Here is a 72,089-nt window from a genome sequence, read left to right as displayed (position 1 = left end):
TGTCTCTCACATTAATTTTAAAATACTAAAGTAAATATGCTTTCTTGTTGTTAAAGATTGTAAAAACTGAGAATGGTAGATTAGCACAACAGTTTTAAATAGAAGATAATATAGTTTTTACAGTTACATTACTAATCTTCCTTGTTATCATTTCTCCTTAATTTATGATTTATTATATAATTTATTGCATGCAAATCAGAGTTAATTTCCTTATGTTTAGGTGTGAAATTCATTATTTATTTTTTCATTTCAAAAGGTTAGTGACTGCAGTTGAAAGCATTAGGATGTGCTCAGTCATTGTTAGAAAGAATTGTGGCTTTTGAACAGGATGGTGTTATGAGAGAATGAGGGCGAGAGGAATCAGAGTAACAATGTAATTCCATTTGAATCAGATTAAGCAGCAAGGGGAAATATTAAATAAAGAATGGTTATAGTTCAACAGTCGTGTGAATGGCGATCATGCTTTATTTCAACAACCTTCTGACATTTAGAGAGACGGTTCATAGGGAGCGACGGCATGCTGAGCTCAGTGTGAATCTACACTCACTATCTTTCCTCCTCCGTCTCTCTCCTGCATCAGTCTTCCTCACATATTTATATCAGCTATAATATCAGATTCTATCAACAAAGAGACTGATCTGACTGAACTAACTTTATTAGTCCTTACTAATAAGAACTAATATTAGTATATTTAATAAGAACATTGCTAGTATTACTATACAATATGGTTCAATCATTAGTTAATGCATTCGGTTACATGAACTAACAAAGAATTACAGTTTTTAGACCAATTATGAATCTCATTTATAAATATACTACTTTTATTTGTAAATTCAACAGTAATGTTACTTTATACAAATTTAAATGTTAAAAAAAATAAATATAATAATAATTAAATGTATGTATAAAATGAGACTAAGATGCTGTAAGAATATGTTCATTGTTAGTTCATGATATCTAATGTATTAATTAACGTTATTACACGTCTCTGTGGAATACTTAAAACGCTCTCTCGTTTTATACAAACGCAACTGATGCCATTTTGCTACTATTGTTGTGTGCGCTGTAATGGATTATAAGATACAGTAACTAATAAACTGGTAACATTTGAAAGAGATGACATTTTGCCAAGTATGGTAACCCATACTCGGAATTGGTAATCTGCATTTAACCCATCCAAGTGCTAACACACAGCAGTGAGAAGTGAACACATTGTGAACACACACCCAGAGCAGTGGGCAAGTATATATTCAGCGCCTGGGGAGCAACTGGCCTTGCTCAATGGCACTTCAGCCATGGGTACTGAGGGAGGAAGAGATCGCTGGTTATTAAAAAAAAGATGAAAGATGAAGCTCATTATTACTGAAAGGGGCATTACATTTCCGATGAGTGCTTGCTGTGTTCAGCCAATCACAATGCCATGGGTCAGTTGGCCAATCAGAGCAGACTTTGCTTGTCAGAAGGAGGGACTTTGTAGAAAACGACACATTTGAGAGAGGCGGGGCATATAGGACCTACAATAATGTACAGTATTTATAAAGTAATGTGTTTTTTAAACATTAAAGCATGTCAACATATTCTGTTACTCCAAATACACAAAATAATGAGCTATAAAAAAGCATCATATGACCCCTTTAATTATTTAGGTGGTATAATGTTATAATGTAATAAGTGGTTTCCCATAAAATTCTATCTAGTTTGAACTTACCGCTTGCTATATTCACGGAAGCTTTGCATTCAAATATTTCAACTCAAATCAATCAATATTTTGTGTCGAATTATTTACTTATGTGGCAAGTAGCAGCTTCGCGTCGGGGTCCTGATCACCCTGTCAGGGTTTATTCTGAGAGAAAAACCCTCTGGATGTACATTATCCCTTTCTTAACAAATTACCCCTTTTCTCATGGGTTCTTTTGATTGATGAAATGTTTGGGAAAGCATGACAAATTGGCCAAATTAAATCTACATGATTATTAATTAATGATGTTATCACACCCATGTAATTATACTGTTTTATCTGTGAAAAAAAATAAAATTAAAATAAAATAAATGAAAACACCAAAAATGTTAACTAACAAGCTTTCCATAAAATGTAATTGTCTTGAAATTAAGTTTAATTAGATAACTAAAAATTATTTAAAAAGTTACAAAGTTTTTGTTGTTGTTGTTGTTGTTGTTGTTGTTTTGTTAAGTCTACAGTTCCAGTGGTAAAACGCAGAAAGATGCATATTTTCCAAAAGAGCTTCTAAGCCATGAATATGCAAACTTCAAATTGCAGATTAGTTTTACTGCATGCATGTCATGTAATTAGCTCAATCTGCCTAGGTCTCCAGCCACTACAAACCAGCTGTAATCATTAAATCAATTTCAAACAGCTCTTGGGGAATAGGTCCTTACAGCAGCTTATATCTTTGATATGTCTTTTACAGAGATTTTCCACTTGGTGGTAGATTCAAAATGGTAAACATTTGATGGAGATGATAATAAATCAGCTTAACAAATAATTTTAAGAGAAGCTGGTATATATATAAAAATCCTTGATCAATCAGTGGAATATTTGTTTAATCTTTACACACAGTGAGTAAACACGGATACTGCTGAACACTTTAAAGAATACATGAAATCCAAATTTAAACCTCATGTGGGAAGTTATGGGCTGTGAATTCTCATTAGGGGAGAAACGGGCTGCAAACATCAATTCGATTGACAAATTGACAACTACAGGCACTAAAAACCTGAAAGCACCCATTAGAGAATACTAATATTGATTTGCAGAGGACCACATTGCATGCATTTCTTTCTCATTATTTAACTTTTTTTTTTTTTACTTCCTGTCTGTACATTCTGACTCACATTCTCCCTCACATCCTCCCTCAATGAACCTCATCTAAATTGAATATTCATGCCAAAATTAAGCTTTGTTGCAGAGTAAGAGGGAAAAATGCATGATTTCTCCCTTCAAAAGTCTACAAATTATACATTTACAAATAAAGAAAGTGCACAGTCAATACTGGTCTGTTGTAAATCATTTAAATGAACAAAACAATATGCCAATGTAACAGCAAATAACCCAGCAAGGATAAAAGGTATTTCATAAATTACTATTAATAAAAATAATTGAAATGTACACAAAAATGAAATGAATTACAACCCACTTTATATAGTCAAGTCACCTTTATTTGTATGGTGCTTTATACAATACAGGTTGTGTCAAAGCGTCTACACAGAGTCAAACAGGAAAAATAGTCTGTCAATGATGCAAGAAGACAACAGCAACAGAGTATTTTTTCAGCTAAAGTAACAACTTACACAATATATGGTGTAAAATGTGTTAAACTTACCGTTGAGCACTTCAATGTTATTAGTGGCTGAAATCACAAACAAGGACCGGATGCATAAACCTAGTCATGATTTTAAGACTGTGGCTGTTTCTCAATTCCAAGAACAGAAAGTATGGACTTGTGGAGACCGTTCTTGTGAGGCTACTGTTGGGAACTCAGAAACGAAGACCAGGAGACTCTTGGGTAATCTTCAGCAGGATTCTTTTATTGAGAACGCTCTGCGTGGCGCTGTAGTCATCAATAGTCTAATTTGTCTTTAAGACATTGTAGTTTTTATACATTCAAGTGGGAGGGATCCATACAGTAGAGGTGGAGACCATTTTAACAAAGCATGCAAATGCAATCAGGAAGATACCAGACACTGGCATCTTCCCAGCCTTGATCTTATCAGCATAACAGTGTCATTTAAATACAGAGGTGCCTGACAGTATCACTGATACATTCACATTATCATAGAGACAAAAGGCCCAGCTGTGCCTTGAGCTTCAAAAGCCAAATGGCAAGGAAGAGCACAAAGACAAAAGGTTAATGTCTCAGACACTTGATTTTCCTGATTTGAGCTTCTTGGATGTCAACTTTATTACCCCAAAAACTCTACTATTATATTGGAACCTAGATTTAACATTTTCTAAATTTGTAATCCCACAGTCCTCCCGTTGAGAGTTCTAATAACTCTCACAATAATAAAAATGTAAACATTTAAAAGTCCATTCTATGGCCTATGTTTGTTAACATAAGCCCCATCTTCAGTCATGTAACTTGAAAAGGTTACAGGCACGTTTAACTTATTCTGTGTCTTATACTAGATTTACTTAGGTGTATTTTTAGAACCATAACTGTTGACACATATGGCATGGATGGTAACACGTTGTAAAAACTACATGATGACACAGAAAAAATCTTGTAGCATAAGAGTGGAAGTCTTGAAGTCCATGGCGTAAGAATAGCTGTGAAGTCTGTTTTCTGTAGTCCATTTCGCATGTTGATTCACTCAGATGACTCTTTGTCCTCATGAAGCTTGTTCATGGATGTCTGAAGTGATGCTTTACACCAGGGTGTCACATATGGAAATGACTTCTCATGCACGCATACCTGCAACACAAGAAAAACAAAGAAAACAGCAGACAAGCAGTATTCATGCATAGACATTTTTAGACTTCTGTTGATCGTATAGTGGTTTTAAGTCTGGTGATCGTATAGTGTTTTTCTCAAACTAGTTTTAAGTAATTTGACACCTATGGACCAGTGAGGTGGGGATAAAACTACGGATAGGGGAAACCTATGAGGAAGTCTTCACCACAGGGTTGGCCCCCGAGGCCTGTTGCACTTCGGTTCTTCCCTGGGCTCCTCACTGGTCTGTGTGTGTCCTAGTCTGTCCCTGTAGCTGTTGTGCGAACTTAACTGGGTGACATCTCCATCCTCTAATGAAACATCAGTCTTAACAAGACATCATAACCCAAAAAGAATAGGAGTGACTGGAGTGTGCTTTAGTATAGCTTTGAAGGCTGTGAGTGTACTTAACGTTCTCTCAATGAAAGGAAGTGACAGTCAATGTATTTACAAAGGATGTTTCATCTTTGTTGTACATTACTGGGGAAGTTAAGCACTCACAGCCCTTACAGTTAACACCTGAGCAAGCTGCTCCAACAGTTAGGTGACGTGGGGAGGGGCAGATTCAGCGTAGTAAGTAGACTGAGTAGGAGCTGAGTAAAGCTGTTGATTTCTCTTAATGTCTTCTTGCTTTTCCTACACTCTTTCATCCAGTGTCCAGTTTTACCACAAAAATGACAACTACCCTCCTTCTTAGGACTTCTATGTTTCGGTCGGTTCTCTGTTTTGACCTGAAAAGATGCTGCTGCAATCTTTACTCTGGCTTTGACATCAGAGTTTCTTTCCCAAGTAGCTAAACTGTCTAGATTACTTCGGAGAGTTTTGTTAGACCAAGTTAGATCTAAGAATGGCAAAGCTTTTCTGTACTCAGCTACAAGGCCATCTGACCAGATGCAAACTAATGGTCCCTTGTCCTCTAACACACTTTCAGAATCATCAATTATTCCACTGTAAGTTACTGCTGACTGACAAAATCTTTCAGTGTATTCACTCACAGTTTCAGTCTCCTTCTGTACACAACTAGTGACCTTTGACCAATCCACTTTTGGTCCAACAATATTCTTTAACTCTCTCAGAACTCCCTCTCTCAATTCATCTTTACGTGCATGTTGTAGTTCAAAAGTAACAGCAGACTCAAAACTGTTGAATTCAGATTCAGTAAGTATTTGTGACATTAGCTGTGTGACTTCTGCTAACGACATGTCATAGAGACGCATTTTGCTGATCAATGCTCTTCTGAATTCAGTAAAATTTGTGCGTACAGAGGGTAAGCTCTGGGATAGTCTCTCTATATCTTTAGGTCTTAGCCCTGTGGCAACAGTTTGTACTTGGACAACAGAAGAGTTGGCAGGAACACTTTCAGTTCCTTCAATCCTCTGAGATCTTTTCCTCGCTCCACATACCTTTACTGAATCTACAGTTACATCAGTTACTGACTGGATGGCTACATCTGTTTCAAAGAAAGCTTGTAAATCAGGATGATTGTTATCAGTCTGACTAACTTCTTCCACATCAGTTTTTGCTGCAGCTTTGTTGCGATTCAGTTTCCTAGTCAAAGAGGATACTCTGGCTCTGAGCTCTTTGATCTGTTCCTCTAGTTCTGAGGTACGCTGAGAATGTTGCGTAGCTAGTGCTAAACCAAATTCTCTGTGGCAGCAGATAATGCCTTTCGCATTGTTTTTGCGAATGCATGATCCTAGTACCTTTTTACATTCTTCAATTGACCATACTTTTCCTGGATCAATACCAAATTTCTTTATCAACTCCAATCTGACTGACTCTGTCACTATTGAGTCCATGTGCTGTCCTAACAATGATTTGAACTCACTGTCTGTCCATGAAGGAGTAGCTAGTCCACCTTTCTTAGTTGTTGGAATCAGCTTAGGATTCATTCTCAACATTTTGTAATGTCTTTCTGACACAAAAGGACACTTCTAACACAAACTATTAGCACTTAATGCTAAACTTCCCTGTCAGACACAGAGGGTAGAACAATATTAGCATGTGATGCTAATCTTCCCTGCCTAACAGAGGATTATTTTCATCTCTAAAATATCCTTTTTAGAGGGTAACTTAACACAAACTTCTAGCACTTTACGCTAAACTTCCCTGTCGAGACACAGAGGGTAGCAAAATATTAGCATGTGATGCTAATCTTCCCTGGCTAAACAGAGGATTATTTTCATCTCTAAAATATCCTTTTTAGAGGGTCACTTAGTTAACCAAACCCTACAGCTGTCTGTTAACTCTTCTCTGACGGCGCAGAGGCTAACAAATTTGTTCTGGTCTTAAAGGTTCTTTTGGATAGAGGTACACTCACCAACCATTGGTTGTAAAGAAAGATTCAGTCTGGAATGAAGTCTGATCTTTGTTGAGGTTGCAGTTTCAATCTGGATTCAGGTGAGAAGCTCTATCCGGGTCACGGCACCAAAAACTGTTGGGAACTCAGAAACGAAGACCAGGAGACTCTTGGGTAATCTTCAGCAGGATTCTTTTATTGAGAACGCTCTGCGTGGCGCTGTAGTCATCAATAGTCTAATTTGTCTTTAAGACATTGTAGTTTTTATACATTCAAGTGGGAGGGATCCATACAGTAGAGGTGGAGACCATTTTAACAAAGCATGCAAATGCAATCAGGAAGATACCAGACACTGGCATCTTCCCAGCCTTCATCTTATCAGCATAACAGTGTCATTTAAATACAGAGGTGCCTGACAGTATCACTGATACATTCACATTATCATAGAGACAAAAGGCCCAGCTGTGCCTTGAGCTTCAAAAGCCAAATGGCAAGGAAGAGCACAAAGACAAAAGGTTAATGTCTCAGACACTTGATTTTCCTGATTTGAGCTTCTTGGATGTCAACTTTATTACCCCAAAAACTCTACTATTATATTGGAACCTAGATTTAACATTTTCTAAATTTGTAATCCCACACTACCTTGAAAGAATGAACCTGGAAGAACACGAGAACACAGAATGCATCTTTATGAGAACTGAAACACTGTGATCTTGCTGCTCAACTGACTGTCCCAGCATGTTATAGGGAGCGATACACAATTAATAATACATAACATCACAAACTAATTTCATAATAAAACATTTATTTCAGATTATTATAGTCAATATTTTCATAGTATTTATATTGTTTTTATTTTACCATATGTAGTTTTAACAATTATTAGGCTTAAGCATGTATTTTTAATGTTAGCTGTATTTTGTCAATGTTAAAATTATCAATGTTATAAAATATAGCAATAAAAAGTATGACAGGCTTTTTTTCCAGGTCATCATCACTTTATTAAAATTCAGTAAAACAAAATTACAATGTTTACTTTCACAAGCCGTCGTGTATTTACAGGATTGCAGTGAGAAATTAAGAAGCTTACAGGCTTCCGTACCACATCTGCCTACATCGTCTTCTAGGATTTCTAATGGTTCAATGTTCTCAAGTCTGCATTCAAAGCATCCTTGATATCAAGAACACATCCGGGCACTTTCAGGCATCCTCTGTACTTGTGTTCCTGAGTATTAGAATTGAACTTTGATGATTAATGATGAAGTAGAGCAAGAACACAAGGATGTAAGATCTGTTAAAAAAACGGCCTGTGTCTCAAGAACTAGTCTGACTAACTAGCAGTTATTCAGTTCCTTTTCAGTTTCAGATTTAAAATTAAACCAATCTACGTTTATATGTTGCTGACTTAACAATCAGATGACTTACTTGGAAGAAAGTCTAAAGTATTTCATAAAGAAACAAATAAGGTACAGGGAATGTTAATGATGGGCATTCAATTTCTGTGGAAATCTTTAGAGTTTGACATGCTGTTAAACTCCTATTACTGCACATCATATTGAAGTTGACATATATAAATAACAATTATTGGAGTATGTTTTACAAGAAAGTAGTATTTATTTATTTTTCTACTTCAGAATTGTATTCTTATTTGCCTCTCTTTCTAATTATTAATGACATTTACTAGAAATTACAGAGAGAAAAACTGTTTCTATAACATTTATAAAAAATTCTTAATTCTTTCAAAGGCTGGATTTTATCTCTAGTATCAGAATGTTTTGAAGACCTACTGAATTATTAAAATTACCAGACCTCTCATCTTTTACAAAATCCTCACAGGATACCTCTCCTCAAACCAAAACTAAAATGAGTCTAAAATGTGGCTCTGATAAGGAAACTGTCACGGAGACGAACCCCGTGATTCCCTCTACTGGCCAGCAGAGGGCTCCATCTCCGGAATACTGACTCTCACATTCACCTATACTGATTCGCACTACACTACCCATCATCCCCGCACCTCTACTCTGATCATCACACAGGTGCAGCTCATTGGCACGGATATATAAGCTGCACAACTCCATTAGCCTAACGCGAAGTCTTGTTTTGCTCCGGCTAACATTTCCAAGCGTTATTATCCGTGTTTGATTTCCTGTTACCAGTATTGCTTGTTTACCGTCTCTTGAACCTTTGCTGCCTGCCTCTCGACCTTGGATTGTTTATTGGACTCTGAATCTTGCCTGTTTCCCCTGAACTTCTGCTTGTGTTTGACTACGATTCTGGTTATCTCTACTGTTGTGTTTGCTGGTCCTGATCCCTGCCTGTACGACCTCGAGTCTGTCAATAAAGCCTGCAAAATGGATTCCCTGTCTGATGATGTGTTACAGAAGACTTCGCCACAACCGAATCCAGCGGCTTACGATCATCTGTGTGCTACTATGGCAGCCCAGGCAAACCAGACCGCTGCTAACCAACATCAACTGAATCGTCTCACTTCTATCACGGAGGAACTGGTACAGGCTGTTCAAAATCTCCACAGCCCTGCCGTGACGTTATCCCCACCTGCAGCGGTCACCGCTTCCCACATGGCAGGAACGCCAACCCACGTTAATCCACGACTGGCTTACCCGGAGAAATTTGACGGGGACTCTACCAAGTGTAAGGGCTTTCTACTACAGTGCTCGCTGTTCGTTGAACAACAACCCACCCTTTACACCACTGATGCTGGTAGGATCGCCTTCGTGTGTTCATTATTAACGGGAAGAGCTTTGGAATGGATAACGGCTGTGTGGCGCGAGGATGGAACGGCGTTCACCACTTTCACTGACTTTCTGATACGTTTCCGAGAGGTGTTTGATCACCCCCGAGAGGGGAAAGGAGCGGGTGAGCGTTTGCTTGAGTTATCGCAGGGAGGATTAACAGCAGCGGAATATGCCTTGAACTTTCGCACTTTGGCTGCTCAGACGTCATGGGTGAGCGACACGCTGAAGGTATTATTTCCCGAACTGCAAACCGAACTCGCTTGCCGTGATGAGGGGAGAACTCTGAGTGATCTTATTTCACTGACTATAACCATTGACAACCTGCAACGCTCTCGCCGAGTCAGTGCTCCAAGCCCCTTCACCGCTGCGGTAACGCGACCCGTAGAAACTACAGAGCCCATGCAGATAAACTCCTATCATCTGACGGAGGAGGAACGTCACCGCCGCAGGGTTAACCGACTCTGTCTCTACTGTGGTGCTCCGGGACATCTACGAATCACTTGCCCCTCTCGCCGCTCTTCTCACACTCCGAAATCGGTGAGTTTACCTTTTAACTGTGTGTCAGTCCCTTTGATAATCAAGACCGACAAGGTTCAAATAGCCACCACTGCTTTACTCGATTCAGGAGCAGCTGGGAACTTTATCTCTGAGGACTTTGCCAGAGGGAATAACATCTCATTAATTTCATGCACTAATTCTCTGTCTGTAGCCACAATAGATGGGCGCCCTTTGGGGTCTGGATTGATCACTCACCGCACCCAAGATCTTCAAATGTTAACCGGCCTGCTACACCACGAAACCATTCAGTTCTACGTACTCCCTGTATCTAACACCCCTGTTATTTTGGGATTGCCCTGGCTCAGATTGCATGATCCTCAGGTGTCGTGGAGAGAAGGACAAATTCTTAGATGGAGCACCCAGTGTCAGAAATCATGCCTCTCGACCATCTCTCCCATGACGGTACAAGTTGTCACATTAGACCAGGAGACCACCAGCATTCCCAATCTGCCCAAGGAGTATCACGATCTCGTCACCGCCTTCAGCAAGGTACAGGCAAACACATTACCACCACATCGCAGCCATGATTGTGCCATTGATCTCATTCCAGGTTCATCACCACCCCGGGGTCGAATCTTCCCATTATCATTACCCGAGTCAGAAGCTATGGCTAAGTACATCAAGGAGGAGCTGGAGAAGGGGTTCATACGTCCATCCACCTCTCCTGCCTCAGCTGGCTTCTTCTTTGTCCGCAAGAAGGATGGAGGTCTGCGCCCTTGCATCGATTATCGTGGACTCAACGAAATCACAGTGAAGTTTCGCTATCCTCTACCACTGGTGCCCTCTGCATTAGAACAGTTACGTACTGCACAGTACTACACCAAATTGGATCTGCGCTGCGCATACAACCTCATCCGCATTAGGGAGGGGGACGAGTGGAAGACCGCTTTCTCAACCACCAATGGGCACTACGAATACCGGGTGATGCCGTTTGGACTGGTCAATAGTCCTTCGGTTTTCCAATCCTTTGTCAATGACATCTTCAGAGACATGCTAAATAGAACTGTGATCATATACATTGACGATATATTAATCTATTCAGATACCCTGGAGGAACATGTCCAACATGTGAGAGCTGTGCTGCAAAGACTCATTGAACATCAACTCTATGCTAAGGCGGAGAAGTGTGAGTTTCATACCACCTCCACCACCTTCCTGGGGTACGTCATCAGCCCAGAGGGGGTCGCCATGGATGAGAGCAAAGTCAATGCCGTTCTCAAGTGGTCAGTACCAAGGACACTAAAGGAACTTCAACGCTTTCTGGGGTTTGCTAATTTCTATCGCCGTTTCATCAGGAACTTCAGCTCTGTGGTTAGTCCCCTCACGTCTCTGGTCAAGAAAGGAGCTCATCGGCTACACTGGGCTGAAGCTGCTTTTCAAGCTTTCCAGGAACTAAAGAGAAGGTTTGTAACCGCCCCCATACTCCATCATCCTGACCCATATCTCCAGTTTCTCGTCGAGGTGGATGCCTCCAACACTGGTATCGGGGCTATTCTCTCCCAACGCCAGAGTTCTACCGGTAAACTCCACCCATGTGCCTTTTACTCCCGCAAACTCAATGCTGCTGAACGGAACTACGACGTGGGAGACCGTGAACTTCTCGCTATGAAAGCGGCCTTCGAAGAGTGGAGACATTGGCTGGAGGGGGCCAACTTTCCCTTCACCGTACTAACCGATCATAAGAATCTCGAGTACTTGCGCTCAGCCAAGCGCCTCAATCCACGGCAGGCCAGATGGTCACTGTTCTTCTCTCGATTCGACTTCTCAGTTACCTACCGTCCAGGCTCCAAGAACACCAAGGCAGATGCACTATCCCGTATTCACGAAGATGAACAGATTCCATCCGAACCAGAGTCCATACTCCCCTTCAAAGTAGTCATTGCACCAGTACAATGGGACATCATGACACTAATCCAACAACACAACTCTCAACACGCACCTCCAGCAACTTGTCCTCCTGATAAGGTTTACGTACCACCTACCTTACGTGATCAAGTTTTCAACCACACGCACTGCTTGCCCGCATCCGGTCATCCCGGTATCACGGCTACCATTAACCTGCTTCAGAACCGGTTCTGGTGGGAATCATTACCCAAGGACACTATAACTTTCATCCAACAATGCCAGACCTGTAATGCACACAAGACTCCCCGCCAATTGCCAGCCGGATTGCTTCAACCACTTCCCATCCCACAACGACCCTGGTCCCATCTAGCAATAGACTTCATCACTGATCTACCTGTCTCTCAGGGGAACACTGTTGTTCTGACAGTAATTGATCGTTTCTCCAAAGCCTGTCGCCTTATTCCCCTACCTAAATTGCCTACTGCTCTACAGACTGCCGAACTACTCTGTAACTGGGTCTTCCGTCTTTACGGACTACCGGAGGATATCGTCTCTGATAGAGGTCCCCAATTTACCTCTCGTCTTTGGAAAGCCTTCTTCCAAGCCCTCAATATAAACGTTAGCTTAACCTCTGGTTACCACCCTCAATCCAACGGCCAGGTCGAAAGACTCAATCAGGAGATCACCCGGTTCCTGAGATCATACTGCAGCTCCAACCAAGAAGATTGGGCACGGTTTCTCCTTTGGGCTGAGTACGCACAGAACTCCCTGGTCAAACCAGCTACTGGTATAACCCCCTTTAAGTGCATCCTAGGCTATCAACCACCCATGTTTCCCTGGTCCGGGGAACCCACCGATGTACCCGCTGTCACGGACTGGTTGCAACGCAGTGAGGAGACTTGGAATCAAGCTCACGTACACCTTCAACGAGCCATCCGCCATCAAAAAGAACATGCTGACCACCGTCGCCGTCCTGGGCCTGTATACCAACCCGGACAATGGGTGTGGCTCTCTACCCGAGATCTCCGTCTCCGACTACCCTGCAAAAAACTAAGTCCAAGGTACGTGGGTCCCTTCAAGATAACACATCAGATCACTCCTGTTTCATTCCGTCTTGCATTACCTGACACCTATCGCATCTCTCCCACCTTTCATGTATCTCTGCTCAAGCCCGCTGTGGCCCCTGGAGAGGAGGGAGAGGGGAGGTCCCGTGAGCAGAGTCCCCAGCCCGTCCAGATCGAGACTGAGGAAACTTACCAAGTGCGAGAGCTTCTTAACTCCAGGCGTCGAGGACGCATCCTGCAGTATCTGGTCGACTGGGAGGGGTACGGTCCGGAGGAACAATCTTGGGTCAACGCTGACAACATACTAGACCCCAACCTCATCACGGAGTTCCATCGGTTACATCCGGAGAAACCGGCCCCCCGACCACGCGGTAGACCTCGACGTCGGCTACCATCTCGCGCCAGGAGTCGCTCGCAGGGAGGGGGCTCTGTCACGGAGACGAACCCCGTGATTCCCTCTACTGGCCAGCAGAGGGCTCCATCTCCGGAATACTGACTCTCACATTCACCTATACTGATTCGCACTACACTACCCATCATCCCCGCACCTCTACTCTGATCATCACACAGGTGCAGCTCATTGGCACGGATATATAAGCTGCACAACTCCATTAGCCTAACGCGAAGTCTTGTTTTGCTCCGGCTAACATTTCCAAGCGTTATTATCCGTGTTTGATTTCCTGTTACCAGTATTGCTTGTTTACCGTCTCTTGAACCTTTGCTGCCTGCCTCTCGACCTTGGATTGTTTATTGGACTCTGAATCTTGCCTGTTTCCCCTGAACTTCTGCTTGTGTTTGACTACGATTCTGGTTATCTCTACTGTTGTGTTTGCTGGTCCTGATCCCTGCCTGTACGACCTCGAGTCTGTCAATAAAGCCTGCAAAATGGATTCCCTGTCTGATGATGTGTTACAGAAACTCCACTTGCATTTTATACTAGAGAGTCTCTTTTAAGAACAATAGCTGAAAAAGTCACATTCACGTCACGTTATTCGCCTTCATTTCAGAACGGAAATTGATAGCTTACTAAAGGGTCAAATGTCATATGCTTGTCATTGTGTGTATATTGAAAGCTATTTTTTTTCTCCTTTAGAAAGGACAGGCCAGATTCATGCTGGCTAGAGTGTAAATTCCATCAGTTATTGTGAAGTGTTAGCAATGCTGCTTTTTAAACCTGTTGTGTGGCTTTTAGAGTATTAATTGATATCATTTCTCAAAATATACTATTAATTTAGCCATGTTCAACAGTAATGTTGGCAGCGATGCAACGTAGTTCACTCACTAAATGCAACTGGCTGCTTTCATAATTTACTTAACTAAAATTGTCTGGATGATCTAGTACATTTACTGAGATGCTAAAGTGTGTTTCATATGGACAATTTACTATCCCATTAGGCTGTATCCACAAATGGAACAAGGATGTAGGTCACATGACAATGACAACATGACGAAGTATGTCCGATTCATACAACAATAGAACACACTCTTAAATGTTGTCAAATTTAATTTTGTACTTTTTGTCACCACAAAAAAAAAGAAAAAAAAAAAAAAAAAACTTTGATTTCCTTAAGACTTTGTGCACATAGAAGTTGCCCTCTGTATTTCTTCTGAGCTGCGGCTGCTGTTGGTTATTGCTGTTGTTGTAGATTATACCGCTGCTGCAGGAACACAATATATAATAACCCATTGCAGATCTATAAAATCAGTGAAAAAATGAAGCTACTCACTTATTTTGATAGCTTCTAATTTAACCACTTCTTAAACGATCCCTTTGATACTTTTGAATTAAAAAAAAAAAGAGAAAAAAAAGTTTAAATGTATTTATCTTTATTTATATATTCTGTGGAAGGCGTAATACCAAGAAATGTTTGTACAGTCAAAGTGCTCTGTTCAAGCGTTTTAATCCCTGTTCGCGCAGACAGAACATATCAACAGCGTGTTTGGGCACACTAAGCATACAAACATCAATAACCTGATCTTCTTTTTTTGCAAATTTTGTATTTCTCATTTAGTTAACAAATATGATTCAGATAACCAGCTTGTTAGAATTGATCTCTGTGCATGAAATGTGTTCTGATTGATATAATCCATATGCAGTGTTCATTGCTCCCTCCTCCCTGAGCAGGGGAAATCTGTTGAAGTTTACTTTTCTTCGGAACATGGCCTGTAATTGGGAACCGCTGATAATGTTTTATATATATATATATATATATATATATATATATATATATATATATATATATATATATATATATATATGTATGTATTTGATGTTATCTGTGTTATATTTATTCTGCAACAACAATGTGAACTTTTATAAAATATGTCCAAGAGGGTCTGGCTGCAGACTTGCACTTGCACTCTCAGACTTGCACTCTCAGACTTGCACTCTCAGACACTTGCACCTCCGCTAGCGATTTTATTTTTTATTTTTTACTTTTTGTTTGAATTTCTCAACATTTTATAACAGCAGCCAGGTGGCGAAGACAGGAAAAAAAAAATCTAAATTACAATGTCACTTACAATCGCTACTTGCACTCTCTGGTACCTGTGACACCTGTGGCAATCGACACAAATTGTGCATGTTGCCAATGAAGAAAAGATTAAACGCAATGCGCAAAGTTTCGCGTTAAGCATTTTTCCATATAGAACAAATTGTCTACAACTCGTTTATATCGCTTACTTTGTCCATTAAGCTACATTATGTGTTTTATTTATAATGATTTTCTATAGGAGGAAAACGTTATGTACAATTTAACGCACTGCGTTCTGTACTCGTCTGCTTGCCTGTACGGAGCTGATCCTTTTAAAATCACTTAATGCATTTCATAATGTACGTTCATATTTGCTGGTCTGTATATACGTTGAATCAACAACAAGACATATAGGTTATGCATACTGAATTGTCTTTATCATCTTAGTCTGTTATTAGGCCACATTAAACATTCGCATTGTGTTCATAGCCATCTGCTTGCCTTGTAGTACATTAAATAATAACTATATATCAAATTTGGTCTTTTAATTGAACTTAAGGTATCCTAATACATTATGCCATATTAAGTGATTGTTTTTTCTACAGGAGGAAAACGCTTAACGAAAGACTTTGTGCATTGCATTCATATTCTGCTGTTCTGGCCACGGATTTGCCGGTCTTGTCTTTTTCTTGCAGGACCCTGTACATTATAGTAGTAGGCCTACTAATTTAGTTTTAATCGTTTAATCATCGCCACAGCGTCTTGTCTCCATTGGCAAAATACACGATTTGTGTTGGTTGCAAGTGATGTCACAGGTGGCGGAGAGTGCAAGTAGCGATTGGAAGTGACATTGTAATTTAGTTTCTTTTTTTCTTTTCTTCACCACCTGGCTACTGTTGTAAAGTGTTGAGAGATTCAAACAAAAAGTTATAAACAAATAGAACAAAAATATTAAATAAAATAAAGACTGCAAGTGACGTCGCTAGCGGAAGCACAAGTGTCTGAGAGTGCAAGTCTGGGAATGCAAGTAGCGATTGCAAGTGACATTGTAATTGCAACCTGGTCTCACAGAATTCCGTGAAATGTCCACGGGTCCTTAACTCAAAATCCGTGAAGCCATCACGGAATTGCCCCAAATTCCGTGACCCGGCCACGGATATTTCTCCAACGCAAGTCAATGACACTGACCTCCCGTGATCCACACACGGATACCCGTTTCAATGACGGAGTACAGAACTCGCTGAACGGACGTGCTTTCTCATTTGGAAACGCAACATTTGAAGTATTTGTTTCTTTTCCAATATCAAATGCCATAATGACGTTAACCAGACAGCTGTTGTAGTTATTGCATTGTCCTGTCATCATAAAAATTACGTTTGTTTCAGTTACAAAAGTCCCGTGATGGCACGGACCTCCACAACCTGACCTCACTCACTTGTTTAGGAACTTACAAGCTTTTCGTCGACACTAGTTGCAATGGCATGTAATTAACTTGGCATTTTTTCTCATAAAATCCAGTTTGATGGCGTTTTACACACATTTTGGCTATAGTCAGAACTAAAATCTGTGATAGGAGCACGGAGTGAGTCTGTGCTGAGATCACGGATAACTCTAACGCAAGTCAATGACACTCATCTTCCGTGGTCCTTACACGGATCGTTTCAGTGATGGAGTACTACAGACCTCACTCAATGGACGTGCTATCTCATCTGGAAACGCAACATTTGAAGCATTTATTTTTTTCAACACCAAATACCATGACCAACCTGACTGTTATTGTAACTATTGCATTGTCCTGCCATCATACAGATTCATTTTGATTCTGTTAGCCTAACTAAAATCTGTGATACGAGCACGGAGTGAGTCTGTGCTGAGATCACGGATAACTCTAACGCAAGTCAATGACACTCTTCTTCCGTGGTCCACACACGGAAACCCAGTCTCACGGCAGTTCGTGATTTTGTCACGTAATTTAATCTATTTATTCGTGGCAGGCACACGTTTATTTCCTTATTTTCATGATTGCAGCACGTTTTTTTAAACTAATGCATTTCAACTGGAGGCATCTTTCGTGCATCAGCACAATATTTTCTGATTAATTATTATTATTATTTAATTTTTCACAGGACAACAGAAGAAACTCACTGAAACTTGAAAAAAAAAATCGGAGCTTAACTTACTGTACAAAACTGAGCAACATACTGTATTGCTGGTGACAAAAACACATTAAAACTTTTTTAGCTGTAAAATGCGCAATGGTTCTTTTTTTACTTTTTCATTGATTTTTATTTTTTTCATAGGCCTAGATTTAATTTTTTTTTATTACAGAATTCAATATCAAGTCCTTGACACATAACTGTAACACATTTTCACATTAAGAAACAATTTAGTTTAAATAAAAAGAACAAAAAATATCTAAAAATAAATAAATTATTTATTAGCGATAGGCCTACAGATTTATTTATTTTTTAATTTATTTTTTATTTTTTTACTTTAGACTCTAAAGTTAAAAGTTTTTATTAAGGCTATTGTAAAGGCTTCTTAAAAATGATGTCGCTGATGAGCCTCTGATCGCTGTCAGATTCTGTGATATGAATGTCCGCTAATGGGTTTAGAATGAGCCCCGCTCTGCCCGTGTTCTGGCTTACTGTAATATTTCACCTGTAATAAGACCGAAATAATATAATTAAAATAAAGAAATGAATGAATACATGATAACATCTAAATAAATGTTGATAGATTTAGCGTTATAGTTTTAAAAATATTAATAAACAGCAAATCAACACAGAAAGACCTAAATAATAATAATACATAATTAATAAACAGCGCCGCCCCTCCCACTACGCGCATCACGCGCTGTGCGTCAACCCCAAAGCGTCAAAAACTGAAGCGTGGTCAAGCGCCTCTAGCGTCACTGACATGAGATGTTTATCGCTTTGAAATCACGTTCAAGAAGTCTCATTCAGCACACATCGCGATACTTTCCATCAGTTTGCAAGAGCCGCAGGTTGGGTGAGTTATACAGTCTATGGTGAGTAGTAGTAAATATGCTATTTTAATGCCTGTCCTAAAACGTATTCTGTCTTCTTTATTAATCAGATGAGCGCCTTATGTTTACTCTCTGTATTACATCGGTCATCCGAGGCTGTCTTTGAGTTTCATTGTGTTTAACTAAATGAACACAGCTGCTAACTGGTTAAACTCTATCGGTCACGTGACGTGACGTGCCACAGACCTGGGATCCGTTTTATATTCATTTCAGGTTCAAAGATGTAAGCTGTATTTGTAGTAAAATCATAGTAACCATGACACCTACAAAAGTAGGTAAAACCCAGTAAACAAGACATTTACCATGTTTTTTGTTTTTTGTTTTTTTACCACAGCAACTGTAGTTTTACTGTGGTATAGTAATAGCACATTAATCACCAAATTAACTATAGTTGTACCACTGTAATGGTAGTGTTTTAATGTGCTTTTATATGACTTATTTTACAGTAATCACATTTACTGTACCATGCTTGTAATACCTTTTTAATGTAAAAAAAAAAAAAAAAAACATTTTTCCCATCTTGCAGTTCAATTCATATTTGTTTATATCTTAAATATTTTGCTCACAGATCACTATTAACATTCTGTATATAATTCTGTTTTATTTTCTTTCCCCTTTTTTAGCTGAAAAGACGTAAAGTAAGCAGTCACCCCAGTGGTGTTTGTGGAGAGGTATTCCTTCAGAAATGGAGAAGACAGAAAGCTGCAGAGGCAGGTTGGTCTGTGATAGTTTGTCCCTTTTATCAAACATACCTGTTGTTATCATTTGCACAGCATTTTGTTGTTTCTTAAACTGTTGTACGGTCCAAATACCCACACTTGCCATCTTTGCACATTTCCTTTATTTGGCCCAAGTGAGCATGAAGATCACAATGTGTGTCGATCTTAACATGACAAAGTTCGTTTCAACTTTGTATTTTAAAAGAAACTTCTAAATGTCTTTTCAATAGTCCCTAATAATACATTTTAATGCGCTTTTCTAGAACCCAAAGCGCTAAAATTAGCGCCCTATTAACCCTATTAAAGATGACAATTTATTTTGTGGTGCTTCTAATTAAGTGATAAAAAGAAGTTACAAATGATGTACAAAATAAATATACTTTTCTGTGCACCAAGAAAACATGCAACACTTTGTTTTACTACTAAATTAGTCTCAATTTCTAATTATTATAATTAATATTTCACAAACATTGGAAAGTTGCGTGACCTCTTGTTAAACCCCTGCAAAAAGTCTCACATTAATTCCAAAACATGATGCATGATGGGATACACTAAGCGTTGTATAGCGCTCCGGAGCAGTATTGGAGAGGTTTAGTGTGTGTTAAGGACACCGTGCTTTGGCATTATTAAGACCGGGGACAGTCTCATAGTCACGTACACACACTCTCAAGTGAATAAGACCTCAAGTGTGGGTATCTGGAAAGGGGAAAAGTCTTTAAAATGATCCCTAAATACAGTCCCACATCAAAGTCTTAATAATTCACTAATGCTTTCATGGTCTAAAAAATAATGTATGTAAGTAATGTATAAGTTAAAGTATATAGTAATGTATAAGTTGCATGTAATGAAATAATATTTCCTTTCTTTCTGTCTTACAGGATTGTTTGCAGATAATGCTGTTCTTCTTTTTCAGAAGTTTTTGGTGGGCCAACCCTCACAAACCTTCCTAAAAACTAAAAGAGCTATTACTGAGTCTCAGCGACTCTTGCCACGATCAGCTCTTCCCAGGTACATTTGTTTACTCATCAAATGCTCTGGTCTGAATCTTACTTTAAATTAACTTAATTATATGTTTAATGAGCAATATTGCTCATTGCACACAGAGTAAGATTATCTTGTTTCACAGAAGAGAAGGAAGACCAAGGAAATGATTTGCTCAGGATGAGAAATGAAGATGGTCATCTTGTGCTCAAGCAAACAGAAGTCCTCTGGTATGTGTGTGTTGAAGCAATGCTGTGTTACAGGACTTTATGATGATCTCTCACAGGACTGGTCATGTCAGCCGTAATTATTCTTTCCAATGTTTTTATATTTATTTTATTTTATTTGATACAGCTATAATAATTATAGCATGTTAGCAAAGTTTGACTGGAACATTTTTAATCTAAAGTTTTAAAAAAACACCACCTGTTATTCTTAAAAGCATACAAGTGTCATAAAAGTGGTTTAATTGATATAAACACCAATTGACATTATCTTACTGTTTTGTGAATGTTGTGTTATAAATTGTGAATTGATAGTTGATTGGTTTGAGCAAAGCCTTACACTGCACAGACTAAAACACATTTGTGAGAGAAGTCATTAGCTCTGGAGAAAGATTCTAGAGGAAGAAAACCCATTTACTGCAACAATAGATGAATTCTAGAGTCTCTGAGAACTACACATGCTAATGGAGTCTCATGAGCAAGTCCTTTGCCTCTGTAACTTTTTCTAAATTCTTGCATAATGAAATTGTTTATTGCAGTATTTTAACAATTTTACTTTGTACAGATGATCTCATCAACCAAATGAGGGGTTTTGACCAAGGGATGCTCTTGAAAGGAGTGAAAGAAGAGGATGTGGTAAATTGTCTTCAGAGAAAAAGCTTCTCAAAAGATCTTAAAACAGCTTGAAGAATGGTAAGTGTACAGTACTACAAGGGTCATAGTTACTCACCCTGCGAAAATCACACAGAACATAAGATGAGCTCTATGTCCATTAAACAACTTCATCTGGATTGTTTGTTTCACTTTGACCAGGTCTGGGATCTTAGGACTGAGAGATCTCACTGGCACCCAGTTAACCTCCATAGAGAACATTTATCAGAAGCGCTGTCTGGGTAGGCCAGAAATATCATCAAGGATGCCTCTCACCCTAACCATGGACTTTTCACCCTCCTTCCATCCGGCAGGCATTACAGGAGCCTACGCTCTCGAACTAGTAGACTCAGGAAGAGCTTCTTCCCCGAGGCTGTGACACTCCTGAACACCACACCACCAATCTAACCTGCACCTGCTCTTTTACTGCACTGGTCACAGTACTTTACATACATGTATTGCACTACTCATATTTTGCACAGACTGCACATGGTTAAATCCATTACACTATAAACTGTCTAAAGCTGTTACTGTACAAGCACAGTAAACTATTTCTACAATAAATATAATTGCACTACTATTATTTTGCATATAATAAATTGTTAAACTATACTTTTGCACACTCATTCAACTGTATTTATTACCACTGTTCTCAAGTTCCTGCTATTCATAATGTATATATAATTCTTCTTTGCTCTGTTCATAATGTACATACAATCCCTACATTACATTCATATTTATATTCTGTATATACTCTGATCAATATTGTATATAGCAACTCCACTGTAAATTCTGTATATCATAGCTTTACTTACTCTGCACTTTTATGTATATAAAACACTATATTCTTGCACTTCTGGTTAGATGCTAACTGCATTTCATTAGCTCTGTACTTGTACTCTGCATAATGACAATAAAGTTGAATCTAATCTAATCTAATCTTCTGGCTGAGAACAAGCTACACCACATCAGTGCTGGATATCAACCAAAAGCTGTTTCCAGACACGAGAGAAGATCACGATGAAACCAGTTTAGATGTGTTGATAAGGAATCATTATTTTCTGAAACAGTATCAAATGTCTTATATGTATCACATGATCTGTATCACAGTTGACTGGATGGGACTGTGACTTTTAAGGACATTTCATCACTCATCTGTGTGAACTGATTAATATATGAGGTTAATGTATTTTTGATTATGAATAATTATTTTCCTTGAATCTTATTTGTCTTGATGCTACTTTATCATCTTTATAGTCTATGCTTCAATAAAATGAATATGACGAATATTGTGTTCTGAAGATTCTTGTTAAATACATCATTTTACTAGGTAGGCTCATATGTGTTTATTTTAGACTTGGAAAAACTACATAATCATTATTGGGATTATTTTTTACTTAAGACATAAAAATATTTGATCAGATTAATGACATCTGGGACATCAGTACACCAGAAAGTTATTATTGTTTATATTTAGTAACAAATGCCAATTGTTTTGTGAAAGAAAGGGAGTTACGAGATTAATTATTTTGCATTACAAGATGGTGCCATGGGCTTTATAGTTACAAACACTTGAGGGATAACTGAGAATGTAGCAGGAATGATCAACGTGGATCTTGTACTGCATTAAAACCAAGAGCACACACATTACTGATGTCCAGTACCTGAGGAGCAAGATACGGGGGTGAGGAGGACATTTTTACACTGATTTTTGCTAATTAGTTATTAGTAATATATATATATATATATATATATACACTGTAAAAAATTTATAATCTTCCCAACTCAAAATTTTCTAGTGACTGGTCACATCTAAAATTTTCAATTGGCCCAAGTGAAATTCTGTAAATGTAATTTTATCAATTGTAGCAATAGTCTGTTAACATTGGCTAAATTAGAAATAATTTGTTAAAACAATTGAAACAAAATTAGGTTACCAACCCATGATATTGGCCCAATGATACATTTTAAATTGTAGTAGCATTCCTTTTTAGTTTTACCTAACTAAAAATATATTTTGGTAAATTTATATTAGTAAAGCAACTTCACTGTATTGTTTATTCCCCGTTGCCGCAAAAGAAAAAAAAAAAATACATTAAACACTCACGCCATACTGTCACATTTTATTTAATACATTTGATCAAATCTACAACAGTATTGTGAAAATACCTTAAATGGTAAATACATTGAACATTTCTGCACAGTAGACCTTAGTAGATAAAAATCATGCATTTCAATTCAGGATTCCAAGATACACAAAACTCATTAGACCTTAGATCTTACATTAACAAAACCACTTTATTTTTTACACAATTATTTTAAAAACATGTATTATCAGTGTTTAGAGAAATTTCACTGACATTTTGGTATTTAGGTACTACATTTATGAAACTGCACTGACAATATAAAATATTTTATTTATGCACATCTTAAGGAAGAAGATATACTCGGATCATTGCACCTGTTCTCAGGACAAACTGATGTCCAGAATTTTATCCATTTAATTTTTAATTCATTTAATCCGTGGGATTTGTGCTTCCTGTTCTTATGAGCTGTGAATGTACGGTAACTGTTGCTACAAAATTACAATTTAAAAATGGACAATGAACCCTCTCGTGGTTTTTAAGATGTCCTCTTAAATGGTGAAGAAATGTTGATTGAGAGCAGATTTCCCTAAAATCACAAGAAAATGTGGTATTCCCCTTGTTGCCAGTCTTTGGCTGTAGCCTCCACAAATGTGTTTTTAAAGCCCATTTCACACATACTCCATTTGCAGTGAGTATGTTAACCGGTTAGAGCTTTCACACTGCAAGCGGATGCGGTCCAGCAGTGTGTTCCAGGTGCGGTATGTCTGCAGCAGTGCGGCATTTCCGCATTAAGTCTATTTTTTGCTGTGCTGGACCCACTAAATTAAAGTGACAGCACATTGTTCGCATTAAAATAAACATGTATTGACATGAAAATCTAGTAATTTCACCACAGATGCACATAATTTAAAGTCTACTCTGTTTCTAAGTCAACACATGGCTTTTTTCCTTGGATAAAGCAAGGAAAACGACACTATACCTGGCATTTTGGTAAAAAAAAAGTGACATAATGGTTAGCACTCATCCTTTCTTTGAGGATTTCTTGTAAAAAAGATTTTAAAACAAAAGAAAAGATGAGAATCGGCTGTTTTTGTCAAGCCTGTTGTAAGTTTTAATTTAAAATATATCTCATTTCTAATAAATCTAGTAATTTCACCACATATGCATTTAATTTGAATATAATTTATAACTCTACTCTGTTCCAAAGTCATGTATACAATATGGCGTATCCCAATGGGATGCAATTGGCGCAAGTGATCTTTCGTGCGTATCTCTATGCCATATCGTATAATTTGACCTCACTTACCAGAAGTGACTGTGTGGGGACGGCTGATTTGAGGTAAAATGTGATATAAATACTGTCACTGACACATTGATGTCTGACACGAAATGATCGGTTTGTGTGAGAAACCCAACAGTATTTAATTATTAATTAACAGATTGCTATTAATAAATAGTGATTTAATTAACATTACTAATTCTAGCTTGCCATTCATGTACTGCAACACGCACATAAGCACTGCAGACGGAGTATGTGTCAAACGGGTGTAACACAAATTGGCCAACCACTTTGTAAATTATGTAGCCTGAATTACAGTGTCACAAATTTTAGAAGCGTCTCATGGCGGCTCTCAATAAAGCAATTTAACACAATTTAAATATCACAAGAGCTAAGGGTATTTGACACAAATATGGTATGAACAAATATGCAATAAAAACTTTTAAATACTCACTGTGAAAGTCGTAACGTTAGTCGTTCCGTTGAGTCAGACCTAGGATGTTTGGCTACATTGAGAGAAAAAAAAAAAAGTTATAACAGAAACATATAACTAATAGCTAGTGTCTCATACATTTATCATAATCAGAATATAGTTTGATAAAATTATTTAGTTCAATAAATAGTAAATGAGATATTAGTATTGGACTAAATTAGTTTATAAAAGGCTATCATGAAACCAAGGCGTGAATTCAATGTTATTTTGCAAAATACAATGTTATGTAGGCTAAGGAAAATATTGTAGCGCACAGACTCTTCATAGTTGTGAAATTGCTGTTTGTTTTGCACCGGCAGTGATGGGGTTAACAAAGTAAGTTCGGAGCATAGATCGGAGGGCCGGGACAGTGTTCATCTCACAGACTGTCTTCGTTCTGATTAAAAGTTTGGAAATAGAGCTTCCCTTGTCTGTCATTTTTCAGACATTACAATATACTATGTCCTCAAGTAAAACATTCGGAGAGTCGTTAATGCGTTTAACCTTACCCAATGTTAGTGTAATGGCTGTGGTAGTGTAACATTAATGCCCATGTTTTACGGTTTTATGCTGAAACATTGAGACCTGCACTCGGTTTGACGTAAACATGACTTAATAAATTCATATTTCAGGACTCACCATAACTTAAATGAAGAAAAATCTGTTTGGAAATGATGTCTGAACTTCTGTCGTCGTACTTCAGCATCGACTCCTCAGTCTCCTCATCTCTCCCGCGCAGATATATTTGAATCCACTATACCATTACCAACGGTTTCTCTCAGGTGCATTTTTTTCTCCGCAAGGCTTGTTCAGCAAACACAGATATTTCACTTTTACTTGATTAATTGGCTGAACACAATTTAATATGTTCAGAGAATATATATTTTTAATTTTACCTTTGGACCATAAGCTAAAATTACCCCAATGCATCTTTTTGTTTGGGGATAATTATTTGAAAGCAATTTGTTGAGTCAATATTTAATTGTCAGTTTCCAAAATGTTTCAAAAAAATTTTTTTTTACAGTGTATATATATATATATATATATATATATGAATTAATTTGTCCTTGTGTAATAGTGAAGTATCACAATGTGTATACATTGTCCTTGATTACTGCTTAACAGTGGGGAATAGATAATGGCATGTTGGGTTCATCCATTATATTTATTGATGTTTACTTCAAAAATCAAATAAATAATCTATTATTTTTATTATCAAAACATTTCTTTATAATTTTTCCATGTTTCATCAGATGGCCTCACAATGTCCTGTCAAAAGGTATAATAGCAATGATGTAAGAATTAGAAAACAGAGGACTGTGAAAACTGTCAGATATAAATGTGACTCAGCTCAGTTTGTTGTCCCTGATGAGGAGAATACATATATGTAGGTTTTACTGCCCTTCTACCCCCAGGGGCCCAGTAGCACCCCCCGGAAGAGCCAAAAACTGTACATTTCAAATGGCTGTAAATCAGAGTCCAATTAACATATCAAAGCGAAAATCAGCATGATTACTACTTATGCTATGCTGATAAAATAATGTTGGGCACAGTTTTCAGAAATTAATGGAAAGGTGGCATAAAGGCATTTTAAATATTGCATACTCTAAAATACTAAATTTCACCATGCCTCTCAAATATATCATAGTGGTTTACACAGTGAACATATTTATATGTCTAGTTTACCATTCAATATATTATTTATTTCATTTCATTAATAAAACTTTTTAAACTACATTACCCATAAGCCTCCATCGTTCTATCTATGGAAAGGGAATACTAGGCGCTGTTTTTTGTAGTTCATTGAAGTTATTATTAGGGTTAGTGTTAGGATCTCGGTAAAAAGGTGATTTTTCTCAACATAGAAACACCCAATGTTGACTTAATATATTTACTTATGTGATAATAGCAGCAAAACATACTTTTGTAACATGATCCGCTGTTTAATATGGGTTAAAAGATAATCCAACCACAGACAGTCCTGTGGTGACAAGGGACATTCACAGCCAATGACATCAAAGCTGAGCAGCGTCATCACACTTCCTTAACCATTTATTGTCATTCATGAACGCTGTTTTCCGTTTTTCGGCTAAAGGGATAGATTGGTTAACAATAAATTAAATTTGCCACCGATTAGATAGTGTTTTATTAACGTCTACACCTTCTTCCAACAATAATGCAAATACAGAAATTATTGTTATTCAGCTTGACAACAATTTGGCAATATCGATGTGTACATGTGTGTGTACAACACGTGATGTGAACTGCACAGTCACAGTTGTATCTTATCTAACCAATAGATTCATTTCATTCAATTTAAAAGATACATTTTTTCCTGAGCAATGACAAGAGCATTTACTAATAAAAAGTAAAGAGTGAAATTATTAAGTTATTAAATTATTTAAATTTGTTTCTGTGATTTGCCTTGCTTTACCAATTAATCTCTAGTAATAAAAACTGAAATAAAGCATAATGAACATACATAATTTTGTAAGAGTTTTCCAGTATTTATAGATATGTCAAACTCATTTAAAGACAAAGTGCGCATATTACTGCACTGTCACCAAGCTCGTTTTTAAAGAATAAAACTATGAAGAAAAAAAAGGCAGTTATGTTGTAAACGTTAACATTTTTCAGTGTGCAAATTCTTTTATTAAAAAACAAAACATTATAAATATGGTATATATCTTTCAGAGAACACCGTAAAAATATACATTTTCTTAAAAGATTCTATTGACCAAAAAGTGATACAACACAATGTAAATGTTTCAAACTCACAAAAAAACATCATGAAGACATGCATGTCAAGTGTGCAATATCATCTATAAAACTCAATCAGCAGAGCATCACGTAAACACTGATTGTCCGAACAATGGAAGAAAGATAAAGTGTTCAGGAAAACAAACACCTGCTACATAAAAATGCAGAAATATAACTTTAACAATAACATAATTCACTTCATGACTGGAACTAGGGGATTGCTGTGCATGAATATGTCCTTTACTAAAACTCCTGATGAGAACTGAAGCTTTTTTATGATAAAAGCACCAGAAGTAAAGTTTACTGTATGAAGCTTGACAAAGAGAACACAATGCTTTATCAATATGATAAATGCTATTTTTTAACTATTGTTGTCATCACTGGTTCTGTATACAGTACAGTATATGGGTTGCTGGAAGGTCACAATGTATTCATTATAAGGTTAATTAAAACAAAGTTACATCTTCTGCAGAAATCAAACCACTGCAAAGTCTTGAGTCACCGATCCAGGAACCATTTCTCTGTGTGTGTGTGGGGGGGGGGGGGGGGGGGGGGAGTTAAAGAGGTGAATCCTTGTGCATGACGGAGAACTACAGTGTTATCTGGAAACAATCCTGTAAGACAGAAAGGATAGAAATATTATGTAATTAAATGCAACATTACTGTGTTTTTTTTAGACCATGAAAGCATAATCTGCAAAGATGCTGTATAATTAAATGTTAAATGCATCCATTATTAAAAGCAAGTCATTAATAGCAATATCTAGTCATGGAGATCACGTATAGTGGGAACATGAACTGATGGGGCTTATTTAAAGTAATTTAATGAGAAGCCAATGAACAATATAAACTTTCTGACTGTGTGGGGCAACTGATTTTCCAATATTGTGATAGTGTCAGATGAGATTGTCCAGGGGCTTGTACAATATCATACAAGTGTTAAATTGAATTAGTGAATTATTTAGACTTTGACGTGCGACTGTATTTAGGGATCATTTTAAAGACTTTTCCCCTTTCCAGTTACCCACACTTGAGGTCTTATTCACTTGAGAGTGTGTGTACGTGACTATGAGACTGTCCCCGGTCTTAATAATGCCAAAGCACGGTGTCCTTAACACACACTAAACCTCTCCAATACTGCTCCGGAGCGCTATACAACGCTTAGTGTATCCCATCATGCATCATGTTTTGGAATTAATGTGAGACTTTTTGCAGGGGTTTAACAAGAGGTCACGCAACTTTCCAATGTTTGTGAAATATTAATTATAATAATTAGAAATTGAGACTAATTTAGTAGTAAAACAAAGTGTTGCATGTTTTCTTGGTGCACAGAAAAGTATATTTATTTTGTACATCATTTGTAACTTCTTTTTATCACTTAATTAGAAGCACCACAAAATAAATTGTCATCTTTAATAGGGTTAATAGGGCGCTAATTTTAGCGCTTTGGGTTCTAGAAAAGCGCATTAAAATGTATTATTAGGGACTATTGAAAATACATTTAGAAGTTTCTTTTAAAATACAAAGTTGAAACGAACTTTGTCATGTTAAGATCGACACACATTGTGATCTTCATGCTCACTTGGGCCAAATAAAGGAAATGTGCAAAGATGGCAAGTGTGGGTATTTGGACCATACAACAGTTTAAGAAACAACAAAATGCTGTGCAAATGATAACAACAGGAATGTTTGATAAAAGGGACAAACTATCACAGACCAACCTGCCTCTGCAGCTTTCTGTCTTCTCCATTTCTGAAGGAATACCTCTCCACAAACACCACTGGGGTGACTGCTTACTTTACGTCTTTTCAGCTAAAAAAGGGGAAAGAAAATAAAACAGAATTATATACAGAATGTTAATAGTGATCTGTGAGCAAAATATTTAAGATATAAACAAATATGAATTGAACTGCAAGATGGGAAAAATGTTTTTTTTTTTTTTTTTTTTTTTACATTAAAAAGGTATTACAAGCATGGTACAGTAAATGTGATTACTGTGAAATAAGTCATATAAAAGCACATTAAAACACTACCATTACAGTGGTACAACTATAGTTAATTTGGTGATTAATGTGCTATTACTATACTACAGTAAAGCTACAGTTACTGTGGTAAAAAAACAAAAAACAAAAAACATGGTAAATGTCTTGTTTACTGGGTTTTACCTACTTTTGTAGGCAGGGCTCTCAAGTTTTGAACTGAGTTCAGAGTGAGATTTTGCCCGCGGTCGCGATGTCGGCAGGGGTTTGATGGGGACGGGTGTCTGATCTCATAAATGACACATATTCTTACAAATAAAATAATATTTATTTAATTCAGCATTTATTTGTGTGTGTGTGTGAGAGAGAGAGAGAGAAAAAATGGTCAGTGCTGTTTATAGTAGGTGTTGGTAGCTGGTTTTGAGGCCAGGGGTTGGTGGCTCCCATTTGAATCACTGTGGTTCCAGGCCAGCCATTTTTCACAGTTCCATCAAGTGCTAAACTGTTCCTGGTTTTGGTCTTGTTTAATCCCACCATGGAGAAAACCCTCTCAGCATAGGTATTTGAATGAGCAAGCACTAACACTAATGCAGCTATTTTAGAAATCCTCCCTGCTTATGTCCCTCACACCTTGATGGACACAGGAGTTATCTTGTCTGCAGACTAAGCACCAGTAAAAAGAGCTGGTGGTTCCCATTGTGATGAATGGCGATCGGGTTGACCACTCCTTCTTAAAGGAACACCTACAGGTGGCTGCTCTACATAACCCTCTCTTTTTCCCTGTTTCCAGTGGGTTCTCCACTGTTTCCTCTATGGTCCTCCACAGTCTCTTCCATGCACCCATCCTCTACTGGCACCCTAACTCCCTCCCCTACTGTATTTTCCACAGCCTCCTCCTCTGACCTAGCCACCTTTTTAGGGAGCTGGGCCCGCATTCATAAAGATTCTAAGAATCCTCTCAGAAAACTCTTAATTTAGCTTAAAAACTTTTACGTAGGAGTCTTAGCTTAAAAGCGATTCGGGACCGATCTGAGAGCAACTCTGAGTAAGGAAAAGACAAAAACGTTTATCTTAGTGAGGAGGCGGGGTTGAACCGGTTGCTATGTATGACACAATCTTTTGAAGACTCTGATTGGCTGGTTGTCCAAGAAGGAAAAAAAAGAGTGATTTTAAGTATAGGGTCTATTCTAATCCTCACTTTAAATTTACATGCGTAATTTTTCCTATTTGACCGTTCTCTCTCTCTCTCTCTCTCTCACACACACACACACACACACACACACACATTATATGTGTGTATATGAATTCTATTTTTTTATTTACCATGCTTTTAATTTCCTATAAGGTATTTGATTGGCTTAGAATGATAAAAATTGTTCCACTCTTTCCAATTACAGTGATTGCCGTCCTATGTAAGTGGCGGTTTGAGTGTTGGTTTTAATGTATCAAACATGGAATCAAAGCCAAGAAGAGCGAGAAAGCCAATCTGGACAGAGGAACAGTGTTTACTGTTAGCCCAGTTAGTGGATGAACACAAGGCCATTCTTAAAGGAAAATTCAGACACAGCAAGGGACAAGAAGCAGACATGGGAGCGTATAGGACAAACTATTAACGGTTCATTCCCCCTGCTTGTGTTCACCTATAAGCCTGCTATATTCATAAATGCAGTTTTTAGAGCCTGCAAGGTGGGAATCTCCAGTGGAAACTAAATGAACTGTGACACAATAAGATGTTCTGAAAGTGCTGTAATTGTTTGTGTGATCACTCTGCTTACAGAAGGTTGTGACAGACCCAAATCATCACTATTGCATTGTTGCATGTTCCCAGTTGCCAAATATCGTAATGTAGTGATTACTTTAATTTATATATTAAATTATATTATATTAAATTATTATATAATCTATACCGTCTTATTAACTCATTGTCATCCATTGTCTGCAACACATTTCTTCTGCCTCTTCATCTTTCTGCCATTTTCTCCTCTGCTAAAGAAACTCTTAAGCCTCTTAAAAGTCCTCGTCTGTGCTCATAACAAATTTTACCTTAAGACCTCTTTTAAGGGATAAGATGCTTTCTGAATTAATTTTTTCTTTACTAGGATTTTTTTCTTTAATTTTAAAAGTAAACGCCCACATTTCTAAGAATTTTCTTAGAATTTTGTCACTAGGAACTACTTTTTGCATTAAGATTCTTTATGAATACGGGCCCAGATCTTTTAGAACAAAGCATGAAAGATTGCTCCTTTGCCTCTTCCCTGACATCTTTGAAATAGACGAATGCAATAATCAATATTATACATTGGATAAAATATAATGAAATAGCCTAGGCAAAACGTTTTGAAAATGGGGACCAGGATGAGGTGCAGTAAAAATAAAAGGAAAGAAAATTTTTTTTTTTTTTAAACTATTATGGATACTGCCATACAAGTATTATGGATAGGCCTATTATAGAAGTCTCTTATATAAAACTGTCAGAGTAGCCCCGCATCCTCTTCAACGTGTAACTTTGGCAATAAAAAAATAATAGTGGGCTAATAATAGGCACAAAAGCTACGGCCGACCACGTATAATGGCCAAAATTGCGTGCGTGTCGGGGTCATAATAACCATCAGACCAAAACATATCTTAGACTGTTTTTAAAAAATGTTAAATTAATATATTGATAAAAAAAAAACATATAGTGAAAATCTGTGTCATTGTCTTGACAAGTCTGTAACCGTAACGTTACCTACTTCAGCGAGCGTCTGGATCTGTGTTGCACACGAGCCTGTAAAAATCTTACCCGGATACAGCAATGCTATTTTCTGATTGGCTGATCGGTAGCTATATTTTTTTTATTCGATTAGCAGGTGCGTGTCAGGGCCTTCGGGGAACTCACTTGATTCCTCTATGGGGTGTGGTTTATGCATTTGATTTGCAAACTAAGCAATCATCGTGTCGATCGTCGCGTACCTTGCCGTGACCAAAGACGTGTGATAAGAAGCGCGACACTTTCGTCGCCCCCCTTCTCGCGTGAGAAGCTACGTGACGTCAAGCGCCTTGTCCTTTTTAATATCTTTTTTTTTTTTCTCCATTTGTGTGTGTGATTTTGTCTAATGCCTTAAGTGCTGTAGTTAAGTGTTTTTTTTTTTTTCCTTTTTTTTTTTCCTTTTTTTTTTTGTTGGGAGCAAAAAGAAAGAAAAACCTGCATGTTATAACAATTAGCTCCTCCAAATCCCCAAATATTTCATAATCTTCAGGATGCTGATGAAAATATGATGAGTAAAATTAAAATTAAACTGCAGTATATCTAATCAATGAACGTACAATGTTATTTAGAAGTGCACATGTAAAACAACAACCAGGAACAACCAATTCACAGCTTTCTTGTAAGCATCATATATAACTAATGGCACCAAGATAAGGACAGTATAAACCAAAAAGACAACATTTGTATAGGTTCAAGTGTTTTGTCCACCAGAAAACATAAATTGAAAAGTGGCTTAATGCACTAATAGTTAAATCCAAAGGCCAAATTCGAAATTAACAATGGACCATGGGCCATGAGTAAACACTTCAATCATGTAATGTTTTAATAATTTAGTAGTTTAGAAATTATAATATTCTATAATATTCATATATAATTCATATATACACACATTACAATTTTTTTTAATGATTTCTCCAAAGTATCATTCATAAAACACAAACACATCAAATAGTTAACTCTATTGTCACAGTATGAACTCAAATAACACACAATTATCCATAAGCAAGCATTCAGTAGCATCTCAGGAAATTATGAACAGGAGCACAGGTGACTGCTTTAAAAATGCATCCTAGCACTGGAGAGAGAGCTGAAAGAATCACACAGTGTAGTACAGTATAGTTACAGTACTTTATTACAATTACAGTGTTTTGAATTTATCTCACTAGTGTGCACTGGGCAGGGAGCTTGTCTGCACTGTAAATTAAAATGAGTAAACCTTATTTTAAAAAAGCATGCAAACCGATTGCCTTGAAAAAAAAACAAGTAAAGTGAAATAAGAATAGTAATTTGTACTAACAAAGGTTTATTTATAAGTGTTGTAAACGTGTAACTCAGAATTACTATTTTCAACAACTAAATTAAGTACATTATACTATGTACGTATTTCAAACAACTCATTTATATTTAGCTAAATCAAGTAACATTTCCTGCAACTTGGAATTTCTAAGTTGTATTTACTTGAACAGAAATCTAGTTTTGACCAATTGCCTTTAAAAAAAAAAAGTTACCATTACTCTAGTAACTTAAATACTTCAAAAATCTATTACAAATTCATGACAACAATGTTCTATTCTTCACACACATAATTACCCTAAATCAAATGTAGTGACAGTTCAAAGTTAAAGATGATATATTTTTTTTCAATGTAGTTTTAACTCGTATTACAAAAATTTTGAAACAAAGCAAAAACAATCTGCTTTTAGTTATGTTAAACAATGGAGGTAGCAGTACAATGATTTTAAATACGGCAATGAGTTGGCCACACAAGTTGCCAATGTTTTTTTTTCTGTCCCAAGTCAAGCATCATATTGTAGGTTTTCTTCACAGTATCAGAGTAACCCACGTGTAGTGATGCAAGCGTAGCACATGGTGGTCGGGAAGCAAATGTTGGAGGCAGACCCTGGAGACTATTCTTTGCAGTACTACCCTGAACAATGATGGCAGAAGACACTGGGTCAAGATTTGGAGAAGTACTTCATCGTCAGTGATAGTCAGCAAGCCAACAGATACTAGTGCCCAGACTGCATCAGCATCAGACACCTGTATAAAACCAAATAAAAACAATATTAGCATGGAAATGTGGATGATCAGTTTTCAGTGTTTTCTGTCTTGCCTACACTGCCATAACATTGGGTTAGTTCACCCAAACTTGAAATTCATGTCATCATTTACTCACCCATGACTTTAAGTTATTTTCAGAACACAAATAAAGACATTTTCAGTGAAATAAATTTCTGTCCTTTAACTGAATGTCTATTTACCCAAAATATTAGACACTTGATCATATAGCAATTACGTCTCTTTCAAAGATTTGAGCCTCTTTTCCACTGTCAGGCCAAACCATTCTTAATTCTCAATGCTTAACCATTCCATTCTGTGCTAATACGGATATGGTTTAATTTTTCACTGTTGGGCTGTCAACAGAGCTCTTTTGAATGCAACATAAATGTGTCAGTCGTTGCCTTAGTAATGCAATAGTTAAGATATCGAACCTGATGTAAAAAGCACCCACGTTACGAAAGATTAAATATTACTTTTAATTTTAATATTACCTAGTTTACTTAACTCAAATAGCATGTTGCCCAGCTGCAGAGAAACTGGTGGCTAGGCAAAAACAAACGACCAACCCTGAGCAGTGACTACCATCTAGGCTTTCTACAGCACGTTCAGTGAGTTCTGGATCAAGAACAGTTCACCAGTCCATGCCTAACAGAGTTCAAGTGGAAATATAACTGAAACTGCTCCTTACAATTCATTGAACAGTTTGGCCCAAAAAGTAGATTAATCGGCTCCATTCAAATGGATTGATTTGATGGGATCTTGGGTGTCAGAGATTTGGGTTAAATATCTTAATTTGTGTCAGGAAGATGCACAGTTTTTTATGGAATAGATTGACAGGAGGGAGATTAAATGGCACATTTTTCATTTTTGATTGAACTAGGTATGTAATCAACATTAATCTTTATAAAGGTATCTCAGTAATATACCAGCAAATACACAGGCATTTTTTTTCTAAAATGGTGTTACTAACTATGAGAACTTACCAAGCAGGTTAGTTGTAGAAGTATCCGGGGTGATCATGAATTAAAACAGGTAGGCCTCAGATGGGTGTGTAGTTCTGTCAAATCTTTTCTAAGTGTCAATAAAGAAGTCATTGAAGTCAATAAGCGCTGTTTATTTTAAATATTATTAATAAATATAATAAAACTATTAAACATTTAAGGTAGCATCATACATTTTATGGGTTCTAGGATGTGAAGTGTCCTCTTAGATATGTGAAAAGAAACACAGTTACAAATACGGAAATATGGTTACAGGTATTCTGGAACTGCAATAAATTATTTGAAATTGCAAATAAAACATAGCACATGATTGAGTCAAAAACGGCTCTACTGCTGTTGAAATATCTCACCTTTATTATACTGAGGCTGGTGATCACAAGACCGCTGCTCAGAGAAGACAGCTGACACAAGCTTTTTTCCTAAATATGAAAAATAATTCTTCATATAAAATCAAGTTCCACTAATGTTGTGAATTGTAGAACAAGGACACATTCATTTCTTGATATTTGCATTTTTAACAATAGAAATAAATTTTCTATACATCTCTATTTGAGGCATCAGTAATAAAACCAATTCAAAGGCAGCATTTCTTCTGTTACAGTACTCGTGTTTTTAACACAGCAAAGAATTAATTACTGCAAAATAACGAGCTCATTCAGTTTAAACCTTTTAGTCTGGTTACTATGATTTAGTCTGGTGACTATGATTGTATTAAAATGATGAAAATACATTGGTAAACTGAAAAATGACTTTAACCTAAAAAGTGGCCAAAGCCTCACAAGTGTTATAAAATTATAGAGGAAATTTTGCAAACGATTACTGTTAACAATTAATACTATAAGTGGCATATAAAGATCATATTGACGACTTCTTGCATGTTCTTGAATTGTTTCTCGGAATTTACATGCTTTCATTTTTAACTAGTAAAACATTTTTCAATTTGAGAAATTAAATTAAAAAAAAGTCTTTAAAAGTTTTTACCTTTACCCAAATGTGCCACAAGTTGTGTATTTCTATAGTTTTTATTCTAATAGCAGAATAGCAAAGATCGTTGCTCCCTGTTGCTAACACTGGTGCTGACAAGGAGCAAATGTTAGTCAGTTCAAATTAGCAGCACACAGAAAGATACATCCACACTATTTTTTTTTTTTACTTACCTTATTATTATTGTGTAGAAGTAATCAATCATTCTTTGTCCAGAGGTGAAATGTAAACAGTCTTTCTACTTTTTAGTTTAAGCAAATTCGACGCAGCTTCAAAACTTTGCTTGCTGCGCATGCTCACCGTCCTTATTTCTTCTTCTGTTGTTTTGTTCCTGTTGCACATTAGCGCACTGCTGCCTCTCACTGGTGAATTAATGTCATCGGTTTTGTTGTAGCTATTTGAATATTTTAAGAAAGAATTACTCATTGCAGCATGTTGTTCTATTCGCCTTAAAATTTGCAAATTGTGTAACTTAATAAAACCTAGTAAGTATAACAACTAAGTAAAGATAACTTATTATATTTAAGGAAGCTAAACAATTGTAGTGTGTGTATTTGTACTGTAGGTTTTGTCATCTGAGGCCAAAGTTTGATATTGATAGATCATGTAAGGGTTTTTGACTGGAGAATTTGATTTTGACAGAAGTTTGCACAAGTTTGTGGCCTAATGTTTAGAGACTTGGACTACTTACAAGAAGGTATCCGGTTCAAGTCTTGGTGCTGGCAGGAGTTGTAGGTGGGAGTGAGTGAATGAACAGCACTCTCTTCCACCCTCAGTACCCATGACTGAACTCAGTACCCTGGCACTGAAACCCCAGTTGCTCCCCAGCGCTGGATCTGTAGCTGCCCACTGCTCCGGGTGTGTGTTCACTTCTCACTGCTGTGTGTGTGCACTTGGATGGGTTAAATGCAGAGCACCAGTTCCTTATTACAAGAGCAGTTTCTTGTAGGCTACTCTACATGTTCAAATTAATAGCCTATATATTGATAATTAATTAATACGTTTATATATGCCTATTTGAAATTTTTTAAAACTGTTTTATGTCTATTAAAATAAGTCGGTACTATATAGTATATAGTAGCCTACTTTTGTGTTGATGTCTACTGAAGCCTTATGATCACAAGGAGTCTGTCATAGCGAGTCAGTTCCGGACATATATGCAAAAAACTACGTACCAACAATAAACGTCTTTTTTTACGCTTTTTATGCTTAATTTAGTGAGATAATTTGGTAACTGCATATGAATCAATTATATTTTCCTCTTCAATATTTGCAGCACGAAATAAACATTACTATTTGAATGAATGTTGAAAAAAAACTGGGCTGAGTTTCCCAAAAGCTTCGTAAGCCTAAGAAGTTCATAAAAACGATCATACTACTGATCTTAATATCACGGTCTGTTTCCCAAAAGCATCATAACTTAAGTAGCACTTGAAAATCATCGATCTACGGGTGCTCTGGAGTAATGGTTAAGCCCTAAGTGTATTTAAGAAAACAGATTTATGCGGTTACCTGCAGGACAATCAGCAGATTACACCTTTAACTTGATTCAAGCGAAATATGATTATATTTACATTTACATTATTCATTTAGCAGACGCTTTTATCCAAAGCGACTTACAAACCAGGACAGTGGAAGCAATCAAAAACAACAAAAGAGCAATGATAAGTGCTATAACTCAGTTAGGTTAACAAAGTATAGCTGTGTAGCATAGGTTTTTAAATGATATAATAAATAAAAAGAAGTGTTAGAGGTAGTGTTAGAGGTCTTTATATCTTTATACATACATACATACATACATATAATTGCATAATACATGAAAAGATAAGATGGAAGAGATGGAGAGATGGAGAGAGTGGTAGTTTTTTAGGCAAACATCAATGCCTTCAATTTTATGTGAGCAGCAATTGGAAGCCAGTGCAAATTGATAAACAGCGGTGTGACGTGTATTCTTTTCGGCTCATTAAAAATTATAATTATAAGGATTTGATTATGCTTTATTGTACACTTTATTACTCGTTTCTTTATTTTTTTATACATTTAGAAATTAATTAATTAAAAGGGGGAGGAAAAAATAGAAGCACATCTAAATTAAATGACTGAAAATAATAATAACAAAAACGAATAAAAGAAATAATGTGGGAAATGATTCAAAGACTGGGGGGGGGGGGGGGACTTGCTGAAGTTCATAAAACCAATAACGTCTCTCTCTCTCTCTATACTGTATATAAAGTACATTATATATGATTATGTAAAGTATAATACACTATAATATAATATAATAGTGTACTGTATTATAATTAATTATAATTATTATATCCAAGTTGTCTGTCTGGAACGCAGCATTAGGTTAACATCAATAAGCAATCGTGCACTACTGTTACGAGCCATTCTAAGGTGAGATTTCAGCACTTGACAAACGGATAGCAACTCCTAAGTAACACTTAAAGCACGGCTACGTGAGATTGCTTTACGTGCATATTTGGGAAATGCACGTGAAACAATAACGAACGATCGTAAAATTACTCGTAGAAAACGCTCTTAAGCGATAAGATCAATCGTTAACGGGAAACCCGGCCCAGAACAGTATAATACAAACAAATGTCTCGTGAATCGATCAGAGTTAGTTAAAAAAAGTTAAAAGAATGATGGATGCCACAGACTTTTTTTTACTTCACAATATAACATAATTTTATTATCTTAAGCTTGACTTTATTCTTAAATTATGACGTTAATCTTATTTATTCAGTTATTTTTGAACGTGGCACAAAATGCTGCCTTAGGCTGCTGAATGAAAACACAATTTTGGAACAGCGAAAAAAAAAAACGAAAAATGTAAAACCAGTGGCGATATATTTGTATTATTAATTAATAAAATAATGTCTTCAGAGTCAATGTTGCAAAAATGAATTTGACGAACCTGACTTGCCATCTCCTCATTGTACATGCCTTTATAGAGAAATACATCTTTAGAATTACATGATGAAAGAGATTTTGTTTTCGATTTGAATTATTACGTTTTAAAATAGTAATTTAAAACGCAAAAAGCATTCTATAGATATATTTATCATGTTGGTGAAGCGCTCCTGCTAAAGACCAAGAAGAAATCGCATCCTGTTTGTTTTCCTTATTTTACAAAAGCATAAGGTTTTGTTGATATTGTGAGTGCACACATACAAGTAGACCCTTTGGAGTTCCAAATGATGCATACTCTTATCTTTATGAGCAAAAATGACGGCGCATTTTTTATTTTTTACTGTCATTAAAACAAAAAAGCAAGCTGGCTCCTCCATGTCCTGCAAAGCGCTCACTCTCCGCACAAACGATTGGATATGCGCCTGTGCTCATTTTCCTAAGTTAAATGTTTAAATTAATAGGCCTACTGTGAAATGCATGAAGTGTAGGCCTATTATGTCTGTTTATTTTAGGCAAGTCTTGTTGGTTTGAGAAGGATAAATTGATCAAACATCTAATGCTCAACTTACTGTCTGAACGAGCTGCAGCTTGCTCGTTCCTTTAAAAATCAAAAACTCGAATTTACCAAACGCAAAATTTTCCAAACATATTTCAAAATTAACTTAAAGAAACAAATAGAAATGACAACTTTTCTATTAAAAATCAAAAGTGAACTATTTTAATAGCTGTGTAATAGGGAAGAGAGAGAGAGAGAAAAAGTCACGGTATCCAGTCGACTTGGGCAAAGAATTCACACAAGCTGTTGGACAAAGGCCGGGCCTATGCAGGGCTCTCTATTCGTTCCCTTGTTTTAATTAGAAGTTCTCCCCCAGCTATGTCCCAAAACTGCCAGGGCTCATATGCACCTGCATATCCTGGACCCAGACTATTCCACTGAGGAGACAGATGTGTACTGGTGCTGTTATCATGATTATTACCTTAAAGCCTTACTTAGAGCAAAATAGGACAACGCCAAATTATTATTAATGTACTTATTCACACGTACGTCATCCATGCGTACGTTATCCAGACGCTTATCCAGACGCTTATCTACGCGTACGTTATCCAGATGCTTATCCACACGTACGTTATCCAGACGCTTATCCACACGTACGTTATCCAGACGCTTATCCACGCGTACGTTATCCAGACGCAAAGTAAAAAAAATCATTTTTTTGCTACGCCGCCGCCACGCCGCCGCGTAGTTTGAGCGCAGCTCCAACACGTGACCGTGACGTCTGACGTCTCATATCTTACGTCTGACTACTGAATACTATGGGATTTTGGCCAGACGGCTGGCGAGCGTATACACGTTAGTTCTCTATGGAAAGCCAAAGTGGTCATAAACGCCTGCTCGAGCGTCTGATTGCACACAGACACGTCAAAAGCGTGCGATTTTACAGTAAAACGCGCGTCCTCGACGTGCAATTTGCCATGATAACGCGCGTTCTAAGCGTGCGCTTTGGGTTTGCAGAAAACGCGCGTCAGTAACGCGCGTTTGGGGGTATCAAAACGCGCGTCCTCGACGTGTGATCGGATGTAAAAACGCGCGTTCTTTGCGTGCGCTTTGGAGTCACCAAAGACGCGCGTTTTTGACGTGCGTTTATCATAATATAAATCGGCGTCCAAGACGTGCGTTTTGAGTCGGACAAAACGCACGTTTTGAACGAGTAAACAGGTCAACCAAACTGGCGGTGCAAACGTCTTTTGAAGTATCCAAACAGGCGAAAGGAACGTGCGCTCTCACAGTGTTTTCAAAATGGCACGTCTAAAACGTGTGCTCACTTCACAGGGCAGGAGTCTGTAATGCTTTGTCCGCTATATATGGGCTATTACGGTAAGGCATGGCTTCCGCAAACATATGTTTTTCTTTTTTTCCACTCGGTCGTATAGACTGATGTTATGTCGTTTAAGGGACACATTTTAATTGTATGTTGTTAAGCTTTATTGAAGAAATGGGTCTGATTCACTCTTTATTATAGATCAGTGCTGTGGTACAGTTTACATGAATGTTGTTGATTTTAGCTGCTATCTACCTCTGTAGCACCATGTAGCACCTAGATGACCAAAATGGCTCGTAGAATTCTTGTACAGTGCAGGATAACTTTTAACGACAGCTGTCGTCAAATTTTTTCAATGTTAAACCCGGACCTCGATATTATGGAAGCCACAATTATAAGGTAGGTTAATCACTGATTTTCATTCACCACCAGGGTAACACTTTATAATAACTTTAATAAATCATTAACAAACATTATATAATGTTTAACAGATCATTAGGTAATATATATATATATATATATATATATATATATATATATATATATATATCAATAAATATGAGATAATGTGCTTGTTAATGTTTACTAATAACTGTATTAAACGTTACCTAATAATTAACATTTCATGTAATTTAAAATGCTTACAAATGATATTAAACTTCTAATTCATATGATCATGCACATGTTGAAAATCTAAAAAGGATTTTAACAGATGTTAATTCAATGTTTAAAAGCTTTTGTTAGTGTGCAACACTTTTTCTGCGGTTTAAAAGTGATACGGTAAGGTTAGGGACAAGTTTGGTGGTTTAAGGTTGGCTAAGGGGTCAGCAGTGTACAGGTCAATTTGATAAGGGAACACAATTAAATATGTTTATATTTTATTGCTTTAATAAATCATAAATTTATTTTCTTGAAAATATTTTTTTACCTCCTGTTTGATGTAGCTATGATTCAAGGACTATCCTGTTTAATAATACAAACTAACATACTAATATAAGGGTTGAAACATGTTTTGCACCCAAATTACAATTTGTTATGCCTTTGCCAAGCATTTAGCCAAACTTAACTAATCACCCTTACACAAACATAGTTACAGTATCTAAAAGTCCAGTGCCAAAAATGGTACTAAAAAACTAGTATGATGAATAGTCTCAATTTAAGATTGGGTACTGCAAAAACATGAACAAATGATTAATACATGTTTCGTAAATATGTGAAAATAGGGTGAATTCCAGTCATTTTGGGAAGGTTTTGCCATCAAAATGGCTGCTCATAAAGGTAGCTACTAATGATGAGTAAATGTTTATAAACCTTTACAACTGATGAATAGTTTCCACTTTAGATAAGGTACTGCAAAGACATTAACAAATAATTAATAAATGATTTAAGATGTACAAATAGTGTCTACACAACAATATTACAAACAAACATAATTTTTTGTTAAAATCATTTGTAGACTTTTAAAATGCATTGAACATTTAATAACATTTGTAAACATTAACTAATGATCCGTTAAGCATTATATGTTTGTTAATGATTTATTAATAAAGTTTTTAATCATTGTAAACTATCTGTCAAAATTATTTGAAGATTAAAAAAAGCATGATTACATGTTTCTATGAATTGTACGAAAGTTTAATGACATTTGTAAGCATTTCAATTTACATTAATGATCTTTTGAGATATATATATATATATATATATATATATATATATATATATATATATATATATATATATATATATATATATATATATATATATATATTAACTAATGAACCGCGTTATATAATGTTAGTTATTTAAAGTTTGTTTTAACGTTCCCATACTGTATGCATTTTCCTGACCAACGGCCATCCAGACCAGACCAGGTGTGAACTTAATCTATATTTTTGTCTCTTGAACATTTTTTCATTCTTTTGTTATGTGCTTGTAGATTGGAAACGGTGTTGCTCAGTTTACGCGGGATACCATTTGGGACTACTTCTTTGCAAGAACTCATCGGCCTTCTCTCAGCATTCATTCAGGTCCTGCGAGACCAGGCCAGTAATCAAGGTTGTTTGATGTCATTGATAATATTTATATTTACCATTCACGAGTTCACCCTTACATCTAATCTGAAGGCGAATAGTAGGCGTATTTTGGCATGCTGTCCTGGGGGAGGGGTCCGGGCCCGGAGCATAGCCCGAACCCAAATAACTCCCTCTATCCCTAATTTGGGATAAATAGATTAGAAGTGAGGAGTTGGGGTGGAGGAGGGATGCTGAAAAACTGTTGTGGGACAGGAGGTAGGAAGACTGGATATATATACAGGCTTGTGTGCTAGTTAAGATGATTAGCTAAACAAGATGCACCTGTGCCAAATTGGATGATTATCTAATCGTGCTCCTCCCGAACTTTGGTAATAAAACCACATTTCTTGCACACCTCAGTTTAAATAAAGCAATGTACTTGGGATGGGTGAAATTTGTACCCTATTAAAAGAGCCCATCATGTGGAAATATATATTTTTTGAACCTGAAATCAAAAAGCTTCTCCAGTTAGCCTGTCAGATTGTTAATGGGCAGAAATTATTTGCCAGTCCATTTATGGTATGACCATGTAGCATGCGTGCGAGTTCCTATGAACACTTTATAGAAAATGCTATCTGTTTTTTCTATACTTCCAGAACGTGTAAGTGGGTATCAAGTACCATTTATTCATGATGGCAAAGGTCCCCCATCCTATGATATAACCAGGGCACAACTAGAACTTCTGGTGGGGTCTGGATTTACTTCAAGGCAAATTGCTGAAATCCTTGGTGTGTCACAATCCACTGTGAGACGGCGACTAAGGCAAGGTTTAGCGAATCTCAAATGTTTAATACACATTTGTGCATGGCATAAAATTACTGTAAATGTTCATGTTAGCACAGGGGTTAAAACAGAAGTCATGGCTTCCAAATTTCTTAAATTAAAGTCAAGTTGTCACATGTTTTCATCACAACAAGTGGCTGTCAGGAAACTATAGAGTGGACACATGGATATTTTTGGAGCCTAAAGGAGTCATGAATAGCCTTTTTATTATTTTGTACTGTTATCTGCGGTCTAATAATGTTATCAAGAATTTTGCATCAAAAACACCATAATTTAGAAGTAATTTACTATTTTCTGTCCAGTTTTTAACCCCCCTCATCAGAACGCTCTGTTTGAATTGGCCTAGAGGATTGTAGACTTGGAAGTAAATCCCCACGGCTATTATTGGCAAACACTTTTGTAACTGCAAAAAAATAAAGTAAATCCCCTAGATAACTAAAGAAATATCCGAATTTGGGGTAAGACTTTGTAAGATATTTGTTAAATAAAATAATGGAACAAAATTAAATGGTTAACAATATTAAGTAACTGCTTTGTCCAAATCCTCCCTTTAAACAGAATCTTTCATCTCAACCGTTCAAGACGCTATGCACAGATTACGGATCAGGAGCTTGACAGCATGGTCATTGATGCTGTCGGTCAAAATGATCTAATTGGACCTGAATCTGTGAGGGCTCAGTTAAGCTCAGCAGATGTGCTTGTACAGAGGAGGAGGGTGAGGGCGAGTATGCTTCGAACCAATCCAGATGCAGCTGTTTTGAGAGCTACATCACAAAGACTACAGCGCAGAACATATCGCGTAGCTGGCCCAAACTCTCTCTGGCACCTAGACGGTTATCACAAGCTCATAAGGTAATGATTAATTTTCTTAACATCTGCAAAAAAATAAACTTACAATTATTTAAAACCTATTTATATGGTAATTTACTTGGTATTCATCCAACCGTCATGTTTACAGTTTTTTTGACTAGTAATTGTGGTAAATATATTGAGTCATTCATCAAGCTAGACAAATACTAGACAATTTTCGTAATCTATATTATATAGTATCGTAGTAAGACATTGTTTTCAAGGATTTTCATTATAATGACTTTATCAGCTACGTATGAAATATTCCTTCATATTCATATTAAACTACAGAAAGAGCTGCATGGTAATTTCAAAAAATACTTTGCTTTCAAAGGTGGCGGATTGTGATTCATGGATCGATTGATGGCTACAGTCGGCTTGTGGTTTTCCTTGTTGCATCCAACAACAATCGCAGCAGTACAGTCCTGCAACATTTCAGCACAGCAGTCACCCAGTATGGTGTGCCATCACAAGTGCGTTGTGATTATGGTGGTGAGAACGTTGATGTTTGTCTCTTCATGAATGTCTTCCATGGAATGGGCACCAGGAGTGTTTTAAGAGGTCAGAGTACACACAATCAAAGAATCGAGAGGTTTTGGGGTGATCTTTGGTCTGGCATGATCAATGTGTACCATAGCCTCTTTACATTTCTGGAGTCTGAGGGGATCCTTGATCCTGCAAATGAACTGCACATGTGGGCTTTGCAGTATGTGTATCTCCCGAGAATAAACAGGGATCTCAGAAGTTTCCGCCGTCGTTGGAATAATCATGGCCTGCGCACTGAGGGATTTAGTACTCCAATACAGCTGTTTGTCCGAGCATGCCTGCGGTTGCAGAACAGGCCCTTAAGAGCCATTCAGGATGTATTTGAAGGACCTGTCAATGCCCCACAACTTCAGGGTGATGTTCTACCACAGGGGCCAGAACCAGCAATGGCACAAGAAATGGACACACCTGAGCACCATAATGCCGATCCTCTATGGAGAGAGGACATTAATGTCCCTGAAAGTCTGTTCAATCTAAATGAAGATGATGTTCATCAACTCCAATGCTTGGTGGATCCTCTGGGTGTCTCCAGGGATGGCATGGCTGTTGACCTTCTTCAAATGACAATTATGTTCCTGCAGTCTGTGGTTCATCCATAGACTGTTAATATTATAGCTTTGTGACATTTTTTTTTAGTAGTTCTGGTAAGTTTTATGTATTGGTCTAAGTTATTGTAAGCTACTTGGCCATTTTGACAGTACAGGTACATAAGTTTAGCTTGTGTTTGTGTGATGTTGACTGCATTGCACATTAGCCTATTTGTAAATGTGTCCCTGAATGTTGTATGGAGGTCCTTATTAAAGGGTAATTGAGTTTTTGTTATTCAGTTATCTGGCATATTATTTGGCAGTGAATTGTTCATACAATAATTAAAACGACAAACAGTAAAATATCAAACAAATGTATTAATATGCATTTAAACTCGCCTAAGTGTCCATCATATAAGGTGTGATTTTAGTTTAGTTGTGATCATTAGTTTATAAAGATTTAATTAATTTGCAAATATTTAATTAATGCATTTGTAATCTTTGGATTAACGTTTTACGTTGTTAAATACATTATTAAAGTAATGAATATTATGTTTTTAAATAGGAATAATATCATCCAATAATAACGATATAATTACGCGCGAAATGGTTTGCGTAAGTCTGGGAAATCCTGCCATGACAAACAGTATCATGGGAAAACGTGGTCTGCATAGAGCACATATCTAGCTACATACTTAAGTCATAGTGGAGAAAGATCAGCCTTCAACTTGTTATACAAGAGAAAGAACATGTCAGATCAGAGGTACAGATCACGTCTCATAAGTTTACGATCACAGATAAATGCTAATTTTGATAGGTTAATAGGACAAGCAAGTCTGGCAAACGAGGATCAAGAAGGCAGTCTTATTGAAAGGTATTTTATTGAGGCTACTATAAAACAGTGTGTAGTTATAAGAATACTTGCACGACAGTTAATTTATTTTTTGTATAACCCAGCCATAAATTTAAATTGTTATTGAACATCCTGCGCGCGCTCCCGCGGACATTATCGTTTGAACCGATAACTTTTTTGGCAAGACACTTGTAGCTTAAAGAAATCTTCAGTCACGTGAGCATAATTGAAGGGTTAATCTATTAACGTTATTGATATTCTAAAACCACATGTCCAAATTAGTGTAACGTTTTACTTGTAGGTTGCGAGAATTCAGAAATGAGACAAATCCAAGACCTACAAGGAGGAGAAGGAGGAGGCCCAACCCCGCCGCGCGTACGATAAGGGTACGCTTGGGATTCATTGAAGAGGGGACAAATCGTCAAGTTGCTCGAGGTATATATTGAGTGGATCGAAATAATAAGTTTTCAACAGTTGGAGGTTAAAACGATGTAGAATCTTTGGTCACTATTTATTAATTAAGTTTAGTTAAAATTACGTTTAGCTAGTACTGTACAATAGAAATATAACTGAAATTTTCAAAAGCTGAATTTTTTAACTAAATATTCTACGTAATTGTAACGCAGAATAATACTTAAAAACCTGAATAATCAGTGAAATAACTAGCGAGTAGTCGAGTAATTGTTCTAATAATAGTTATGTAGGTTAGATTAATTCATTATCAAAATAATCATTGGTTGCACCCCTATAGTATTTTTTCAACGAGTGTTTGATTTGGCCATAGGTTTTTGGACACAGGATTTGGACTTGGATTTTTATTTTTCTTTGTTTTAATTGCAGAGAGCCAGGGTATTGTAAATCTGTATGTGCCTTTGGACCAGACAGAGGAGGAGTTTGTCAGTGAAATAAGGCGTGTTTTCCCAATGCTTGGTGATAGAACATTCGAGCTTTGTCGGATGGATGCCCATCATAACATCATCATCCTGAATTTGCATGGCATCACACCACGTGACATAAAAGAGTGCCTTGAATTGAATAGGTCTGCGGTTTACGTCAGAATCAAGGTAACCCATTTTGTATAGAACCAGAATTATCTATTGCTACCTTTTTTTGATTTATTGATCTACTCCATATGAATACTCAGTTTTTGAAACATTGATGGATTTATAGATCATTAAACAGTTTTACTAACCTGTCATTTATACACACAGGCTGAGGACCAACCTACTTTTACTGTGCACAACCAGGCACCCTTACCTGTAACGCCAAATTCCACTCCCTTTACCAGACAAAGACAGTCAGACTCTCTGTTACCTGACAACAGCCATGTGCCCCCCACAGAAGAAAGACCAGTGTACCTGTCACCAGGAAGGATACCCTTAAGCACTGCACAGCAAACTAGAAATGGCTAAAGCAGATTGTCAAGTCAGGTGTATAATGATGTCAGTTGTGAGGATTCAGACTGTGTGTTTGTGGAGGTAAGTTGAACTTTGGATGAATTGTCACTATTTATAATTACAAATGTTGAATTCCTGATTGCAAAGAAGTCAATGATAATTAGCCTCCAAGTCACAAAAGAGGCTGGATGAGGATAAAATCTTTTGGTTTAACAGGTTACTTGTTTTCTCAGGTGTTCAAAAATCTATTTTTAATGAAATGTGTATGCCTTTGTGATTTTATGTATTTTCCCTCAATTGAGGAAACACGACTGGCAGAGGCTAGAGGGCAAAATCCAGAGGTGCCATCTTTTGAACGGAGAGTGGAAGTGAGTTGCATCCAATAAATGAAAAATGTTATATATGCAATCAGTTTAATTTATAGTTTGCTTAGGATATATCCAGTGCTAAAATAGTACATTTGTGCTTAATTCTGTGTCTAAGTCTATGTTGCCACATAATTTGTGTGTTTTCGTATAAAGACTATAGAACAGACACGGACACTAAGGAGAAGCCAGGACATAGAATACCTGGAGGCCCTCAACAGAGACCAGCAAAGGGACCAGGAGAGGGCAAGTCCAAAACAATGCAAATCCATTTGTTTTTCTTAGACAGTCACTTTTTTTTTTTACTACTTTTCAGTTTAACTTAACTTTTAGGCAAGGGACATACTAAAGAGGTTATATTTACTGGATTGACACCATGCCATTTTATGTTCATAGTTGGCCTGTAAATTGGGGTGTAAATGTCATAAAATGTAAGTAATACACTTTTCTGTTATTAGGAAGCGCAGAGATTGTCTTTGGAGCGTAGCGAGGAAGCTGCACAGTTGATGGAAGAGAGGAGACTGAATGTAAGTACATTTTTACAGTTAGCTGGACTTTTCCAAGACCAAACTTATGTAAATGTTATAGAAAGCAAGGCAAGCACAATTTACTGAACATCTTTAGTTTCTGCTCATAAGTATTCCAATTTGGGATGTGCTATATTAACAAACTTGTATCTCAGTAATTTCTGGGATTTTATCAGTAACAATAATAAGATTATATTTTGCTGAGTGCATTATTGTGCTGGAATCGGACTACGTTGGCCAGCTGACTCCTAAAGTATTTGACATAAATCATATTCTGTTTGGTGGTTCACAGCAGTGATAGAAATGTATCTTTTCCAATAAGTTTAAATTGATTTTTCCCTTAAATAGGCATATTTACCTTTATAAAGCCATTTTATCACTAAAAGTGTGCATTATCTTCAATCAAATTCTTACAGTCAGTTAGAATAGTAAAACATTTGGGCTGTTAAGCAAGCAAATTAAATCAGTATCTACAAAATTCATCCTTGCAATGCAGAGAAAACACAGAATCTGCATCTAGATCTGTTTACACACTTTAATGCAGGACATAACTGCAGTTAACTGCTATAATTTATGCATCTGTAATGTTTTGATATTTCAACAAAATGTTAAATACTGATATTTGAAATGGTTTTAAAACTGAAAAGATAGCTTTAATGTGAAATTAGAAATTAAAGCACCAGTAGGTGGCAGCAAGTCTTTAAGATTGCAAAATGGCATGTAAGAGAGGTAATCCAAAGTACACAGGCAATAATCAGGCGGCAAGGAAGTCGACCGGAAGTTGAAGTCGGCCGCGTGCCGCCATCTTGTAGCAGAACTTCACTTGCGTTAGCATTCTCATTGACTCCCATTCATTTGCATAACTTTACATCTGATGCGTTTAAAGACTCCATTTGTCCATTATTTATTTAATGGAAAGAACTCCCCGCTCAAGCTCGCCATCTCTGCAAGATTAACGATGGCAGTTTGCACGCACAGCCACTTAGAAGATTTACATCTGTCAGACAGGTTGCTGACGTCATCAAGCTTCGTTTGAATCTGCACGTGGAACGGAAGTGCTAAAAATAGCTAAAAATGGGCTTCAATTGTCTCAAGTTCCAATGGGGTCGCTGTGTCCATTTCTTTTACTGTCTATGGCAATAATCAGAACACGAGGAAACAAACAAGGCAAGATTAAGCTAAAAAACTTAAAGCAGGCTCCATAACATAGTTTTCACAACCAGCGATAAGTGAATATAATACTCTGCAGTTTGAAAGTGATCTCAGTGAGTCTTATATAGTGAATGTGTGATTGGTTACAGCTTTGTACAATCAGTGCCTTCAGCTGTGTGTGTGTAAGTAGTGCAATGGGTGATGAGAACTGGAGTCCGGGGTGAAATGCAACAGTTAGTGTGGTGCAAGAGTCCATGTAGTGAAAGGGTGACCCCTGGGGGTGAGTTAACGAAAGTTCCTAGACCAGATTTGTGATAGATTGAACCGAATCATTTAAATGGTTGATTCATTCAGGAACGGGACACCATAAAGTTGCTCAGAGATGCAAAATATTAATGTGGCTTTGTTTGGAATAAATTTTTATTTTTTTGAAATAGCGTGAAAACAAGAAATGTGGTGTCTAATATATAAGTCTCTTAATTAACTTCTTGTTTATTGAACTGTTGCATAAGACTAATATCACATTTGCCAATTTTCAGAGGGAAAAAAATGCATTCTTCAGATTAACTATATGAAATTATATCTTGAATTTTGTGATCATTCTAAGTGTATTTTAATCAGATTTTAATAGACTGAATCATGCGGTGAAAGAATTTGTTTTGTGTTTTGTATGTTTTTTTGCAATATACTCCAGAATGTAAAAACAAATTACACTACTATCACAGACTATATTGTAATCAGGTTCACGTTTTCTGCGTGTATGAAGGAAGGAGACCAGGGTCGGGGTACTGAGGCTCGAGGAAGATTTTATTACTTATTAAACAGGTGTTACTTGTTTCTCACTCGAACCACTTACCACCGCTCGTCTCTTCACTCGCTCTCCCGTCGCAGACCTCGCTGAACCACGCCTCCCCCGCCACAAATATATATTTCACCCCCCTACTTAAAATAATGATACATTCGACCTGTTAGTTAATTTACTCATGTTTTTGTAAATCCCACCTCAAGCACACATCTATTCTCAGTCCAGATAGGTACACAAGCAAATCTCTCATTCTCCCACCCATTGATAGATTTGTGGGACTGTATAAATCTCATCTGTACTTCTTTGATAATTACCAAAGCTTTGTTGTCTTGTTTCCATAAGGCCTTAATGGAAAGACGCAGTCGCCTGTGTCCTGAACCTTCAGATGGCTTCAGAATCCAGCTCAAATACTGTGATGGTTCCATGAAGTCGAGGCGGTTCCTACCTACACAGTCATTGCAGGTATTTCCTACTCTACTCTCATCTTGAGATGTTAGGTTATATCAAGCATGTTATTCCTCAGTTGGTTCAAATTTACCAAAATGTTGTTGTAACGATAGGATCTTTGTAATCATCGGGAAGAAGGAGGCGGGAACCGGCGCACAATCAAAAATCACTTTAATATTCAAAAATAAACACAAAACAGTGCGTCAGCCCCTCACGGCGACTGACGCGCACAAATAAAAAGCAAACACATAAAATAATGTCCCAGGCCTGGTCCTCTCTCGTCCTTCACTATAGTCGCTCCAGTTTTATATCCTTCCATCTCCTACGTGGGACTCGATACCGGCGGTTAATTAAGTTGAGCTATTTTCCAGTACAGCACCAGACAAAAGTTTGGACACAGTTTCCCATCCAAGAAATTGGGAAAGAGTGTCCAAACTTTTGACTAGTACTCAAATAGACACTATTTCATCTGAACAGAGATGACATCAATGAATTCAATGATGAACTGCCTTTAACTATCATTTTGCATTATTGAGACACTGTTTTCCAAATGAATGTTGTTCAGTGCTTTGGCGCAATGTATTTTGTTTAAAGCACTATATAAATAAAGGTGATTGATTGATTGATACTGTACATGAACCTCTGTATAGGCTACAAGTGTGCATGTTTTTCCTGGTATCTGTTTTTTATTCTGTTTTTGTGTGTGTGTGTGTTTAAATAGATCCTTATGGATTACGCTGGCAATGACAACTCGGCCAGTGAAATATTCTGGTTGAGCATGCCAAGTGCAGGCACACGGCTATCAAGCACTATGACTGGAACTCTTGAAGAACATAACTTGACTACACCTTGCACATTATTTGTTCAGTGGTTGGAAGGAGATGAGGTGGAAGTATGTTATTTATTTAAGTGTTGTTTCCTTGTGTTGTAAAAACTTATTACTGTCTTATTTTGGTTGTGTGGGGTGCTAATACTGTCAGTTATGTGTAACCGTAGCTTACAAAACAGTCTTGCTTTAAAAGGTAATAATGGACCTTTATGACTTTTTGACATCACACTCAGTTTACCTCAAATTGATTCAGTGGACTTTAAGTCGCATTTATTTAGAACCAAGAACCACTGGCTGTGAGAGGGCTCTCTATGTTTTCAGTAGCTGCGTTTACATGGACCCTTCTAATCCGATCGTAATAGGACTCGTAGCACAATCAGAAAAAAAATGTCACATGTAAACACGTCAATCGGATTGAATTGGCTCGATCCAACTAAAATTTTGATCGGATTGTAAAGGGTGGATAATCCCTTTTGTAATCCGAGCGAGAAGACATGTAAACACTTGATCGGATTTAAAACCGAAACTGGAAAGTACTGCGCAGTGACGTAGAAATAGCGTAATGACATATGACGTGTGGAACGAGGTGTTCTTCCTGGTGAATAAAATATCATCAATTAGTGTCCTGTCATTATAAATCTCCCCTTTCACTCAGCGTATGTGATGTGGAACAGGACCATGTACCACCAGTCCTCGTTTAAGACTCAACAGACGACTAGTTTTGAGTGCGCGAAGAGGGCCTTGTACTTCTTTTTTTTTTTTTGTTAAAGTAAAATTTAGCAGCACTACAGTTCATGTGCTGGTCGTCACCTAATTAGGACCCGAAGTAGATAAATATAATGTGTGCTTTTTAAAACAGCTGCAGGAAACTCTGTATATTCATGCAGTGTGCGCATGTCAAAAAAGTAAATGCGATCAGAAGTTTCTGACATATAAACGCGCACATCAACCCGATCACTTTATTTACCGTTCATGTAAACACTACGTTCGGATTCGTCAATCAGAATGAATTCAATCCGATGGAAGCAAAAAGTGTCCATGTAAACGCACCTAGTCCTGTCTACAGGAGCACTGAGCAGCATAGAGCGCCCTCTCGCAGCTGTAGACGGTAATGTTTTATCTTGGTTCATGTCAAATTAATTTTTATAAATAAGTTGCATCTGACTATAAGTCACAGGACCAGCAAAACTTTGAAAAAAAGTGTGAATTATAGTCCGGAAAATATGGTATGTTCATTGAAAATTACTGAAATAATTCACTGTCTGAATTATATACAGCAAATCCTTTTCAACTCTCCAAATCCTGAATCCAACATTGATGAATGGCCAGAGGAGGAACACATTGGCCAAATAGACTCATCAGTAAACACCAAGTAAACACCCACTTTCTACTCATTTCATTTTCTTCTTGTGATTCCTTACAACCTTAGACTGTGTGTCCACCAAAGCATTTTTAGCCAACTGAAAATGCCAGGTGCTCTGATGAAAATTCCTAGCTTTGAGCACTTGAGAGTGATTCTGTGGTACAGCGTTTTTTTTTTTATACGGAAAATCCACATAAGTGTACCTAGTATCTGATTTTGCATATATTTTAATTCTGAATATAAAATGTAAATACTTGCTCTGGTCCTTGTTTAAAATTTTGTTCCATTGTTGTACTTCTTGTGGTCTGTTGCTGACCAAGAAGGATGTAAAGATTGGTTGTGTGGCATTAGTCCCGCCCATCCTCCACTGTGATTGGACGGCTAATTAAAAAGTGAAAGCATTGAGCGCTGCATTTTACCCAAAGTCGAACATTCTTCAACTCTGGGTGATAAGAAAAAAAACTTGCAGAGCGCACACAAAAATACTCAACTCCCCTTTGAAAACAACTGAAAAAATACACTAGACTTGGGGAAAAAATGCATTGGTGGACATGTGGTCTTCTCAAAAATGTTATATCTGATTAATTTCTTAACTATTTTTGTACTCCACTTGTTCTCTTTCAGGCAACGTGCTATAGAGATACTCACGGAGCTCACCAACAAACTTAATTTGGAGGATCGACACACGTCTAATATGATTAATGCATGCAGAGATGACATTTATGGATCTGCAAAACGTGCATTCACTAGACGCCTGTTCGACCCATATAAGCCACTGGGAGTCGTGTTTATGGATCTTGGCAATAACTCAGAAGGGGCAGTGGATGATGGTGGCCCAACAAGGGAATTTTGTCGACTCCTAATGAAGGATATACAGAACAGGTGCCTATTTGAAGGGCCAGATCATTCAAAATTACTGGCCCTGGATAGTCATGGTAAGCATTTTGTTATATTTATATTTATTCAAGGGTCCAACCCGTGTTGGAAAATATGTTAAAGGGGTGGTCAACCCACTAAGTTTTTTAGGCTTGATTGTGTTTACATGTTCATTCTTCGTTTCAAAAACAACAACAAAAAAGATTATTTTGCCTTTATTCTACACAGCTGTTTCCCTTCTCCTAAATCCAGTCTGTTGAAGCATTTAGCTAGCTGGGTAGTGGAGCTTAACAGGACTGCCCATTGTTGACATCTTTGCAACAACATAAAATTAACATTAGAAGCTATTAATGAAAAACATCAACAAAGAATAAAAAATACAGGTTGTGGCCCAAAAACAACAGCTGCTCTTAAAGTGGGAACTGCTCCATCTTTCAGGATAAGTTTTTGATAGAATCCAGTGTTCTAACAAATAATGCATAACTATCAGATCTTGCTACCAACATTGTATTTTTAATATTGTACAGTTAGGTTTAGGGTTGGGGAAGATGTAGGCATTAATAAAGCCTCAAACTACATTAATATCCTGTTGGACACTCTGTTCCCAGGGGCAGGGTTTATATAAATTTTAGGACTTGTGATGCCACCAACTCAGGAAGTAGCTCACTGTAGTACCTACCAGCCATTTGTTGTAGGCCTTACATATCAAATTCTGTAAAAGACAATGTCTCTCTTTGCATTGAACTTTGAGACAAATTTTGACAAATGTGAATACAAATGTCTGTTTGAAACTTTTTCAGCCATCTCAAAAGGGGATTACAAATTGCTTGGGAAAATGATCAGTATCTGCCTGATTCATGGTGGTGTAGCACCCCACTTCTTTGCACCACGACTGTTCAGTCTGGTTGTGGGTGAGGCTACAGAAGATGTGGACCTGACAGAAATTGTTGATGAGATGTTCAGGAGCCAGCTGCAGAAGGCACGTTTATTTGTTAATGCTGATGCCAAGTCCTGGATAATACAGTGTTTCTGCCAAAGTAGAAGTTGATATGTTACTAAACATAAACTATTTTTTTAGATCCAAGATGCCATAACCATCGAGGAGACCAGGGAGGCTTTAGAAGAGGCTTCAAACAGCCTTTCTCTCCTTGGGTCTTTAAACATCCAGTGTCGGACTCTGGAAGACAGGGAGACAGTCGTCCAGTGTGCAGCAAAGTTCTACCTGGAGGGGCGACTTAATGCTGCAATGGAACAGTTGAGTGAAGAATTTCATATTTGGGACACATTTTGCCATCAAGATGACTGCTAATAAAAGTACTAATTTACCGTAATTCATTTAAGAAGAAAAAAAAACATGAACAAATTAAGATAGTAGAAAATAGTATGAAAATAGTAGAAATCACAGCAAACAAACCAAGATATCAGTTATATGACTTTTACAGACTGATTATGAGTTAATGATTATACTAACATTAATTATTGTAAAATGCTTAAAGACAAATGTAGCTACTTTTTTACCCACAACATTTGAAAAAAAAAAAAAAACACAGGTTATATGAACTTAAGTTTAAGGACATTTGGTAGCATTCAAATGTACATTAACAAATAAGCTTTTAATGATTGTGTAATTTCTGTTCAAAATAATTAGTAGATTTGAAAGTTTAATGACATTTGTAAGAATTAATTAATGATCCGTTAAGCATTATGTTTGTTAACTATTTATTAATGAAGCTCTAAATCATTATTGTTTGACAGATGGTTTACAGAGTACACAATCATATTAACTGAAAGTTTAATGACATAAAAATGATGTTGGTAAACATTAAAAAGCATATATTTCTAGCTATGTGAATATACATTAACTAAATATCTGTTAAGCATTATATAAATGTTTGTTATGGATTTTTAAGGAAACTTATTATAAAGTGTTACCAAACGTATTCATTAGTTGCTAATGTGTGTGTGAAATTAACAAAATGAACTCATTGTTACATACTAGGTTTGTGGATGGTCTGGGCTGTCTAGGGTTGCATGCTGCAATGAAGGCTAATCCGATACATATCAGGTATCTGTTCCTGGCCAAAGAGGACCTGCTGACTGCCAAGGACCTTATTGACATATTCAGCCCACTCTTCGCAGAGGAGGGAAGCAATCACAGGCACACTGAAATAAGAACATATGCTTGGTTCCGTGACTTTTTGATAGATGTGGAAGGTATGATGTCAGTAGTATATAACAAAGCTATATAGCCAAAACCTAGTTTCAAATATTTTTTTATTTATGATGATTATATTATTTTCCACAGGTGGAGAAATGCAAGTGGAGCAAAGTAAATGCCTCACTCTGCAGGAGGTTCTTGCTTTTACTTCTGGGCTGGAGGAGTTGCCCCCACTGGGGTTCAAAAACCAGCCAATAATTGAATTTATGCATACTGACCGCAAATTCCCTGAAGCCAATACATGTGATGTAGTCCTCCGCCTACCAGTGCACAGAAGTTATGAGGAGTTCTGCAACCACATGTGCAGTGGGATATTGCAGGCCACAGAATTTGGAATGGCATAAAAGTCATGTTCTTGGTGTTGTTTTGTTTGTTCTATCAGATTCTAATCAAACTGAAGTCATTCAAATAAAGAAGTATTCCCAAACCAGAGTTGATTATTCAAAACATATACAAAACGGAGTCATATCCTCCGGTTTTGTGTGTAATTCTTATATAGCATTATATTGTAGAATAATCTAGTAAACTTAATGACCATAATAAACATGTTGCTACAATAAAAAAAAATATTTAAGACAATGCTTTATCATGCTTCAGAAGCGTGCAGATCCTCGTTTATATTTACAGGACTGGAGACTCCAACAGTGCATCATGTAACAATACAGCCTGATAACTTAATTTTCACGTTTTTATGATATGTCATCATAAAAAAAGTGACAAAACATTAAAATGTGTCGTTTAAGCGACATAACATTTCGTCATTTATGACAGTAAAGATAGTTTGCGGTTTGATATTCAGATTTCTTTTGGCTATAAATAGGCAGTGCGCTGTCGTAGACATGCAAATAATACCGAATATCATTCTCCATGATTTGTGAATTCTGGTCACGCTGTCCTTGAATTTTTTTCACAGCAAAGCTCTTGTCCGTAAACCCCTTGGTAAGTCCGCCAGTGCAAGGAATTTGAAAGAAAGGCGTTATTCATGTTTAACGTCTATTACCAATAAACACGCAGACTGCTGGAATAAAAGAACATTGTTTTAGATTGAGCTCGATCTGTGAAAACTTTCACTATAGCAATTTATCGAGTGGCCGAGTTTCTCTTTGCTCTGCTCCCCGTTTTTTGTCTAATATTGTCATGGTGGCTGTTCCAGTGAATAACGGTTTCCAATTTATAGGTAATTGAACGTACAAATATATGCTAACCATACGTGTAGGCTACACTTTGTTTGACACTAAGGTTTTGGTTGTTGTGCCTTTGCTTGTGTACTTGGCTTCAACATTCTGATTGGCAAAGTTTCACCGTATAGCTTTTGTCAGTTTACCCTTTCTTGATCCCTTAACTATTCTGATCTTAAAAATTATATTACATTATATAAATGAATATAAAATATATAACCAATAATAATAGCATAATAGTACTAATAATAATATAGAAATATTACGGGGAAAAGACGATCAGTTCGCTAATGGACTCAAGACAATGATCAAATATTTTTCTTGTAGGACTATTTTATATTATGCACTTTATGTCACATTTATTTATGATAAACTTAATTTGATTGCTGACGATCGCATACAGCCCGGTAGCCAAGGCCCTTGGGTTAATATAATAATAAAATAAATTATATAATAAATAATATAATAATCTCTTAATTCAAAATAAAACATTAATGAATCCAACTCTGGCAATGTCGTGCTGGTATGGTCACGCAGGTTTGTTTACGCATGAAACTCGTGGCCAAGACATAATATCACGTTCCCAAGAGTTATTATGTCTTGGTGCTCATCTGTGCTGGTTCTACATGGTGCTACAGAGGTAACTTTAAATAGCAGCTAAAATGAACAACATTGTGTAAACTGTACCACACCACTGATCTATAATAAAGAGTGTATAATTAAAATGTGTCCCTTAAACGACATAACATCGCTCTTTAAGACCAAGTGAAAAAAAGAAAAACATATGTTTGCGGAAGCCATGCCTTACCGTAATAGCCCATATATAGCGGACAAAGCATTACAGACTCCTGCCCTGTGAAGTGAGCACACGTTTTAGACGTGCCATTTTGAAAACACTGTGAGAGCGCACGTTCCTTTCGCCTGTTTGGATACTTCAAAAGACGTTTGCACCGCCAGTTTGGTTGACCTGTTTACACGTTCCAAACGTGCGTTTTGTCCGACTCAAAACGCACGTCTTGGACGCCGATTTATATTATGATAAACGCACGTCAAAAACGCGCGTCTTTGGTGACTCCAAAGCGCACGCAAAGAACGCGCGTTTTTACATCCGATCACACGTCGAGGACGCGCGTTTTGATACCCCCAAACGCGCGTTACTGACGCGCGTTTTCTGCAAACCCAAAGCGCACGCTTAGAACGCGCGTTATCATGGCAAATTGCACGTCGAGGACGCGCGTTTTACTGTAAAATCGCACGCTTTTGACGTGTCTGTGTGCAATCAGACGCTCGAACAGGCGTTTATGACCACTTTGGCTTTCCATAGTTCTCCTCTCAGTTTGCTTAGTGAGTAGCAGATTTTGCACAAGATACACCTCATATTCCTCTACGTTACCTGTTTCACTGTTTAAAAAAATAGCGCCGCAACTTGGTGGGCGTTGTCCTCGTAATGTCTCTGCGTGAGAAATACAAGGTGTGGCGTGTGAGCGTGTGAACGGGTTGAAATGCGTGAGTCTCACGCCCAATGCGTGAGACTTGAGAGCCCTGTGTAGGTGTCATGGTTACCATGATTTTACTACAAATACAGCTTACATCTTTGAACCTGAAATGAATATAAAACGGATCCCAGGTCTGTGGCACGTCACGTCACGTGACCGATAGAGTTTAACCAGTTAGCAGCTGTGTTCATTTAGTTAAACACAATGAAACTCAAAGACAGCCTCAGATGACCGATGTAATACAGAGAGTAAACATAAGGCGCTCATCTGATTAATAAAGAAGACAGAATACGTTTTAGGACAGGCATTAAAATAGCATATTTACTACTACTCACCATAGACTGTATAACTCACCCAACCTGCGGCTCTTGCAAACTGATGGAAAGTATCGCGATGTGTGCTGAATGAGACTTCTTGAACGTGATTTCAAAGCGATAAACATCTCATGTCAGTGACGCTAGAGGCGCTTGACCACGCTTCAGTTTTTGACGCTTTGGGGTTGACGCACAGCGCGTGATGCGCGTAGTGGGAGGGGCGGCGCTGTTTATTAATTATGTATTATTATTATTTAGGTCTTTCTGTGTTGATTTGCTGTTTATTAATATTTTTAAAACTATAACGCTAAATCTATCAACATTTATTTAGATGTTATCATGTATTCATTCATTTATTTATTTTAATTATATTATTTCGGTCTTATTACAGGTGAAATATTACAGTAAGCCAGAACACGGGCCGAGCGGGGCTCATTCTAAACCCATTAGCGGACATTCATATCACAGAATCTGACAGCGATCAGAGGCTCATCAGCGACATCATTTTTAAGAAGCCTTTACAATAGCCTTAATAAAAACTTTTAACTTTAGAGTCTAAAGTAAAAAAATAAAAAATAAATTAAAAAAAAAAATAAATCTGTAGGCCTATCGCTAATAAATAATTTATTTATTTTTAGATATTTTTTGTTCTTTTTATTTAAACTAAATTGTTTCTTAATGTGAAAATGTGTTACAGTTATGTGTCAAGGACTTGATATTGAATTCTGTAATAAAAAAAAATTAAATCTAGGCCTATGAAAAAAATAAAAATCAATGAAAAAGTAAAAAAAGAACCATTGCGCATTTTACAGCTAAAAAAGTTTTAATGTGTTTTTGTCACCAGCAATACAGTATGTTGCTCAGTTTTGTACAGTAAGTTAAGCTCCGATTTTTTTTTTCAAGTTTCAGTGAGTTTCTTCTGTTGTCCTGTGAAAAATTAAATAATAATAATAATTAATCAGAAAATATTGTGCTGATGCACGAAAGATGCCTCCAGTTGAAATGCATTAGTTTAAAAAAACGTGCTGCAATCATGAAAATAAGGAAATAAACGTGTGCCTGCCACGAATAAATAGATTAAATTACGTGACAAAATCACGAACTGCCGTGAGACTGGGTTTCCGTGTGTGGACCACGGAAGAAGAGTGTCATTGACTTGCGTTAGAGTTATCCGTGATCTCAGCACAGACTCACTCCGTGCTCGTATCACAGATTTTAGTTAGGCTAACAGAATCAAAATGAATCTGTATGATCGCAGGACAATGCAATAGTTACAATAACAGTCAGGTTGGTCATGGTATTTGGTGTTGAAAAAAATAAATACTTCAAATGTTGCGTTTCCAGATGAGATAGCACGTCCATTGAGTGAGGTCTGTAGTACTCCATCACTGAAACGATCCGTGTGTGGACCACGGAAGATGAGTGTCATTGACTTGCGTTAGAGTTATCCGTGATCTAAGCACAGACTCACTCCGTGCTCCTATCACAGATTTTAGTTCTGACTATAGCCAAAATGTGTGTAAAACGCCATCAAACTGGATTTTATGATGACAGGACGAGAAAAAATGCCAAGTTAATTACATGCCATTGCAACTAGTGTCGACGAAAAGCTTGTAAGTTCCTAAACAAGTGAGTGAGGTCAGGTTGTGGAGGTCCGTGCCATCACGGGACTTTTGTAACTGAAACAAACGTAATTTTTATGATGACAGGACAATGCAATAACTACAACAGCTGTCTGGTTAACGTCATTATGGCATTTGATATTGGAAAAGAAACAAATACTTCAAATGTTGCGTTTCCAAATGAGAAAGCACGTCCGTTCAGCGAGTTCTGTACTCCGTCATTGAAACGGGTATCCGTGTGTGGATCACGGGAGGTCAGTGTCATTGACTTGCGTTGGAGAAATATCCGTGGCCGGGTCACGGAATTTGGGGCAATTCCGTGATGGCTTCACGGATTTTGAGTTAAGGACCCGTGGACATTTCACGGAATTCTGTGAGACCAGGTTGTGTAATTTAGTTTCTTTTTTTCTTGTCTTCACCACCTGGCTACTGTTGTAAAATTTTGAAAGATTCAAACAAAAAGTTATCAATAAATAGAAAAAAAATAAAAATAAAAAAAGTGTCTGAGAGTGCAAGTCTGAGAATGCAAGTCTGAGAGTGCAAGTGCAAGTCTGCAGCCAGACCCTTCTCAATATGTGCAGAGTTCTTCACAGACCAATGGTTGGCAGATCAGTGTGCTACTTCTTTTCTTTCCAATAGGGTAGGAGGTTAAATGAAATGAAATGTTGACTGTGACAAGATGATTGACAGGCAAGTTTACAGTAACAAGGAGTGTGTAACTAAGTTCTGTTAAAGACGCAGCCGTATGATGTGATAGTATGTCCCAAAGCTTGCCTACTCTTCTTCTACACATTTAAAAATGTGTATGTTTACTTCACCAAAAGAGTACATACTTTAAAGGCATAGTAAAAGTTAGCACATTGGTATGCAGCTTATATGCTGAATTCCAAAACCCTATTAGCGATTTTGGTGGCTGTCAAATGAACTGCAGCCAGCAGCATATTGCTTGTGCTTGAATTCATGTACACTTAACTTGCAAGACATTGAGCTTGATTCAATGTCTGATATTTTTTCATGCCTTTTTTTCTCATTCTTCACATAGAAATAAAAATTTGTAAAGTTGGGCAAATTCTCATTCTTAAGACCATGTATAGTTCAGTCCCATAGATATGGGGATTTCAATGTGTCCAAATGGTCGCATTTTACTTATTTTCTGTTGGCGCCAACTGTTGTTGCAAGCTACATTAAAGTAATTATTAAATTTAGAATATGGATATTTTTCTTAAAAAACCACATCAATTCGCTATGACTTTTTTCACACCCTGGAGGGTTATGAGACACTTTTTTTATGGATGGGCACTTTTTATTTAACTTCTTTTGGACTGATGCATGCAACACCTGCTGAGTGCCATCAAACAGCTTGAAAGATCAAAAAACATTTTTAATATCACTCTGACCTAAGATGACTTGAGGGTGAGTAATTTATGGGCCAATTTGCATTTTTGGGTGAACCATCCATTTAATTGTATTTAATTAATATTTAAAACTATATTTAATTTAGATTTAAACATAATACATTAATGTATACAACTGAACAATGTTTAAACGTGTACATTTTAGAAATAAACATAAATGCTGTAAAAGTATTCTAAACTGTTTCCACATTGCTGCAAACTTTTCAGTTGACAAACTGAATTGAGTTTTTACCCAGAGTGAATGGTTCTCTTGTGCAATAATTCAACATCTGACTGAGTGGCATAGCCTTTACTCCAATCCACACTTGCCAGCCCAAACAATTCAAACATCCCCTCGGCACCACACATCAATCTGACTTGAGTCAGGAAAAAAACATAATCAAAATGACAGGTTGTAATGACGCTTCACAGCCCCTGAGGATTTGTGTCTTTTTTTAAAGCTGCATTTCTCACTTATGTGTAGCCAGAGACCGGGCCATCCTCGTGTTATGGAGCATCAGAGATAATAATGGCTAGTCAGGTGGCATTGGCATGTGGTGGGAGACTGAATGCGTCACCTCTTGGTCTGGCTGTGGAAAGTTGGTTGGTGGTGGGCTGGAAGCGGAGGGCTTTTGACAAGGTGCGGTTTAAGTGATGTGCTCTAATGAGCTCTAATGAGGAAGGGCAGACAGATGAGACAGAGGCAGGACTGCAGGAACTGATAGGGCCTGTCTGAAGTGAAGCACGTTTCTGAGAAATGATGACATTAGGAAGTGTGCGCTGTATCATCACTCATGTCAACATCACTCACGCAAGCAGAGAACATTTTGATGCTCAGGGGACTGGAACTGGAACTGCCAGTCGAGTGCTGCAGTGATGTACAAGCAGGAAGTAAAGGGCTGCCATTGTTGTTTCATGGGTTTTGTGATGTCAGAGCCTCGGAACTGGGAGTGCATTGATCTAGTATGAGTTAAAGGGTGGGAAGTCATGGGTTTGACTGCTGTTTTGGTGCACTTTCACGGGTAGAAGGTTGGAAAAACACGGGTTACAGGTTGCCTGGAATGCGACATAACTTCACCCTGCTTCCCTTGACAAAAACTCCATACGATTTTTCTACTGGCTTTTGGATTATTGCAGAAAATAAGCTCTGTTATCAACAAGTGTTAATGGTTCTTAAACATTTTGTTCATCATAATAATCTCCACTAATTAACACAACTAACTATTTAGTAATGCAATGCTAACTGTCACAGCAGGAAAGAGCAGAAGAACAGACAATCTGTACACCGTCTGCATCCAAAACCTAGGCAGCTGACTTGCTGCCTTACTGCCTTATCACGCAATGACTTCTAAGGTAACATTTGCGCACAAAGCTACCTCATGAATCTGATTTTGGAAATGCTTCAGAGGCAGCGTAACAGTGTCCTGATCTACCACAAAACTGAGCAAGCTTTGGTGATAACTAAGCAAATATTTAATTACTATGACAGATTTTCTGCCTTAAAGTAACAAAAAAATTGAATAATAATAATAATAATAATAATAATAATAATAATAATAATAATAATAATAATAATAAACTTTATTTTCTATAGCGCCTTTAAAAGTTACACCTCAAAGCGCTTTACCAAGGCATACCGAATTTTTTTTTTTTATTACAAATTTAAAATATGGTATACATTATATATTTATCATATACAACTTTATATAAAGTATAATGAAAGAAAAGATAATCCCAAAAATTGCAATAACACAAGGCTACATATCCAATTGTGTACTTTGTTGCCATGGTGACATAAAGGTGATGCTGGTTACGGTTAATGCTGGTTAAATACATTACACAATGATACCTGCAACTTGTAATAAATAATTTCTTAGGACTGTATGTACACAGATTGGTGTATATTATGTTTCCATAAGATGGAAACAGACATTTCATTCTTTTTTTTCTTTCTTTTTTTTTTTTTTTTGGGAGCAGCATGTGTTGGAGGGCAATCAAGTGCATGCATTGATTGCATGTGCTAAACCCAATCAAATGATTTGAATACTTCTATGAAGAAGGACTTGAGAAACTTGAATGATCGAGCATATGCACTTGTTTTAGTGTTTTATCTGCTCTCATGACTACACATGGTTTAAATATATTAGCAACTAATAAATAGTAAAATTTGGTGAAACCTATTCTGATAAGCTATGCAAAAGATATCTTTTCTATACAATATATATTGTAATACATTAAATAATTTCAAGACGTCAATCTGATATGAGTTCTAGTCATAACTGTTACGAGCTCTAGTACAATATATCATTCTCGTATAAAAAGGGCAGGCAAATTAATGAATGCAAATGTGATGAAAATAATACTTCAATAATATTGTACACAATGCAGTCTATTTCCTCATGCTCTCTCTCTCCTATGGCCTTTTTGCAGGCTCGCCTCATTACCTGCTCCATCACATTTAAACGTGCTACTCATCACTCACATATTAATACAGAAATGGCCAGTGTTAACCATGTTTACTCTTCCTGTTGACTTTGTTTTTAAAAAGCAGATGAGAAAGCATGAGAAACATGTTTCTACTCACCCCTAAAAATCATATCTTGTTGTGCAACAACATAACCCTACATCCCCCTTCAGATATTGTATTTATCACAGAGATTAAACCAGAATGAAAGGGAGCCCCTGGGAGGACAACAATATTGATCACACGATGCTCATCTTTATCCACTTCTCAAAGAGAGGAGGATTTTGAAAAAGCGGTTAAACCTGAGTAGAGAGCAAGAATTAAAAATGATAACAGTAACGGGCCAGAGGGAATATGACAGGTACACTGTAGAGCAGCCCAGAGTGAGTCGACATCTGCTGCAGCTACTGTGCACTAATTAGCCCATGCAACAGTGGCAAAGCACATTAAGAGCTCTGATACAGGCTTCCAGGCAGAATTGGGGAAACGCTGGGTAGTCGCAGCCCCCTGAGCCATTTAAATGTCGGAAAGAGGCAGCAGCGATCATGAAGCGCCATCAGTCATGCTGTTGAGTGACTAATTCATTTGATCGCCCAAGCTTGCAGTTCCCACAATACTTATTTGGTAAAAATTCAAGCGTTAATTGGCTTGTAATGCTTTGTTGCTCTCTTAACATATTCCTCTGATGTTTAAATACATGAGTGCTCAGCTTGCTCTTGATATGAAAATGAAATTCATTGTGAATTTGCATAGTTGCCAAAAGTGAACTAACTTTTAAACATTTTTGCTGTTGTTTTATTATTATTTGTTGTGTTGTGATGTTAAGCTCCTTACATTTGTTGATTGCTACCGTTCTTACATTTTTTTATGTAGTGTTAAAGTCTATGTACAATTCAAAAACTATTTCTCTGATATATTTTCTTTGCAAGGCATAAAGTGTCTCCAAAACAAAGCATAGAAATATAGCAAAGATCACTTCACAATGGCCTTAAAAAACTATGGTTAGCAAAATTATACATCTATTTATTTCTATTTATTTCGTAAATTTGCTGAACAAGTATTCTAGTTGCCTCAATGAAATTATTAGCTGATCATTTCATTGCGTTCATGTTCATTTGCATTTAGAAAAAAACTAATACTAATAGTTGAGAGAACCAAAAAAAATTCTGATTTTTCTTCACAATAATTCCTTTTTTTTCAGTGTTGTCAGTTTTTTTTTTTTTTTTTTTTTTACGTTTGATTAATTCACAAGACTTATATTTCACAAGATAAGCTGAGCAATAAATGGTATAATCAAAAAACATGTGTCAAATGTGGACTGCTTATCAAGATTAGAGAGTGGTATTGTCATCAAATCATACCTCAGTGAAATTGAAGCCACCCACATCAAAATCAGATCCCTCCATCTCCCTTCAAATTGCGTCTTGTTTATGTCTTAAATTTCTCAAATGTTCCTTCATCCATTTATTTATTTATTTTTTACTTTTTTTATTTACTGCTGTGGGTCAGAACATAAGCAAACAAAAAAACATTTCAAAGTAAGGTATCATGTGCTGTGGTGAGAAATGCTTGAGAAATGCATGCTTCTAGTTTCTACTTGTTTAGACTAAAGAGATCCAGAAGAATGCTTGAATAGCAGCCTATACATATGAACATGCATTTCAGTTTTATGTTCTGTTTAGTTCTCATATTGCCCATGTGTTTCTGTTTTCTTAAGCTAAAGTGTTTTTTTTCCCCCTGAGGTATAAATATGGTTGCAAGTGACTAGTTTTGTTGCAAACCAGGAATTGACAACTGAGAAAAGAACAATGTTATAGGCAATGTTATAGATAAACATAAGAATATAGTTGCAAAATATTTAATCAAATATATACATACATATATACAATATAGGCATGTAATTCTTAAAGTCTGTTGGAACTTTAGCCATCACCCCCCATATATAAATAAATAAATATATATTTGGGGTTTTGTATAATCAGCACCACACATAGTCTTCTAAGTTATAGAAGACTCTATGTGCAGTGAAGGACATGCAAAACAATGAATAACGTGTTCATGCGTTAGAATATATATATATATATATATATATATATATATATATATATATATATATATTCTTTTTTTTTATAAAGCACTTTGCCAAATAATCAAGCATGTCCTTGCTGAGAGAACACATCTGTTTCACACTCTGAATGACTCAAGGTCAATTACAACCACGATCTTTAGCTAAACAATTTTACTATAAAAGTGTAGGTCCTCATCTCATTTTCTGCACAGCATGAGAACCATTATGTGTCTGCACGATGTACAAGTCATTGTATGCGAATTTATGAGTGTCACTCGAACACAAAAATGCTTCCTGTTTAAATGCAAATTAGAGAGGCTGTTGTACAGTAATATACAGCACTTTAATCTACAGGGTCTTGGATTAATTGTTCTAATTAGATACAGTTCTGAGACAACAGAAATACAGTGGTGAGTGGCTCTCGATCTGCATGGAGTTTAAGACCAAATTACTTTGGTGGTTCAAAGTCCGAACTGTTTCTACCCAAAAAGGGGAAATGGAGGGTCAACTGGCTGCTCAACTGCAGATTTGCGTGGGATGTAATAGGGTTAAATGTGTAAACATCTCAGTGACTTTGAGCTTTGATGACTTGATGACCCTCTGGACAAGTGAACTCCTTTCCCCTGGCGCCTAAACACTCAGTTTCGACTCTAAATGGCAGGGTTTCTGGAATATGTCCTTGATTTATATCGAAATTATAGTTTGTAAAAATTGGGAAATGGAAAGGTGCTTCTGGGAGCAACTGGTGAGAGAAGAAAGCTAATTCTGTAGAGCTGTCTAGGTGAATTTTTATCCTGTCTTTCATTTTAGTCACCTTAAAATATGCAAATCTGTGATTGTGAGATTCAAATTAGTTAAAAATACTACTGCAAGAAACTGGTTATTTTAGTCTGAATCTTTCCCTTAGGAGTCATTAAAAAAACCTTCAAAGGCTGTTACTTTATGTATTATTCATCTCTGCTATTACTAGCACACCTGGTCTTATAGATGAAAAGCACAGAAATAGTTGTAAATATTTACTATGACTCAATTTTAAAATATATCAGCATTATAATAGTGTAGATATCGTCTGGTTCAACTGGATATAGTTAGTGAATAAGACATATATGTATTCTGCTAACATTTCTGGTTTCTCCCTCTGTTGTTCCTCTCTTTTCTCTCAGGCCAGGGGTTGGGGACGCAGTCAGGCAGCTGGTGATGGCTCCTGACAGGCTGCGCATCTACTCAGCCTGGGAGAAAAGGTGAAGAGTGAACCTAAAGATCAGAGACGGCGCAAGTGCTTGTTTCTCTCTCATAAAAATGCCAGCCGCCTTTGCATTCTCCATCAGTATCCACCTCCGCCTGCCGTTCACAGACACACAGACATGGCTAGCCTTAATGGGGCCCTGAGTGCTCCAAACAAACCCTGGCTCCAGTCCAGTCCCTGTCACCCACAGTTGCCTTCCTGTTGCCTTCCTAAAAAATAAAGCTGATAGGAGAGACAAAGACAGTGCAGAATGATAGGACATATGTCCATATCTATTTTCACTGATGTCTTTCATATAATCAGTGCTGGGAAAGGCTACTTTTGAAATGTAATAGGTTACAGAGTAACAATTTATAATTAACAAATGTTATTTGAAGCTTAATGGTTCATTAGTTAATATATATTTAAATAATTAGAAATGTGAGATAATGTGTCGCGTTCTTAAACGTTCCACCTGGAAACAATAAAGATACCATGGCACCAAACCCCCTTACGAAAGAAGAAAGCCATTGTGTTTACAACCATGACGACGAGCGCTAATCAGGATCAACTAAACAATTATGGCATTATTTCCCTGTCAAATGTCGAGAGCGCATTATTCTAGCGCGAAAGTACATTAATATAATGCGCGAGCGCGAATCTCTCTGCTCGTGCATGGAATATAATATGCCCGAGCGTGAATCTCTCTGCTTTCATGCTAACTGGGCACGCGCTCTCAGATACACGTTGCGCTTGAACTTAAAACGTGTTTAGTGCAATGGCGAATCTCTCCTCTTCACTTAAAGTAGGTGTGTATGTGCTTAGACTTTGTCCCGTGCGTTCGCGCATGGCCAAGTACTCTTCTCTTCGATTTATTTCTCTTTGCTCTTGGCATAAACGCTGTCAAAACGGCAACGACCAATCAAAAATAGGCTTCAACGACTGACCAATGAAAATGCGACATCGTACATGGAATCTTATTGGTTGATATTGAACCACATATGGAACACATGGAATAAGTTCACCGAAGTTTAATCAAGACGATACATTTGACATAATTAACATCAAAACAAATAAAACTGGTTAATTGAGATCGTCGATTTGGTGGATCCATCTGGGCTCGTCTTGATTGAACTTCAGTGAACTTATTCCATGTGTGAGATTCGTGCTTGGGTACATTATATTCCGCGCCCAGGCAGAGAGATTCGTGCTTGTGCATTATATTAATGTACTTTCGTGCTACAATAATGCACTCTCGACATTTGACAGGGAAAAAACGCCATAAACAATGGATTTTCAAAAGTGTGTGAAATTTCATGGTATCAAATTTTTTTAATACTTCAGAGAGTTTTACACACCGGTTTATTATTGTGGCGACATTTCCAGGCCTCGAAACGTGACGATGAACAAAACAAACTGTTATTGATGGTTTGACATGTCGGTCAAACGGCCTCATGGGCGGACTTTGGCCAATGAAAGCTGCCATACATTCCAGACCTTCAGTCTAAAGGTCTGGCTACACAAGACTAACCATTAGGTAATATTTCTTAAATTCATTAAACATGAACATTATATCATATTTATAGCAATGTACGTATACATTTATAAATTTAAGTTATAATAAGCTGTTACCTTATTTTGATTACTTTATTAAATAATTTAACTTATTGTTTTATTACTTTTGGATTACTTTTCTAAATTTCTAGCAAATGTTTTCAACTGTTGATCTCTTTCAAACATTTTTAAGCAGGCAGGGTTAACCTTACAGCCCCCTTCCTCAAATCTTACCCTGGAGGTCCAATGTACAGCAGAGTTTAGCTCCAACTCTGATTAAAGTCCCCTGTCTGCCATTTTCGAATGATCCCAAAGACATTGATTGACACTGATTAGCATATTCAGGTGTGTTTGATTCTGCAGGAAAGTGGATCTCGAGGTCCAGATTTGAGGATCCCTGCCTTACAGTATAGTACTTAACACTGATTACTGTCAGACTTTCAAAATACTTCATCACTAGAATTAAGATTATAATAATTTAATTTTGAAGTACAGCAATAACTATGATACTAGTTTTGAAATCATATCTTTACATATCGATGACAGAAAATATTGGTATCTTACAATGCCTTGGGAAAAGCATATACATAAACCCATATGGAAATAAAAGTTTTATCAAATATGTGTCCTATTATGTTCCCTAAATTGCTGAAGCATTGGTGTGTCTCATATTTTAGAGCAGTCAATGCAAATTGGGAAATAAATGAATTAAATCTGTATGTGTTTATGTGTGAAAATACTTTATGTAAACTAACTAATATAATATAGTTTAATATAATATAATAGTTTAATATAATGTATAATATAATATAGTTTACAAAAAAATTCTTATTAACTGAAACAGATCACAGTAACATTTAATTTGTAATATTAAATTATGTAATACTGCTACATGTAACATGTTTCTCCCCAACACTGCATATAATACTCCAATTTTAGTGTTTTTTTTTTTCCCACACATTTTCTCACTGAGCCCTCATAATCTGTTCAGGGATATGATAGTCACCTAAAACTAAAAGCATAAAATAAGCTTGGTTACTTAAAAAGGGGTTTAGAAAGAAAGAAAGACTTAAGACTTGGTGAAATAAATCCTCTGTTGTGTGGTGTCATTACAATTATTTAACTGCTCCTGATCGAAACTGAGCGTCGCCAAACTCAAATCGTAAATTTCAAACATGTTTGATATTTCACCGACGTGGCGTCGAAAGTGACCGACTGAAAGGGAACTGATATTTTTAGTTTTCTTCTAAATTTGACATTATCTCTGCAAAACTGTTTTTCACAGCTCAACATCAGGAAAGAAGTGTGAACTGCTGAGCTCTGAGCAAAAAGCGATAAGGCCACTGTGATCTGCAAGTCTTAAAATAATAATAAAATAATAATAATAATGTTAACTAGACAAAAACTGTTTCTACACTGTATTAGCCCACATTTAGCCTGATGTGAGAATACATTTATCTTAAGAATCATGTAAATAATTTGTTCACTAGCTCTTTCTTTCAGTGTCCCTATTATAGCCTCTTTAAACCAAGTAACGAAATAATTTGTATTACATACTTTTTTCTAAAGGAGAGTTAACTGAGGTCAAGTTTACCACTGAGAGCAGCAGTGGTGTATAAAGTACCTTAAAGCCTTACTCAAATAAAAATACAGATATCTTACCAGAAAATGAGTTGAAGTTGATGTCACCGTTTAGATTATTATTTGAGTAAAAGTCTTAAAGTATGTGATATTTATTGTACTTTAGTGCAAAAAGTATTTTATACATCTTAAACATATGTAAGTATTGAAAGTAAAAGTCCAAGTGAATGCAAAATGAAATGTTCATAAACAGCGTGAGTAGCAAGATTGAATTCAGTTTTAACTCTTTCTTCCATTTTGTAATTTTGGGTAAGAATAAGGGGCCGTTCACATATCGTGTCTTTTGCTCGCGCAAGTTCGTTATTTCCAATGTAGGCGCGCGGCATGCATGCTCATAATGGAAGCG

General features: G+C 36.9%; 2 protein-coding genes and 2 long non-coding RNA genes across 5 annotated transcripts; 3 read left to right on the top strand and 1 right to left on the bottom strand.

The window, feature by feature from the left end:
• The first annotated feature begins 17,208 nt into the window (after nt 1-17,208).
• LOC127944403 (uncharacterized) lies at nt 17,209-22,358 on the top strand. The gene is made up of 6 exons (XR_008150351.1): nt 17,209-18,478; nt 19,120-19,210; nt 20,094-20,223; nt 20,342-20,426; nt 20,986-21,113; nt 21,234-22,358. It is a non-coding gene; the product is annotated as an uncharacterized LOC127944403 (long non-coding RNA).
• Nucleotides 22,359-32,897: 10,539 nt separating this feature from the next.
• Nucleotides 32,898-36,774, bottom strand: LOC127944267 (uncharacterized). The gene is made up of 5 exons (XR_008150316.1): nt 36,616-36,774; nt 35,809-35,877; nt 35,632-35,662; nt 35,441-35,528; nt 32,898-34,436 (listed from the first exon to the last, which is right to left on the bottom strand). It is a non-coding gene; the product is annotated as an uncharacterized LOC127944267 (long non-coding RNA).
• Nucleotides 36,775-41,118: 4,344 nt separating this feature from the next.
• Nucleotides 41,119-48,212, top strand: LOC127944400 (uncharacterized). 2 transcript variants are annotated; one of them, XR_008150350.1, is made up of 8 exons: nt 41,119-41,577; nt 43,115-43,233; nt 43,847-44,012; nt 44,592-44,885; nt 45,217-46,072; nt 47,110-47,243; nt 47,649-47,872; nt 48,020-48,212. XR_008150350.1 is itself a non-coding variant. In XM_052540298.1 (5 exons), the coding sequence occupies exons 1-5, from the start codon at nt 41,459-41,461 to the stop codon at nt 46,025-46,027; spliced, it is 1,509 nt and encodes a 502-aa protein (XP_052396258.1). In that variant the 5' UTR covers nt 41,119-41,458; the 3' UTR covers nt 46,028-46,250. The 2 variants fall into 2 exon arrangements, 1 of the variants encoding a protein (XP_052396258.1); XM_052540298.1 differs by lacking the exons at nt 47,110-47,243; nt 47,649-47,872; nt 48,020-48,212 and having other exon boundaries at nt 45,217-46,250.
• An 821-nt stretch (nt 48,213-49,033) lies between these two features.
• On the top strand, nt 49,034-57,206 carry LOC127944399 (G2/M phase-specific E3 ubiquitin-protein ligase-like). Its single transcript, XM_052540297.1, has 9 exons — nt 49,034-49,097; nt 51,397-51,516; nt 52,223-52,393; nt 53,608-53,702; nt 54,318-54,628; nt 55,370-55,548; nt 55,648-55,823; nt 56,569-56,783; nt 56,875-57,206. Exons 1-9 carry the CDS (start codon nt 49,077-49,079, stop codon nt 57,129-57,131), a joined length of 1,545 nt encoding a protein of 514 aa, XP_052396257.1. The 5' UTR covers nt 49,034-49,076; the 3' UTR covers nt 57,132-57,206.
• The last annotated feature ends 14,883 nt before the right edge of the window (nt 57,207-72,089 follow it).

Source organism: Carassius gibelio, chromosome A23 (assembly GCF_023724105.1).
Source record: "Carassius gibelio isolate Cgi1373 ecotype wild population from Czech Republic chromosome A23, carGib1.2-hapl.c, whole genome shotgun sequence".
In the NCBI taxonomy this organism is placed as follows: domain Eukaryota; kingdom Metazoa; phylum Chordata; class Actinopteri; order Cypriniformes; family Cyprinidae; genus Carassius; species Carassius gibelio.
Note: the sequence above shows the minus strand (reverse complement) of the source record. Positions and strands in the feature narration are given on the sequence as shown.

Coding starts and splice junctions, on each gene's coding strand:
- LOC127944400 (XM_052540298.1), top strand. CDS start 41,459: ATGACCAAAATGGCTCGTAGAATTCTTGTACAGTGCAGGATAACTTTT. Junction 43,234..43,846: donor AGACCAGGCCAGTAATCAAG/GTTGTTTGATGT, acceptor CTATACTTCCAG/AACGTGTAAGTGGGTATCAA. Junction 44,013..44,591: donor ACTGTGAGACGGCGACTAAG/GCAAGGTTTAGC, acceptor CCCTTTAAACAG/AATCTTTCATCTCAACCGTT.
- LOC127944399 (XM_052540297.1), top strand. CDS start 49,077: ATGGAAGAGAGGAGACTGAAT. Junction 53,703..54,317: donor GACTCATCAGTAAACACCAA/GTAAACACCCAC, acceptor GTTCTCTTTCAG/GCAACGTGCTATAGAGATAC. Junction 55,824..56,568: donor CTTAATGCTGCAATGGAACA/GTTGAGTGAAGA, acceptor GTTACATACTAG/GTTTGTGGATGGTCTGGGCT.